Source organism: Macrobrachium rosenbergii, chromosome 6, assembly GCF_040412425.1.
Source record: "Macrobrachium rosenbergii isolate ZJJX-2024 chromosome 6, ASM4041242v1, whole genome shotgun sequence".
NCBI classification, from domain to species: Eukaryota; Metazoa; Arthropoda; class Malacostraca; order Decapoda; family Palaemonidae; genus Macrobrachium; species Macrobrachium rosenbergii.
In genome coordinates, this window is record NC_089746.1 from 24,425,955 (window position 1) to 24,494,147 (window position 68,193).

Below are 68,193 nucleotides of genomic sequence, written 5' to 3' on the forward strand. Positions count from 1 at the left end.
CACTAAGATTAAGCTGCAGTTGATTTAAGGGCATAGGACCTTTGGTAGGTAGTAAGAAGTAGCAGTCCAACACAAGTTTGCATCTTTCCAGAGTCCTTTGGGTGTTCGTCATGTTATCTGAAAGTGCCAGCAGAAGGATTAAACATAAGTGCTAGGGATGACCTCCTAGTACAACCTGTATTTTTGCATAGTCCTTAAAGTGTTTGTCAGCTTATCTGAAAGTGTCAGCTTAACTGGTAAATTTTTACTCCCAGTACATTTTTTTTTTTATCATTTGGGCCTTTGTCAGGTCAAAAGTGGCATCGAAGGCTTGGATCTTGCTTAGGTGATAAAGGATAAACTCCTTACACAGCTTGTATCTTTTCAGAGTCCTTTGGGCACTGGTGAAATTGTCCGAAAGCGTCGTCGAGGGAAAGGCGACCATTAGACTGGTACAGGACTGGGAAGGACAAGACCTCCTGGTCTGTACTTCCGGATGTAGTATGCTGCTGATGGAGACATTGCTGGAATGGTAAAGAAAAGCGAGCCTCAGTTTTTGCCGTTATATATCTTGAAAAAGGTGAGCAACACGGCGTGGATTGATTCAACTAGCTTTTCGTTTAATAACAGAGCCACTTATAGTTAAGGAAATGTTAAAGATTTAGGGCTGCAAATGAGCAGCAAGTTTCGGGAATAAATACCGAGATGTGGCTAAGGTTTGTGTAAAATAATTTATCAATCTCTCATATCTTTAAAGTAGCTTAATGTATATTGGAGTTAATTCCACTTTCGCCGGAATGTCTTGTTTGAGAATGATGTAAATTTAAGAATTAAAGAATAAGTGACTAACAATAACGATATGGATAATGATTTAAATATGCACACCAGCCATTCTGTCGTTCTAGTAGTTATCATGGGTTATTATGTGAAATTCAAGGATGACTGCCAAACCACGACAAAACTTATATCAGAGTTACTAACGGTGTTGGACTGAACTGTATTTTCAAGGATTCTAAAAAGAAAAATAAATACCTTTCTTACTCGTCTAATTCTAACGAATATATATCACAAACGAAATCACTAAGTTCTTAATGACACTCACTTGTTTTTTCAGAGGGCAAAGCAGAAGAATCAGCTGACGTATCAGGAACAGTCGTTAACCCCATGAATCTTTCGGTGTCTTCGGGAGCAGTATCCTCGGGATTTGATGAGACTTCTCCACTGATTGGGTCCTGGACTTCCCGAGCCACGCGGGATTTCGCAGGAGGGGAATCAAACACTCCTGCAGTTGAGGAAGAACTGTCTTAAGTTATCTATCCAAGGAAAACTCTTCTTCTTGGGAATGGGAAATAGAACTCCATTAAACAAAACAGCTTTGTTTTCAGGTAGGTGCATGCACGTGTTTCAGATCTTTTGACTGACTGCGTACAACTGTCAAGTTTCTTTTTTACTTGACTTACATTTGGGACGTAATTAAACCATGTCTGGTTACATAATTTCGTAAAAACTTTTGTGTTGCTATTGCATTTTTCAAATCTGTTTATCGGCCAAGATCGAAGTAATACCGATACTATGATGGTGACTTCCAGCGCAAAAAAATAGTTAGATTGCCATTTCATCATTTCATTTCATTTCTGATTATCACATCTTGCAATTACAGTTTTTAAACATTACTTACCTGCTGAAGCAGAGGCGATGAAAATGCCAACTATGACACCCAGTGCAAAAATAGCCTTCATTTTTCCTCTTTCTGGATCACTGTTTAGCGCCTACCTTAAGGTGAAAAATCAATCTGTAAGGTTAAAAAATTATTGATTTCTAAATTTGATTGATCGAACTTCAGCAAACTTCCTTTGCAGAAACAATGATTAAATTTGGTTAGCAAAATCTAGGTAATGGAGAGTAGGCTTTAGGTTTCTTAGGTCAGGATGATCTGCAACCAGCCAACCAGCTGAGCAATCCAGCTAACCTCCAGCCCGGTTCCCTCAGTAGGTCCTCCCTCCCTTGCCTGTCTAAAATTCTAATGGCTTACTGCCACCCATTAGGTCCACCTTTCGTCAAATTTCCGACGTTTTGCAGGATCTGCCAGCATACAGGCAAATAAAACGAAATAAACAAGTAAATAATAATAATAATAATAATAATAATAATAATAATAATAATAATAATAATAATAATAATAATAATAATACTCTTCGTAGTAGCATGATTCCCATGGGTACCAACTCAAGAAAGATGGCAACAGAATGAACCATCTGATGTATATGGACGCCATCATCCTGTATGGTAAGAGCATCAAGGAAATAGAAACCCTAATCCAGACTGTAAGGATTGTTTCTGGGGACATCAGGATGGTGTTTGGAATAGAAAAATGCGCCTTGGTCAACATACAAAAAAGCAAAGTAACAAGGACTGAAGGCATAAAGCTACCAGGCAGGAATGGCATCAAGCACATAGATGAAACAGGATACAAATGCCTAGGATTAATGGAAGGAGAGGATATAAAACACCAAGAGATGAAGAACACGATCAGGAAAGAATATATGCAGACTTGAGGCGATACTCGAGTCAAAACTCAACGCCGGAAATATGACGAAAGCCATAAGCACACGGGCAATACCAGTAATCAGATACAGAGCAGGAACAGTGAAGTGGACGGAGGCTGAACTCCGCAGCATAGACCAGAAAACTAGAAAACACTTGACAATACACAAAACACTACACCTAAGAGCCAATACAGACAGACTATACATAACACGAAAGGATGGGGAGAGGGCTATTAAGCATAGAGGACTGCGTCAACATCGAGAGCAGAGCACTGGGGCAATATCAGAAAACCAGTGAAGACGAGTGGCTAAGGAGTGCATGGGAAGAAGGACTGATAAAAGTAGACGAAGACCCAGAAATATACAGAGACAGGAGAATGAAAAACAGAACAGAGAAATGGCACAACAAACCAATGCAGTGACAATACATGAGACAGACAAAAGAACTGGCCACCGATGAAACATGGCAATGGCTACAGAGGGGAGAACTCAAGAAGGAAACAGAAGGAATGCTAACAGCGGCACGAGATCAGGCCCTAAGAATCGGATATGTCCAATGAACAATGGAAATAACATCTCACCCATATGCAGGAAGTGCAATATGAAAGACGAGACCATAAACCACATAGTAAGCGAATGTCCGGCGCTTACATAGAACCAGTACAAAAAGAGGCATGATTCAGCAGCAAAAGCCCTCAACTGGAGCCTGTGCAAAAAACACTAGTTAGCTTGCAGTAATAAGTGGTACGAACACCAGCCTGAGGGAGTGATAGAAAACGATCAGGCAAAGATCCTCTGGAACTGTGGTATCGAAACAGATAGGGTGATACGTGCCAATAGACCAGACGTGACGTTGATTGACAAAATCAAGAAGAAAGTATCACTCATTGATGTGGCAATACCATGGGACACCAGAGTAGATGAGAAAGAAAGAGAAAAAATTGATAAGTATCAAGACCTGAAAATCGAAATAAGAAGGATATGGAATATGCCAGTGGAAACTGTACCCATAATCATAGGAACACTAGGCACGGTCCCAAGATCCCTGAAAAGGAATCTGGAAAAACTAGATGCCGAAGTAGCTCCAGGACTCACGCAGAAAAGTGTGCTACTAGAAACAGCGCACATAGTGAGAAAAGTGATGGACTCCTGAGGAGGCAGGATGCAACCCGGAACCCCACACTATTAAAAAAAAAAAAAAACAGTCGAATAGGATGATTGTGACAGACCAAAAAATAATAATAATAATAATAATAAAGACACGTATATATTTCATGGACACATATTTGGACATTGTATAAATAAATGTATGTTAATGAATCTCTCTCTCTCTCTCTCTCTCTCTCTCTCTCTCTCTCTCTCTCTCTCTCTCTCTCTCTCTCTCTCTCTCTCTCTCGTTCACATATTTCTGTAAGACAATCTTTTTTGATCGATGAATTGAAACACGTATATATGACATTTATACTCAAAATATGCATGTATATATATGTGTATGTATATATATATGTGTGTGTCTTTGTGTGTATGTATGTATATATACTGTATATATAAGCACAATATGGAATTTGGTTCCACAAAATCTGAAGATTCTCCTTTTCACAGAACAAGAGAGAAACTTACCTGTGCCCTTATTGATGAAGATGTGACAATGGCACAGCAAGTAAGTCTCATTATATACTTGCTCACATCCACATCAGCAAATACGCTTTTGGTTTTCTTTAGTGAAGTCTTTGTCTTCGATTCGGCTTAGGGCGCATTTGTCATGTAACGAGATTATTACGTGCTGTAAGGTAGGACGGCGCAGCTTTGCGCTTTGTGAGTAGGGAAAGCTGTTCTTCATTCACTTCCTAACAAATTCTTTCTTGAATCTTTTGTTTGTCGTTCGTATCGCTTTTCCCGTATCAGAACTTACTATTTTTCATCTTGTTATTTTTGTAATTATGACTTTCCCCTTCTATCCTTACGTAAAACTTTCTTACTATAACTTCTAAAATCTTTTTTTATGTTTAGATTTCACCGTTTCTATTACCATCTCAGTTTGGCTAAATTGTTTTCCCTGTTCCACTAATTTTTTTCTTTCTACGCCTCCAAGAGATAAGAAAATCTCTGTTAGTTAAGGTATGTGGGAAATCTTAAAGCTAAAATCATCTAACTATCCTACATTCTCCATATCATAAGGTACAAAATGTCTCTTGGTTCGGAACTCACTTGCTTCTTTGCTCTCATCCTTATGTTTCAGTGCAATTGGCAGCTATTCACATTTTTTCATTTCTTAAGTTTATGCTGATGTATTCCGCAGGTTTAAACCCAGTCCACACCAGAAGCCTTTTCTCGCAAACAGTTTTTACACAGCGTTTGCAATTGTTTGTGAACTGTTTGCAAACTGCCTCCTATCAATGTTTAAAAACTGTCTCTCAGCTGTTTGTAAACATTTCAAAAAAAATTGCAAACAGTTCGGAAGCAGCTATAACATTGCTTGCGAACAAAATTACCTGGTGTTAACTGCATGGAAGTTTTGTTTGTAAAAAATGTTTACACACTGTTTGTAATTTTTTGTGAACAATCTGCAAACTGTTTCCAAGTAGTGTTTGCTAACATTTCAAAATTATTTCTGCGTACAGCTTAGAAAAGCTTGCAAACATTGAGAACAAAGTTTCCTGGCGTGGACAGCGAAATTACGTTTGAATTTTAAGACAATTGCCACTGAACTCCATAATTTGATTCGTCCTGAATTTAACCATCTAAACAAGCTTGCAAGAATACTCTTGTTAAGTAAGGTCCAGAGGAAAATGCTTTAAGGCATCCAGAGATTGAACAGTTGTCCTCCTTCAGTGATCTGCTAAGCCTGATAACATACTTGACGATCATCTTATAAAATAAATAAAGTGTTACAAACGATTATCCTTCTTGTTGTTGCTAGGGTTTGCTTGAATTATATGAATGCCTGGTGATTTCCTGCCTTAACTTGTCAATGTTAACCCTGTTATTTTAGAAGAGGTAAAGATTTTTGAAGTTTGCCAGTACTTTAAATCATAGCTCAACGTTCAACATTTATGTTTGTAGTTGTGTGTTATCTTTTACGTTTTATGTGAGTTCTAGATTCAGTTTAGGTAAATAAGAACCACTTAGAAGTCAATTCTCTCTTTAGATACACTGAATAACTTGGATAGATATGAAGAAATCTCTAAAAAGACTGAAGGATGTTGAAAGATCTTATTTCAAATATTACTGATATGAAATAGATTGAAGGGATAAAAAAAAGAAGAGAAAAAGGAGAGAGAGGATTGTGGGGAGGCCTATTGCATATTGATATTACTCAGCTAACAACGTGACCTAAGCCAAGGTTTAGACCTTGACCTAAACCGTCCTACAAGACCACGGTCTTTACCCCCAAATTCCAGCTACCAGTTGTAGCGCCGCTTTCCCACCCGTTAACCCTACCCCACCCCGTTTCAAAAAACAAAACTAGGGATGGAATATTTTTTGAGTCTTATTTTTGAGTCTTGAAAGCGAGATTAATCTTATCTTTTCAGGCCGACTGAGAACTATTCAGTCCTTACGACATCTAAATTTTGTGGTGCAATATTAAATCGGTTTTGAATAAGGGTCATAGTAGATCTTAGATTATGGTCTCGCTAGCTTTTGCAGTTCACAAAAATTGATAACTTACAAAACTACAAACTTACATGAGAGAGAGAGAGAGAGAGAGAGAGAGAATGGAAATGGTAGGCTACCCTTACCACTACATATCACCATTCCTTCTGCACTCTTTGTGACCAATCCGTTCATGTAAAGATTATCAATAACGTCCAGTGTTGTTATGCAACAGAACGCCCTGAAATGCCTGTATGATATAAGTTCATGAAACACTCACTAAATGAAAATTAAGTAATTGCATAATGACTTAGGAATATCACTTTGTCATGGTGTTAGATTTGTTATGCAACTAGGTGCCAATCTGAATGACGTAACTCTTTCCCCTTTGTGGTGAACTGTCAAGTTTAGGTTGTCAGGCACATGCTTCACATTATACAGTTTAGTGACGTTTAGCGTCTTCTTTATAACTGCCAAAGTGCAGATGATGCATGTTACGAGTACTTCCCCAGTGACGAATGCAGCTTGAAACACATGGATCTGAAATGGTGAAACAGATCATGAGAGAAGTAAAGGTGAATTGTTCATTTGCTGATACAAGCGCAATACTTGATAAAAAAAAATACTGATTTTTTTTATATATACAAATTTTCAGATGTAGAACCACACTCACTGTTCCTTTAATCGCCCATGTTCAATATAACCGCCATCAGCTTACTTTTTTTTTATAATCAACAAATTCTACGTACATAACTGATAAGCTAACATAATTGAAAATGCTACTAATTCGGGAAGAACTTAAATATCAAATGTAATATTTGTTTATCTTTAAACAACTAAATAAGATACAGTATGTTGTCATCCAAATTTGCAAATTTTATTCAAGGGCGTTGGTGTTTTTGGTGAAAGTTCTCAAGCTGAAATTATCATCAAGCTTACTCAGTGGCGTCGCTATGGGGGTGGGGGCAGGTCCCCAGTCAGATGCTTAGCCCGCCCACTGGCTCCCCACTGCCCCCCCCAGTTGAAATTCCTTTATAGCTAAACTATAGTTAAAATTAAAACTTGATAATAAAAATTAGGCTAGTGTTGAATATAAGGTTGTGATGAAATTTACATTAAAGTATTTGATACATTTACATATAGTAAGAGTTGAAAATTAATTGAAAATTGAGCTCTGTCATTTCAAATACAAATTTACTAATTACTAACCCTATTATTTTCCTTCATTCACATAGATATGTACATTCGAGAATAGTATATTTTACTAATTACAGAATTGGTACATTAGTTTTGTATAATTTTCTTTGGCCCCCCCAACAAAAAAAAAATATCTTGGTCCCACTGATGGAATGCCAGCTACGCCACTATGCTTACTAGGCTTATAGGACATGTGTAACGCCAACAATGAAAATTTAAAAAAATTATTTTACATAATAAAAATGTTTACTGTAACTGTGCATCATTTATTTCACTTTTAACCCTTTAAACAGTGTTAATGTAAAGAAATATCTTTATACTTTTTGTGTATTTTTCTTATTTGTATTCAAGAATACAGTATAAAAGTCTTTTGTTTACTTTGGTGATGGTTTGAACTGGAGGTAATGGTTTAATGGTAATAACGTAATTTACGAATTTGTTTGTTTACTATTGAGTCTGGATAGCTCTTGAAACTGACTGTTTGGCATCGATTCTGCCTTAGAGTTTTTTCTGTGCAGGAGTCCAGCCCAGTCCACTTGAGAGTTCAGATTCCAGTCCAGAGCGGAGTTTCATCAAACCCATCTAGATTTTCTGGAGATTCTTTATATTTTGGAAAGCTTTAGCAGACATGGAGCAGTAAATTCCACCAAGGCCGAGTGAAGAGATTTCGAGGGCGGAGGAAGGCGATCCATGAAACACTGGCTTTATCATCTTGCCTTTACTGTATAGCATTTTGAAGACCAGCATCTTACGGAACGTAAGTTAATTGAGAGTTTTTATGCAGGCTCAATATGACTGCTCTGTTCGTTTGTTTGGTTTGTGCATATTACGGCTTAAATCATGGTCGCCAACACGTCGATAAAAACTAAAGTAAAGGACTCGATCACTATAATTACCATTTAACTTGTGCCTGTTGTTTACAGACCACTAGTGTTTCGTTTTATCTAAGAAATTTTCCTACATAATTGACATTTATTCTTTACATAGTTACTACTTTACATTTACGAAATTGACGTAATTACACGAAGCTAGTTCTTTGTTAAGGCTTGCTGAATTTCTTGCTATTTACGTTAAATTTAATATTAAATTATTTTCCCACGATAAATTTGTTATTTCAGTAGCTAGATTCTTATTTGTAGGTCCTTTATGTATGGTATAGTGAATTTCGGTGGAGAGGAAGTGGTGCATTCACTCCGAGATTCCCCTCAGGGTGATTGCCTCTCAGGGCAGAGAAACGGCACTCAACAGTTCTTGTCATTTCAACTTATTAAATTCAACTAGTTATCTGTGTCTTTGGATTTACATCCTCACCGTGATTTGCTATTTTTTCTCCATAGTTAACACTCTGGAGACTATAATCAAACATTCACATAGTGACAGCGCTGTTTCAGTCTAAAACTTGCAAGAGCTGATACATAATGGTAGAAATTTGCAATACAAAGGGGAAGAGTAAAATCATTAGAGTTTGAGGCCTGAGATCCATTTACAAATCATGATTTTCTAGATGAATCTTCACGCCTTTGTTGTCAGACCCTTGTAAACTACCATCCCTCCAGTTTTATAATATGGACCACAGTGTAAGTTAAGCATTAATTCATCAGAAAAATAAAAAAAATCTATAAACAATATTTAATTCATCTAGTGCTGAGTTGTAAGAGATAATTACCATAATTTGATTTGTTGCAAATTTGAACATTTCGATTCGTAAATAATTCACTTGCTTATGAAATGAAGTTGATTAGGCAGGTAAAGAGGTAGGTGCAGACTTTTCTGAAAGCTTTTTCTTACATAAATTTGTAGTTGCCACAAGAAAAGTTTACTGACGATATTTTTATCATTACATAAACGAAAAGCATTATACTGATTCGTTTTCACTGCCGAGTCAGCACTCTAGGTTCGTTCAGCATCATTTCTGAAAAAATTGTATCAAGGAGCCTCGTCAGTCCTGATTCGATTCGATTCACGGGAATTGTTTGGATTGGTCCAGGATCCCTAGGAAGAATCTTTGGGGATCACTTCTGGAGAGAGAAGATGAAAGTTTGGGAACAACTCTAATTCAAAAGTTTGTTATATTGCAGTGAATTATAATCTGCTTAGACACACACACATAATACTGTATATATATACATTTTTAGAACTAAGAAGGGTTTTTTAAACAAGTGCATTGCCCCACTCATTTTGATAATTTCATTTTACTCCTATATTAATCAACTTTGAACTAGAGAAGTTACTCCCGGTAAAAAAAAAAAATCGCCTCTCTTTAATCTCTAATGATAAAACGTCATCAGATATGGCCCATGACTTTCTGCAAAAGCTTTGGAAATAAGAAGCGATCTTTCAATGCCTAGGGAAAATAAGAAACGCCCCATATATACTACCATTCGTCAATCATAAGAACCCGACCTGACTTCGCTATTAAGGAATTGCGGAAGCAGAAAGCTTTAGATTCCACCGAGTAACCCGGGCTGACACTGACGGGCTGTACGACAGGGTAAACATGACGAAGCCAAAGCAGGAGAGGATTAGCGCCGTTACCAAATCCCTCTTAGCATCATGTGATTAGCGCTCATGAATCCCTCGCTAATCCCAACGTGTCAAGGGTCGGGGATCGACGCATTGTCACGGGTCTTAGGGCCTAACCCTACGTGCAGCCGCTATTTCCTCTGTGCAAACCTTCTTGGGGGTATATTACTTACTGGTAGTGCCATACTGACTCTCACTCGTTCCCTGCCACCATCGCTGCAGAGTCCTAAAGTAAGTGCAAAGGAAACCTAGTTTGCTTGAAGGATAGATTCCTTTAATATGATTCAAAGAGTAATGTGTATATATATATATATATATATATATATATATATATATATGTATATATATATATATATATATATATATATATATATATATATATATATATATATATATATATATATATATATTGTGGTCAGCTTCACTGAAAAGTCGTCGTTCCCCAGCTATTCGGTGGTTCGCGTCCACCTGGTGACGGATTGCTTATCACTTATGCATTTCCCTTCGGTGTTTATTTATTGCACCTTAATCTTTGTGAATATAAGAAAATTGTCACGGTGTATGTGACAAAAATTCATATATACCTCTATATATATTTATGTATACATACATACATACATACACATAAACCAAAGAGATCTCCAAACTCCTCAGTTTCTTCTCATTTTTTGGACGTTCTTATGACTACAAACCGTGGATCCAGATGGGAAATAAGTGACAAAGCCAGCAGAATTAGAACCGATAAACAATAGTAAGAATGAGGCGCCATTTACCTCAATATGCCTTTTGGCAACGTAGCAGAGCATAAAAGGAAAGACTTCTTCATTTATCTCTCATCTGATTCCAAGGCTTGTAGTGATAAGCATACACAGAAAACTGAAAATCGAGAAGTTAAGAAGGTCCTTGAGGGAATTGGGTAAGATCGTGATAAATTGACTTTCAAATGATATACAAATCATTGCTATTTGTGTCAATCTTTACCGTGTAAAAATATTAACTTCATATATGGCATTGGCACTCTATACTTATATAATTATTTACAATGATTTGGATTTATTTTGCCGGTAATTGTTGTCATTTACAAAATGGAGCCAAAACAAAAACAAAAAAAAATATTTTATTCTTTACCTAAGTTTTTTTGTCTACTTCTGTTAACCTTCAGGAAGCACTGAAAATGAAAAGGAAAAATACTTAAGGCACACAAAGTTTCTGACGCAATTACAAAAATATTCAGACTTCGCTATCATTTTTAAAGGAATTGGTACAGTTGTAATTATGATTTATATCAATAGGTTAAGGGAGATGGGGGGGATGGCTAAAATGTCCTAATGATCTTGTTCATTTTCATTTCAGACCTCCAAAAAAATGAGGACCTTCGTTTTATTGTGCCTTGTGGTCATGGTTGCTGTAGCAACGGCAATGCCAGCGCCAGCGCCATCAGGGCTCTTAATACCAGGTAAGAAGTATCTTCTTCTTCTTCTTCTTCTTCTTCTTCTTCTTCTTCTTCTTCTTCTTCTTCTTCTTCTTAGTAATAAATCAGTGGAACTGATGTCTTGACCTCGATTTCTTCCTGGAATGTCTTTCAAAGCCTTGTCTTGTTCTTGTAACCTACTGAGTAGCACAAAACTTTCCTTATTTTGGACAGAATATTTGCTACACTCGCTGATTTTACTTACCAATGGAAAATATTACTACTTATGTCAAGAATTAATAAAATAAAACGCAAACAAAGTAATTACACAGCTTTAGAATGTCTGTATTTTGAAATCTTAGGACAATGGTTATTTATTATTTCAGATTTATTTATCATTTCTAGTCCCCTCGCATGACAGGGCTGTTTTTCTCATCAACAGTCTTTTAAAAGCAAATGATTGGTTTAAAGACATTTCAATTTAAAAAAAAATTAGTAAAAATATTTTATAGATTAAAAATCTAACGCAAAACACGATAAATTTAAGGACTATAATTTAGAATATAATTTCTAAAGAAAAACTGTCAGTGATAATAAAAAAAAATGTTTTACAGGCAAATTATTTAGTGAAATGCGCTTCATAAGCAAAAATCTACACATGTATTTACTGTAATAAAATACACGTACATAAAAAGCATTGAAATTAAACAAGACATTAAAGAGTTATTTGAGCGGTCAAATGCTATTTAACATTTAAAACGGTTTTGAATACATCGTCCATGACACATCTCTTGACTATATTTTTCTTTTTGTTGGAACTGAGGTTAAGTTGCTGGGTTTTTTCAACTAGTAAACATCGGTCATGTCTTATGACTAATTGGCTTTTGCTCCCAGATACTGAAACAGTAACGGAAAAGTTGCTCATGCTCATGTCAACATTTAGTGTCTGCAATTACACTTGCTATTCTTTGACTGAAATGCGAGCCAAGTGGCAGATGACCGAGAGAGGTATTTGATTTGCATTGTCGTATGCACTTATCTTTCGTGTCAATAGAATGTTCTTGCAAACCGCGCGTAATATGATATGCAATAGAACTCTAAAGTGTGCCTACCCTGTTGTCAGTGTTTATCAGAATTTGCACCAGTTACCATTTCTTTCATTTTTTCAAGACTTGAGGCAAAGGTGAACAAAGTAGGGTCTTGAGCCACCATGAACAGGTTATATAGGCTCTGACCCATCCTTTACGATTTAAAGTTATTTTCCCTCTTAAGCTTTTTGCATGCGTATCATTGTTTTCTGTCTAAAATGTGGGCTCTGTTCACTGCCACATTAAACAAGATTAGTAAAGCTAGTTATATAAATACTTTAAAAACTGAAGACTTCATGATTTTTAACATCTAATGTGATACTAATTAGTGCAATTAAAACAAAAGTTTTAGTTTCAGTTCAGATTTTATATTGCCTGCCACTTAATGCTTGTATAGGAAACTTCTGCAAGATGTTCTTATGTAACAAATCATAAATAAGTGAAGGTTAGTGAGCAGAACATCTGCTTTTCATGGTCTGTGTTCAATGAGCAAGAAGAATTTGGCAGTCTCGTACGGCAACTAGCCTCCATTACAATCTGGCTTTAACTATAATTTACGTTCTTTGTCTGGCACTTTTAATCTGACACAAAAAAAATATACAGAAATACAGCATACAGAAATACCAGACACAGAACTGGTATTCGAAAACTCGTGAGCATAAACCTTTAAAAAAATTCTCCAAAGTTAATTACGTGAGGCTTGATATTTGCCGAATTTCGAAAGTTCGCTTATTGACGTTGGCTCTGGGCTAGATATTTATTAGACTCTTTTAGCATGTGTCGTAGGCAGCTTCGGTAGAATTGACAGCTCTCAGGACGCAATGAACCATTACTTGCGCCATGAGTATATTATGAAGAATATTCATATGGACTACTACTTTTTTTCATTTTTTAGGTGAAGTCTTACCGTACTTTCCAAAAGCAGAAGAGTGGTGAATGAGTGAATAGTCATGATTATCTTGTCAGTTTTGGTTACTGCCAGATTACTTCCCTCTGTTCGTTGTATAGCGTTTTTAAGACACCGTTTTTTGTTTTTCTATTCGCACAGGACATCGTAAATACCACTCATCTGCTTTTGGAGGTGAGCATGATGTCCTTTGTTTACCAGATGATTTCTAACAGATAATACTTTCAGTTGCTTTGCTTGTCAAAATAATTTTAGGCTGGCCCCATGCAGGATGCTTCTCTATAAACAGAATAAGGATGAATAGTTTCGAGCTGCTCAAGATATTGCTGTTGTGCATGCTAATGCATGCTTCTTGTTGATAGACTGCTTTATTTAATTTCCAAGTCTTATCCAGCCTACCGATTGTTTGGTTTCCTTGATCTTTCCTTAAATTCCGACCCAAAGGCCTCATTAATCTTTTCTTCCTTTTGAGAATACTGTGTCCTTATTATTTCTGTTTTCGTTGTAGATATTTTAAGTTCCATCTCGATGAACACAAGATGAATTCTATTGAACAAGCTTTGTAAAAACTGAGGTGTTGTGCCGGTTAAAGGATATCATCTTCCTATTCTAAGTTTGCCAAGTTTGTCGCTGCCTAATTTAAACTGTCTATTCAATATCCAACTACGATTTTCAGTATAAAATCGTGGAGAAGATCCTATTTTTATATATAAGGCTACTTCAGTTAGACTTCCTTAAATCTACACCAAGAATCATTACATTTTCTATATATTTCACTTGCAATCATGATAAACAAAATTAGGATAAGCCTATTAACATTTAAAAAGAGAACTCAGCTTCCACAACTCACGCCTGGCATTGAGATATTGCGTAGCATTCAGTTCGCTGATGAAAATTGTGCCAAGTTGGACGTTTGGAAGCAAAGAAAAATATTTGCCTTATCGATGTACATTAACAGAGGATCAAAACATCGAACTAAATTTAGCACTCTGATTCTTGTTCAAGCACACAGTCCAATAATTAAAAAGATTAGACAACTGTCGGATTAGATAAAGGAGTAGCATCCCATGATCTCATTCGCTGGTTGATGTCAGTTTTCATTTTTTTTTTTATGTCGTAAGTTCTATGATTATCCGACGAAGAAGAGCAATAGGTCATTGGGCAAAGGTGTGAATCACCATTTCCTTTACTGTGCTTTTAAAACAGAGTTTGGAATAATTAATTACTTTCTTATCTTTTCTCGTGCGTATATGAGTCCGGATTGAAGTGATAAGGCTGTGTTTATATATAAACAAATATACATACATATATATAAACATATAAACACACACATACATATATACAGTATACATATATATATATATATATATATATATATATATATATATAACACACACACATATATATATATATATATATATATATATATATATATATATATATATATATATATATATATATATATATATATGCATGTATGTGTGTGTGTGTATCGAACTGGGTCAGGGTTGGCGAAGTAACCGAGATGGGTATCTCAAAGTAAGTTCAGTCTGACATAGAAAGACGATATCAGTATGAATCTTTTATTTAAAACGAGAGACCCTCGTGCTAGAAGGAAACAGAACAGAAGAAACTCCCAGTGATTTATTCGTAAGCTTGCAACTTTTATGAGGGACTGAAATCCTGGCTTCTGAAGAAAAATCAGCCTTAGAGTGTAAAATTAAATTCAGGTTTTCATTGAACCGTTTCGGGTTTCTTAGTAACACATCAAGACACACACACGCACACACACATATATACATATGTATATTTATGTATATATGTGTGTGTGCGTGTGTAATTGTAATAGCCACAATGCCCTCTTAACTTTCTCGAATTCTTCGCGCTTTTTTAGATACGCTTGTCACTACGAAGCCTGAAGATCCAAGTGCAAGAATTATGAAGAAATTCTGATGTGCGGTAGCGGGGAACAAACTAGGCTTTGTAGTGACAAGCGTATCCAAAAAAGCGCGAAGAATTCGAGAAAGTCAAGAGGGCATTATGGCTATTACAATTACATATATATCTGGTAAAAAGTGACCAGTAGATTCTACACACACACACACACACACACACACACACACACACACACACACACACACACACACACACATATATATATATATATATATATATATATATATATACGATCTATATATCTCTATAATGATTTAGTCTCCTCCACGATGATGAAATTTTGTCAGTCTTTCACAAAATAAAACGTAATCTTACTGATAGTGATCTAAATGAATTGTCACCCTACTCATTGATAACAAATAACTCCGGTATAAGCTTTTAATTTGAGAAACTCAGCCAGGTTTCAACCATTTACATAATTCTCCGCTGGAACCAACAGACGCACTGTTTTTCTCAGGAAACGGGCGTCAATAGGATTCCTTTTCACTCCGGATTTTGATTATAATCAGAAGTGTGACCACAATTGAAAATAGCACCCTTTTACCTATCAGCTTTTCATTTTCTTTTCGTATTCATCCACTCATTTGTGCATTTTCTTTTACAGGAGCTGGAAACTTCATCCCTGACTTCGTGAAAGGATTTATTCCATCTGCTTCTGATATTGCTGCCATGGCTGCCCTTCACACCACCATGATGCCTCCAATACCGGCTTTGGGACCAGTTGTACCTGGTGGTAAGTAGTCTTCCCTTCTCTCTACATGTACACACCCACTCACCCCCATATGCACGTACACGCAAACACACACATATATATATATATATATATATATATATATATATATATATATATATATATATATGTATATATATATATATATATATATATATATATATATATATATATATATATATATATATATATATATATATATATATATATATATATAAATATTTATTTTAATAAATATATAATATTTAAAATATAAATATTTATTTTTAAAGCAATATTTAAAATAAAGCAATTTCAAACGCACAGAACTAATGGTATTAAATAAATAATATTCTGTGAACCCTAAAATGTCTCCTATCATTTAATTATCTAAATAGTTTTGATAATTCAACATAATTTATCTTCAAATGGTTAATCTGCCCTTCTATTTATAGAGATTTATCACACAGTCATCACCCAATTCCCTTATAAGATAATACTAACAATATCTTCTTAAAATTTTCTCGTACTTAATAGTGCATTAATCCCTCAGCCCAAAACAAATGCTGAAAGTCTCTTATAAATTGATTTCATCCTTGCTTTTGCTTCCCACGGATTATAGCTGTGACATTATCGGTTTCATTACTGATCTATTCTCATCTAACCGCCTCTTCCTTTTGACGGGAGTGGACCCTGAAATTGCTAACTTACAGGCTAGCCCTACTCCCTCAATAATGATACTCTTGTACTTATTTCAGCCGTGGGAGCAGCAACCATCTAGTCACCATCTTGCAAATTCCCGGATGTCAACAAAGCTTCTTCTCCTTTACAAGAGCTTGAAAGCAGCTTCCATTTTGGTTATGCAAGCTTAATGGACAACCTAAGTGTTATTACTGCTTTTGAATCGCACCGCGCTGATGCTTAGTAGTATAAGTTACAACAAATGATTTCCTGTTATATTATAATGTAGATTGATCATGACATTTACTGTTTATATGTTAATTGAATAATGCAAACAATTTTTCTAGATATGCAACAAATTGTCCAGGACAATTATTGTAGAAAATGATGATGAACAATGTGAGTATGAAATAAATGGTGTTTTATCAGTGTTTTCCTTTGTCATTCAAATCCTTGAAGACACACCGTGAGATCTTTCACCACACAAGAAAAATGGATGGGTACAATTTTTTTAATCAACCAATTAATACGTCATCATTTGGCTTCAGTTCTCCTTTGTGTATTATTTAGGCTCAAATTTTTTCTAAGCTTTGAGACTGTAACTTGAACTCAGAGGACATGTAACTTTTCGCTTGATATCCCGTATGTGTGACGAAGGGACTTGTCGCCTTGGTAAATCCAATTTTAAAGATCAGACACTCAGTATATAAGTCTTCCAAATTAAGGGTTGCTGGAACTTTGATTACAGTTCAGCTACTTTGTCCAGCCATGAGTGTAGAAATTATCATGGCATATGTGACCCTTTAGTACCCTTGACATTTAAAGTTTTTTTTTTTTAATAATAATAATAATAATAATAATAATAATAATAACATTATTATCATTATTATTATTATTATTATTATTATTATTATTATTATTATTATTATTATTATTATTATTATTATTATTATTATTATTATTATTATTATTTGGCTCAAATGGGCTAGTGTTAGGTTTATAAGAAAACTCCATAACACTGTCAGCAAGTGGCTAATGCGTACACTTATTAACCACTAAACTACGTTTAACAAACTAACTTAATCGTTCTACATTCCCACATTTATTGATTTACAATGTAAAATATATAATATATAATTATAATGTGTAACATGAATATAACATTTCCATTCCGGATTGACCTGTTTTGCAATGCTTTGCTGCCAAGTTAACGCTATTGAGATGAGGAATGACTAACATTACATTCCTTTCGCGGTGACGAAATTACTCGTAACCTATTTGGGGCTCCATTAATATTCGAATCGAAACTGACGAGTAATGATTACGTGAAAGATATTGAGATGTGGCGAAATAGAGGCGACTCCTCGTCATGTTCCTTGTCCAGGTATTGAATTTTCTACACGGTTGCAATGAAGAGGAAAATGAAAACTTAAATGGATTCAATTGTTCTTTGTTTAATTTCTTTCGGATTCCGACGGCTTGAAAAAATAAAATCATTATTTTCTCCACCCATTATAATTACCCCCTGCTCCGGAAGACAGCCAGTAAGAGGCAGGGGGGTTGCTGTTCTGCAGAACAGAAGCCTCTGGGCTCCCCCAGGAAGCACCAGAAGTGGACCTCTTTGCTGGATAAGAACCCAAGGCTTCCTCCAGAATCCATAATGGACTGCCTCTATTACTAAATTTAAATAGAATATTGAAAAAAGACTCACGGCCTAGTTCCTGCTTTCTGCAGGTCCATGAAGGGACCCAGGCAGGTCCATGAAGGCACTGGGTCCAATTAACAATCTATCCTGATACCACTTTATCTCATCTTATATTATCATGTTTCTTAAAGTACCCAGAATCATGAGGTAGACAGATGGGAAAGAAAGAAAAGACAATGAAATATGCAGGTGTTATTCCTGTGGTTGAATTCTAAAAATTTTCTTACCAATATATATATATATATATATATATATATATATATATATATATATATATATATATATATATATATATATATATATATATATATATCCTGTCGTTTAATTTTAAAAAAGTATACCTGGTTCCCCACCTTTTCCCCAATACTTTAATCACTAGTTTTAGCATTATCATTGTAAAAACACGTTTAGTAGAGAAAATATTTTCCATAATTCGCTGATTATAACTGCATTATATATAGTTGTGATTGGGAAGTGAAACAAGCCTCAAGAATCTACAGTTATTGTCACTTCAATTTTTATCGTGATCTAAATTAGTCACAAATCTTTACCGGGCGCAAAATATGACTTACCATATCCTGTTTATCATAATATTTGCATATTTTAAATTTCTATTTTTCTGTCAGACAAAGCGTATAAGAAATTTTTTTTATAAAATTTTTAACATTTTATAATATGTCGATATTAATACAATCATTCGATCTTTTCACGCGAAATTTTAATTCAAAATGGAAATGAAATAGAGACATATGGCAACTGCGGAACTGTCACTCGAGTTTGTTTATCTCGAATCAGCTGATTCACCTGCGTTTAGTTTGACACGATATCTTGACTGGTGATGATCAGACCTGGAGAGGGGATTTGTATCTGAGGTCTCACGTGAGAAAGTCCATCAAGAGGAGTAAATATAAAACTGCTATTGTGTCAAGATGCCTAAATTACTAGGTAGTTATATTGAAGAGAAACGGAAGGCCGCCGCAGTGCGAGTTGAAGTAAGTTCCTCGTTGTTGACAAACTTTTCACGGTGAAAAGACTAACGCAATATACCTTGAGTTTGTTCAAGGCAATTGACGGGTGTACTAGGACATAAACTTCTGTACTCTTTTTAGGCGTAGTAGGTGTATATAGTAATTGCATGACAGACTGATTTCTCGTCGAAACCATACTAAACATGTCTTTACCAGGCTGCTTGTCTGAGGTTTATGTGTTTGACTGAAATAAAAGACAGGCGTAGTTGGGGCTAAGTTGGTATGTATTTGACTTATTAAAAGGCTGATGCGTAGTCTGGGCTGGTAATCAAAATAAAATTTTGATGGGTCTATATGATTATGACAAAAATTTTCTTTCAATTTCTGCTTGAAATGCTTGATATACCTATAATCCAACCCCCGGCGGCCAGTCCAATATTAGGGCCCCACAATAGTAAGCCAAGATTTTAGGTTGAGGGAATACAAAAATTAGTGAAATACACAATTTATCACTACCTAACCCTACCTAGGGTGCTGGGTCCCACCTCTGTGCACCCCCTGGATTCACCAGCTAACCTGACCCAGGGCATCATAAATCAAAGAATGAAGTACAAAGATGCATCCTAACTTAATACCGGTTTGTACTGGCGAGTGCACCCACTTACCTGACTTAGGCACCATAAATCATAGAGACGCAGAAAAAATTGATTGCCTACGAGAATAAATGAAATTAAAGGCAGATTTGTCAGTTTGGCAAATGGTATCTGCAAAAGAATGCATAATTAATCTCTGATGTCATGGCATACTACTGGAGAATTGCTAAAGAAGAAGAAAAATATAAGGGTAAACAGCATGCTAGAATAAGAAAAACTTCAAAACCAACTGAAATGGCTTTGCAGCAATTTTATTTTAGAGAAAAAATGTATGAAAAGCAACCAGTACCATAATAAGTTTAATCATCCGACACATGTAGCATATAGTGTATATCTAATTTTTCTAAAACTTCAAAACCAAGTGGAATGGCTTTGCAGCTGTTTTATTTTAGAGGAAAAATGTACTAAAAGTAACCAGTACCATAATAAGTTAATTATCAGACACATGTAGCAAATAGTATACTCTATATATAATTTTCCTACTTCTTAAACTATGCTGTGTGTTTTTAACCATTATTATTTGGACTGAGCCAATTGCTTTTGTAATTCTCCTACCAATAGGGGAATGGTAATTACAGGGCCAAATCTAATGTAATGCAACCAAGGAGCAACATACATTTGGCTGGGGCCCTTTGCTGTCTTCCTGGACCACTGTTAATCTTAGCCTAAATATATGATGGTGGTCCTTATATGAAACACCTTGGGCCTACCTAGGGTAGAGTATCCCATCTGACCTGTGGGGTAACCTTTACTTTAGAAGGTCAGAGGTTATGGTTCATCGCAACCAGGCGCGTTTTCTGTCTTTCAGAAGTTTTCTATGAACTGTCCACTTTCATAAATTGTCATCTCCAAAAATTGCATGTCCACAATGCCTCTTAATTTCATGTGAGTATTTATCAGTTACATTATTTTAAAACAGTAAGGTCAAGGTTATATTGTGAGTGTACAGGGAATTTTAAGAAAATGTTATTAATTATAAGATTGATATAAAAAAGCTTCATTACAGTATTTCATGTTTCTTGAAGGACAGTCATTCTCTAGAATCTCAGGAAGTGAAAATTTGGAGAAGTCTGAAAATTTGAAAAACTGAGTTTTTATTGGCTAAAAAGATTAAATAATTGCATATGACATGAAATCATTAAGTGGATGGTGAAACAACAGGGAAAAATAAACCACACATTCTCTATACAGCATTCATTCGCATAAGACATTGCCATGAGAGGAGAAGGAGCCACAAAACGATGGAAAAACCAAATGGGAACTTCAAAGACTTACAAAGACTTAATGCATTAACCAGTGAATATCCTCCTCCTGTGATTTGCCCTTCACATTCCATGAAGAAAAATTTTTGCACTAGGGATTGGGGACCCCATTGGGAAGACAAGGTTGAGAAACACAAAAGCAATGTGAATAGTACTAACACATTGGTGAGAATCACCTTTCAGCAGAAGAGCAATGGGAAATATATTTGGCTTATGTGTATAATAAAAAAAAAATACACAAAAAAATGCCCATACTAAGTGAGATATTCTGACCTAAACTTTGATATGACATGTAGGAAGGGCAACTTGCCTTAGGTATAACTGTGTGACTTAGCCCACTCTATACTAAAAACTCTTGTTTACCTTGAAAGGTAGGTTGAAGGTTGTGGTTCAACATTACTAGGAGGATGTTCATGTCTCCTTGGAAAGCTTGAATGATTATCATTTTGTGCTCATATTCCTTATAAAGCACCTGCCCACTTGTCATTGTATCACACCGTATACTTTTTCTTATTTTTTTAAGCAGACATGAAAGCAGCAGCCTTCATTGGCTAATCTATTAGGAGTGATAAAACAATTTTTTTAACATGCTGCATACCATTAAACAACCATGCACCAAACGAAGGATACCCTGTTATATTTTGACCTCCCAAGATTGGATTTATCCATATTGAAGACAATAGCCAGTCTACAAATATCTTTGAATTTCTTGAAGTAATTTTTGGTTACTGTATTTCAAAACAGTCAGGTCTCCTTTTGATTGAGATTTGTGTCCACTGAAAGTTTAGGGTATATCTCACATATAAAAAGGTATTTGAAGGGAAAAATTCTTTCTTTAAGAGAGCATTGAAAAAATCATGTTAGCATCGCATATTAAACCATTGTTTACAAAGGTGTACTTGTATTAAAAATGTGCACTAGTTTCAATATTTAGGCCTAAAACATCAATGCCCTCATTGAGTGAAATCAAACAATCAGATAGTGAATGAAATCATAACGTGATTGGATGAGAAATATACAGAATATCCTTCATTTGCATTGTATATGTGCTAGGAGCTAAGTGAGGTAACCATAAGATGTCACTTAGATCGAATGGGGACTTGGGTAAATTATAGGGCTTCCAAAATTAACCAGTTAATATTTTACCTATCATTAACTTGGCCCCTAAGAAAAAATTAGATGTAGTTACTGTCATTCATCCATTAGACCTATTGAATTAGTCAAGCTAAGTAATGAATGTATATGGTAGGATAGCGTTCTTAAAGACATCTTCAGGACATCCAGCTAGATTACTCAAGTTGGCATCAGGTCATTGTTACCCATGTTATCTACCCTGACTACCAACTTTCTTTTTTGTAAATGGAAACATGATCTTCCTTAAAGTCTTCACAGAATTTTGAAGCTTCTTGATAAGCAAGCAGTACAGTATTGTTTCAGCAGTTGTTAACCATAAGACCTATACTGTGACTGAAACGTTATTTTAGGTAAACTGGCTGGGTATGAAGAGTCTCCAGGAAATATAGCATTAATGAATCACATGGCACAGTTGTGCAAGGGGAACCAGGACCTACCTTTTCCTGAATAAAAAAGAAATGAGTAACTTGAGGGAATGGAAAGGTAGAAAATTAGGGGCAAGGTCATCTTTGATGAGGTAGGATGCAGTATATATGGTATTGGCTAATTTTAGGTAATGGTGGGTTATATTTTACAGTAGTAGAAATTACACCCTAGTCAAGGTTATGTAGAGGGAAGGGTGGTGGCTCAGGTAGGGCTGACCTCCCCCATTAGAGCACAGTGTCATTTTAGGTTAGATTAGGAGCTACAGTGTTGGTCAGCATTGTGAATTTCCAACTAGGGTTGCAGCTTGACTGATAATAAATAATAATAATAATAAAAGTAGAAATTAGGATTCCTACTGTGGTTCCACCTATGTTGTTGGAGGGGGATTGTAGGGGAAGACAAAAAATTATAGTTTGCTATATTAATGATATTAAAAAAACAAGTAAAAATGTGCCAAGTTTCTTCAGCGCAGTCGAATTTTCTGTTCAGCGTATAATGCTGTATGAGCTGCGGCCCATAAATCTTTCAGCCATGGCCCAGTGGTAGCCTGTCCTATAGTGTTGCCAGACACACGATCATGCTAATTTTAACCTTAAATAAAATAAAAACTAATGAGGCTAGAGGGCTGCATTAGTATGTTTGATGATTGAAGGGTGGATGGTCAGCCTACCAGTTTGCAGCCATCTAGCCTCAGTAGTTTTTAAGATCTGAGGGCAGGCAGAAAAAGTGCGGACAGAAAAAGTATGGACGGACAGAAAAACCATCTCAATAGTTTTCTTTTACAGAAAACTAAAAAACCACATAACTATGAGGTAAGCAGTTGGAGAAAATCTTTGTTTGATGTTAGGGAAAGAAATCAATGTACAGTATTGTGGTAATTACCAAATAAAACTACTTATGGTAATTATCTGTGCACATTCCTTTTGTATAGTTTCATTAATCTTTCTTTCCTTGTGTTTTAATGGCCCGTAATGAGTTTGGAGTCAGTTACTTTGCTCTTATTTTTATGACCAACAGTAATATCATGTAACCTGTAATGCAGTGAGCCTGTTAACTCTGTGATAGTAGATGATTTGCTATGTAAATATACCATACTAATTACTACCATATTATTGACTTTTTTTCTAAAATTATATACTACTTTGAAATAGGTTTCACCAAATTTTACTACTGTACTTATAATCACAGGTTTCCACTTTAATGTTCTAGTTCAATACAGTACTGTACCCTAAGAAATTGCCTTACCAAGCTTATCTTTTGAGTTTGCAAAAGTGGGAGTAAAGTGTCCTACTAGCACCAAAGCAATCACAGATATTTTACCAGAAGCAATCCTAAATCTAGCTCTGAAAATCAGATAATTTACGCTTTTATGAAGTGCACAAACTAGCATTGTAGCTGTAGAAAAACATAATGCATAGTGCTTCAATGTTAAATCCTTATCTGTAACTGACGACACTCTCATGATATTCTTTCAAATATTTCCTTAATTAAATACAGTAATGTACTTATCTGAAAGTCCAAAGTAAGAATGATTTTTGTCATCTTACTTCTGTAACTGAAAACACACTTATGATATTCTTTCAAATATTTCCTTAATGAAATACAGTAATGTCAGGAATACCAAGTAATGTACTTATCTGAAAGTCCAAAGTAAGCTGTAAAGATTAAGATCATACAGATACATGTACAAATTTAAATGGCAGAAGCACTCAGTGTGCAAGAACCACAAGAATAATTTACTGAAATGCTTTAAAAACCAAAAGTAAGTTCTGTACAAGCATTCCTTGAGGATCAAAAATACTGTACCAGCTAACCTTTGCCATTGTAGTCCTCACTGCAGTTTAATCCTTTGGCATGTGTAAAGGCCATGTGTTTATGAATGGAACTTAGTTGTCAGAATGGTTGTTATTAAGTTTTAAAAGAACGATATTATCCATGCAACAATTTTTTAAGGCAAATTTTAACTACTGTGTATATCTTGTTGGCAGTAAGTACGGTCCTGTAGTTTTTCTTTAAGAATGAAGTGGGCATAGGAACAGTGTTCAGCTTAAAATACTGTTTTAAGTAATTACTGGAGTTTTAGTTAGTTCTTTTTGAACTCATTGTTTTAATGGAGATGAAATGCAACATCTAGTATTTGTCATGGAATTGCCTCTGACTAATATGGTTAGTGATAGTGAAACTTCTTAATGCAGTAATAATTTTAAGAATCTTCTTGAAATGTTCCTTCATCTGTATGCATATTGGTTGTCTAATAACAATAAAACTATGGCATTACAAATTGTATCCATAGAATATTATACAACTTTTCCATTCCTGATCAATATAGTAAGCCTTGTACTGAACTGGATTTTACATAATCCAATGTATATACTGAACTGGATGGATTTTTACAAGCACATGTACAGTACAGCACTGTTTTTGTATGTTCTGAAACTAAATGTAAGTATGTACAGTAATTCAGTTCCTCCCTTTAGCAGATGCTTTACTTATATTTGTGTGCATTTTGAATGGAAAGCATTTGCATACATGCTTTAGATTGGTATTATGAACAACCATGAACAGGTAAATATTTTGATTGCATAGATATTTATGGATTTATAGTTTTTATTGGAATTGTGACTTATGAGGAGTACAAAGGTGTGATGATCACTAGATTGATAAAATTAATTTTTAATATTCTCTTGAGTGAAGTTTTAATTTCTGAGTTGCTTCTGGCCTTGCTACTCAGGAATGTAGCCAGTGTGGCTTGTGTATATTCTGTTTAGTTACTAAAAGTTTATATGTATAGAGTGCAGTATTCCTAAACTTAAAAGTAATGAACTTTCATCAAATATTAGTGGCCTTGATTTTCATGTTAACATATCTTATCACTGAGTGATAAAAGGTTGGTATATCTTTGTGATATAAATTTTTGACAAATGCACTTTCATTCCACTAAGAGTATACCATTGTTCACATTGCTGTGATGTGGTATGAATTGATAGGAGTGAATTGCAGTGCATAGTTTCACCAATGGCAAACTCAAAGGTATGATAATGTTGTTCATAAAATTACTAAGTTTGCCCCTTATCACCAATAGTTTTACGGACGCCTTGCACAAATATGGAACTTGGTCTTCAAGCAATAATCAAGTTTTTATTGGTGGTGTTGACATGTTTGTTAACCTTGAAACTGTTAGCACTCATTTGATGATGAAGGGTAAGTGTTTTTCTCTAGTTTACTGATGTGCAGTAGAGAGCATGGATTTGTTTGAGTGTAGGTTGATGTGGGTACAGCTTTGTATATTAGGTTCAACTGCAACTGAAAGCAGCCTATCGTAAAGAAAGGTAGCCTTACCTGTCACACTGATAGGTTTCTTAACTCTTCACAGGTGTGTGTTTGTGTTAGCCTCACCTTAAAGTGTGCAGTGACCTAATCCATCACAGGGTTGTTGGCTCACCAGCACCAGTTGTGGGATAGCCACTTCTATCATAGTGGCATGTCAGAATAGCTTATTGTATTGTAAGAGTAACTTATGTCACTAAACATCATATACCTAGCATTATGAATTCGTCTTAATAGAAATCTCAATAATATGAGTAAGTTTATATCTAATTGTCATGAGACTTTACTGGGTAATAAAAACAACTGAGAAACTGCACACTGTACTGCCTCACAAGATATCTAGATAGTGCCGTTGCTTCAGGTGAGCCCGGACAAGACTGTAAACTATTTTATAAATACAGTACACATTTTTTGCCTTAAGTTTAGCTGTTGATGCCCTGTTTGCCCAGTAAAGTTCAAAATAAGCTTGAATAGTCAAAACCAGGCTTATTTAATAAGAGATTTATACAAGAATGGGCTAGATATTTCCATTCCTTGAGGCAATACTTTAGTAAGTCATACCAAAAGGTTGTGGTCTCAGAAACTGGCAATTTCAGTGCTGATTTAAAAAGTAAAACATTTGTATTCATTATTATAAAATATGTTTTCTTTATATCTAATTGCCTAATATGTATGTTTTGATTTGAGTTTGTTGTATATTTACTGTCTGTTATTGATTTCAGGAATGGCAGGGCATATTGTATTCAATAATTGTCTTCGTGGCAACGCTGGTGGTGATGTTTTGGGCCAGTATGTTCCTATATACATCATTCTACTTTACTTACATGCCTCAGGAGTCCATAACATGGCCCATCCACTTCCAGTATAAGTAAGACTTGTCTTAGTTCCTTTTAATTTCCCTTGTATTTTTTGGTATGAATACAAATGACGATTTACCTTTGCTTTTTACTGTATGTTGAACAGTCTGCACATTAGGTAGCACAGTACAGTCTTGTACTATATCCAGAATCCATATACATATCAGGGGGTATCAAACATGAATTTATGACTCCTGCTGAATTTCTTCACTCAATAGCACAATTATTGTAACCAACAGTGGTTAGCAGAGTTAAGCATTGCCTACCCACACACACTCTGACCTGATTATAAATACAGCTGTGTGTGTGTATGTATATATGCACATGTATGTATGTGTATATTCATCTAACTCTCCTCCGGTATGTGTTTCTTTATGCATTTTGGCTGTCGCTCTGTTTACCTTAAACACTTAATGCATCCGTTCATAAAATCTAAGAGGAAAGCTGTGTGGAGTTTAAAACAAAACTTGCATATTTGTAAGTGGATTAGAAAAACAAAAAGCCAAAAGACCATAATGGCAGAATTTTACATAGCATACCTGCCACCATTTTGAGTTTGTTGTTGCTCGGTTATATTGAGTAAATGTTCATTCATTTGCTTTACTTTGAATTCAGTTTATATATTATCATCTAAGATTTTCCATGCTATATGTGCACTAGCCTGTAATAAAATGTTCCAGGTTAGCCTAGGAAATGCATAGTGTATGTTAGGCTATGGTAGAAAGTCACAAGTGAACAGAGCAGTGTAATCCACAAGAAGTTCTAGATGCCAGGTCTCCTTGATAGGCCTGTGAAGTATCTTTCAGATAGCTACCCTACAAATAGGGCAATCTTCAAAAGTAATGATCCAGTTGAAGTTTGTCTGTCCTAGAAGACAAACTGGAAAAACATTAATAATTGGGAATATGGTTGGAAATCAAGCTAAGGTGTTTTTACTCATAAAATCACTTGTAAAGTATATCATTGTTAAAATTTATACATCAAAGATTATCTAATTTTAGAAAAATTATTTAAACATTTTCTTATTTGATAACCTTTTTATATTTTTCTTTTCATAGGTCATGTAGTGAAGCACCTGGTATATGCAGTAATCCAACATCAGTTGTCAGTGTTACTGACCCAATTCGAGGATCTATTCTAGCTCGTGGTCAGAAGTATCGTGTTGTTGTAGATATAGAAATGCCAGAGTCACCAACTAACCAAAGGCTAGGTAAAGAACTCGATGCTTTGTCAGCAGGTTTGTCCATCTAGGTATTTAGTGTATGCATGGAGTGATGTGGATTGTTGGGTAATTTTGATTTTCTACGTGATATTGTTCTCACAGCTACTTTATCACAGATGCTATAATTTGGCTCGGAATGAGCAGAAGCCTTTTAGGAAAATGAGCTTTAGCCTTAAGTTTTATATGAAATTTTACATTGTAATTCTGAGAAACTACTAGTAAGTCAGCAACTGCATTTTTAGTCTCCTATTTATGCTGTACAGTATATTATTTGCAGCCCCAGTGTTATTTTACATTATGTTTTAAATGTCATTGTAGTTTTTACATATTTAGTGCTGTTTTGTTATGTGTCTGTAAGCTGAAGCTGACCTCATGCTTTCATGTTCTTGTTATATAATCTTGGGAAACTAATTTCTGGCACTTTATTCATATTTTGTCTTTCTCTCGGGCAAAATATTTTACATCAAGTACCCTAAAAACAGACCACAACTCTAGCTTTGTGTTTCTGTTTCAGTATTTTAAATGTTTAAGCTATCTTTCATGGTTCAGACCAAGTTCACTGGTAATGTCATTGCCCACATTTTTACCATTAATGGCTTTCATTTCTTTTAACAGCACATATATTTTGGAGGAAAGGATACAACAACTTTCCTTCTTAATTTCGAACTGGTGAGTGAACAGAAACAGTCAGGTTAGTTGAGTGACAAACTGTGGACTAGCACCAGCACTCTAGCACAAAGGATTGAAGATTCAAACATAATTGGTGGTCAAAAGCACCATATTTTTTTATAGCACAGTGTAATTAAATATTCTAAAAAGAGGAAATCTTAGAGTTCCAATATTAAATATATAAGTTCTGAAAAAGTATTCTGACTAGAAAAGTCCCTTTAGAGATACTTATCTGTGCTTCACTTTTTGATAATACTGCTACAGTATTCTATGTTCATAGTTAAAATGTGTCATAATTGGTTTTTAAAATATTGCAACACTGATAGTTAGTAGGTATTCACAGTGACTTCTCACATATTATAACATCTTCCAGAATCAGGATGTATGATTTGTAATGATTCCTAATTACTTACTTAATGATGGCTGAAATCTTAATTATTTATGTGTCTTGGTTTTAATCATAGCTGGTGAAATTTCTCTGAATTTTGCATTTATCTGTTGACACGATTAAAAAATACGCATCTTTATTGAAAAGTGAAATTTGCACTTTTTTAGTCTAATTTTAAGACTTTTATGCTTAAGCTGTTCATTGTTCAGTATCTTGCATTTTCATGGCTGATTGCATGAACCGTTAGTCTCTGTTTTGCTTTAAGTTTTGATCCTTTCTTTTTTTTATTTTTTTGGATTAGTTGATGACAGGGATTCTTTTATGATGGAACTCACAGAAATACAATAGTTATTTTCTTGAATATTGTTTTATAGAGGGTTGAAACAATATGGGATCATTTGGTAACAATCAACACCTGCCATTGGACCACCTTTTGTGACTAATACTCTAACAGCTTTCTTTAAACTTCCATTCATGTTGCTAGTAAATTTTTTGTACAACTGAATCTCATTGTAGTATATAACTGAGTGAGAGTCTCATGTCACAACACAGCTTCCACTGTTTTATAATCATTTACAGGACAAGATGGCCTTTTTTGGTGATAAGTGTTTTTAACTTCTGTTTTATTTGATAAGTTTATAAGTTGGTGGTCATACCCGTGTATGAGAAATGTTCAGTAGTTTATTAAAAAGCAATATGTACAATTTTGATGTACAGAATAAATATTTATTAATGGTTTTGATGTTTATGGATGTGTAAATGTAATCTGTATCAACCTTAATCCAACCACTGTGTGTTCTCAAGTTTTACATAAGTAACTTACCAAGTAATTACATTGCTATAGTTTCCATTAACCGACAGCTAAAAATTTTGAAATTCGCTGGTCGTGCTATTTTGTTTGGCTAGGTGACTAACCCCGCCCACTTTTGGGGGTAAGAGAGGAACAGCTAGCAAAAGTATTCAATTTGTTTCTGCCAGCTAATGGGTGTACACCAGCTTTAGCAGCAGCTCTGATTTTGGAATTCATCTTTCCTATTGATTTCCCATCGTATTTGGTGAAGTTTTCTTGCTTTGATAGCCTTTTGGCATTATTAGATAGAGTTAGACTGTTTTTTGACTTTTATTGTGATTCTCCTTATAACGACCTTCCTTATTTACCAATTGTGACTTTAGTTGACTTTTTTCCAAATGTCAGACTCAAGTTCGACTAGCTTAGGTATTGCAGCAAAGGCTGCAATACGCGTTTGACTAAGGAATCTTATGATTCACATTCTATCTGCATGGATTGTAGGGGACAAATTTGTTCAGAAGACTTATGATGTAATGAATGTGTAGACTTGGACAGTAAGAAGTGGAAGACTTTAAGATCTCATTTAAATAAACTGGCTAGAGATAAAAAGAGAAAAGCGACAGCCAGATAGATTAGTAAGTCTTTAGCTAGTCAGGGATCTCCTGTTGATCATGATATTGATAATGCTAACGTCGAGATTGACGTTCCTGTTATTTCTGATGAACCTGTACCCGGTTCTCCTGCTATGCAACCAGCTCCTTTACCCGGCTCTCTCGCTTCCGAACCCAACACCATTGCCAGCCTAGAGTGTAAAATTGATAAAAGGCTCGAATTGATTGTTGAATGTATTGTGCAATTAGCCTCTTCGGTTAAAGTCCTTATGGACAATGAGTGATTTGGAGTGCCCTGTTGCTCCTAGTGCAAGCAAAGTGTCGGTGGAGCGCCCGATTGCGCCTAGTGTCAGTGATGTGTTGGTGGAGGAGGTGGCTGCCCGTCCTGCCGGTTCTCCTAGGCAAAGGTCAATGTCATACTCCCCTAAACCTGGAAGGAGTCAAACTGGTAGCCTAAGGGAGGTCGATGGGGTCTGCCCACAGGTAGTCGCCCCCTCGGTTGAACCTGTTGTTGAATCCCAGGTTGCAGCCAAATGCTGCTGGAAAGGTGTATCCCTGGACATGCATTGTCTTTCATCTAGCTCAGATGATTCTTCTCCCAGACACCAGTGGCATTTTGTGGATGAATCACACTCTTTGAAAAGGCATGTGGGTGATGTGTCTCATTTTCCTTCAGTACCGTTTAAGAAATTCAAGGAACCTCTTTGCAGTCCTCGCCCATCTTGCAGTCACTGGGACAGTCCGGAATGTTTTCCTTCTGTTCCTCCCTTGGTAGAGAGTCAGAGAGCAGCTTCCAAGTATCCTGCTTCTCATAAATGCTCTTCATCTAAGGTGTCTTTTTCTGAGCGTCCTCTTGCACCCGAGACTCCTCTGGCTCCTGAGCACCCTGCAGTGTCGGAAGCTCCCTTGACTGCCGAATGCCTTGTTTCTTCTGAGCGCCTGAAATCTTCTCAGTGCTTGTTGGCTCCTTCTCGTGCTGCTGTGTCAGAGCGCCCATCTTCTCTAGAGCGCCCGTCTTCACCCTTCCACTTTTTGATTCATGGATCCCCATCTAAGATGAAGCGCCCAGTGGCACCCAATCTTCCGTTGGCGCCAGAGCGTCACCGTGCTTACGCTGCAATGCTTTGACTCCTTCGGCTATTATTGTTTCCTGGGCAGTTTGGCATCCTTCTGTGTCTCAAACTTCACGCTTCAGGCTTTACTCTCTTCTAGCATACAAGCGGCCCCTGTGGTAGACCCGATTCAGAGCAAGCTCGACAGTATTTTGCGCCTGTTGAAGAAGGCTCTGTCAACCCCCCAACCTAGGGACTTGGCTTTGTCTCCTGTATCCTCGGACGAGGAAGAAGTAGTTATTGCTCAAGACACTCGTCTTTCAGCTTATGCATCGCTGCTAAGGTATCTTCTTTCTACCTTCCCAAATTGCTTCTTGCCTGCAGCTCCTTCTTCGCCCACATCGACTTTTCTTGGAAATTCAGAGTCTTCCGAGTCTTTGAGACTATCCAAGTTAGTGCTTTCTTCTTCTGCCAAGAAAGCCTTCAGTGTTATTGAGAGATGGCTAGTGGAGAAGAGGGAGCAAGGTAGAGCCATTTTCAGCGTCTCTCCTTCTAGATTGTCAAAGAGGAGACAGATCTCTTATGCCACAGGGGGAGTTCCTTCTCTGGGAGTTTCTGCCTCCTCCAGGTAGACTTCTCCTGGCTGATCGATTCCTCTTGTAGATCTGCCTTTGCTTCAGGGAAGATCATGTTCAGTTCAACGGAGCTCTCATATTTTCTTAAAAACTTGTTTAAGTATTCAAAGTGTTGAGTTTTTTTGATTGGGCAGTGGGCTCTCTTGCCCACAAGATTAAGGGCTGCCATACTATTCCTGAAGATAGTGCCTCCGACTTGCTGGGGGTCCTCTAGTGTATCGATAAAGGAATCAGGGACGGTTCCCAGGAATTAGCTGCACTTTAAACAATGGGAGTTTTAAAGAAGAGAGAACCATGGTGTTCCTACACTTCTAGGGAAGTGATTCCCTCCCAGAAGTTGGCCCTTCTGTTTTCCTCACTGGATCATCATCACCTGTTCCTGCAGGCTACAGTTCTGGAGATTCCTTCAGATCTTCAGAAGAAGAATATGCAAGATCTTGCCAAATCCTCTAGGCGACCTAAGGAGGTGCCCACTCATACCTCCAGGACAGTCTCCCCGCTGCAGACTTGGCCCTTTCGTGGCAGCAGACAAAGATCCCTTTCTAGATCCCATTGGTCCAGCAGACTCATCTCCAGAGCCATTAAGAGATCCTCATCCCGTTCTGCCTCTCGCAAGTGAGATTTTCGTCCTCCGAACTTCTGTAGGAGCCAGGCTCCTTCTCTTCTGGGAGAAGTGGAGAGAGAGGGGGGCAGAGCCCAGGATTGTCAACGTTCTGAGGGAAGGCTATTCTATCCCCTTCAAAGAAAAGCCACCTTTAAGTAGCTCTCCAATAACATTGTCAGCATATTCCAAAAGCTCAAAGAAGTCTTTGGCCCTCTCAGAAGAATAGTCGTCCCTTCTCAAGAAGGGGGTGATAGAATTAGTAGAGCATGTGGGCTCCCCGGGGTTCTACAATCATCTTTTTGTGGTGCCCAAAGCTTCAGGGGGCTGGAGGCCTGTCCTGGACGTCAGCGCATTGAATGTCTTCGGTCAGAAGACAAAGTTCAAGATGGAGACAAATCGAACTGTCATGTCATCCATTCGCCAGGGAGACTGGAGGACATCTATAGACATGCAGGATGTATACTTCCACGTCCCAGTACATCAGGAATCGAGGAAGTTTCAGAGGTTTGTGTTTGGGAACAAAGTGTTCCAGTTCTGCACTCTATGTTTTGGGTTATCAATGGCGCCTCAAGTGTTTACCAGAGTGCTCGCTCACTTAGTGAAATGGCTCCATCTGATGGGAATCAAGATCTCCCTTTACTTGGATGATTGGCTATTTTGGACCCAATTGAAAGAGAAATGTTCAGAGGACCTTCAAAAGACTCTTCTCCTCAGGAGCTGGGATTGATGATCAATGTTCAGAAGTCTCAGTTGATTCTGTCACAATGGATTCTTTATTTAGGGAAGATAATAGACCCTCAGAGTTTTCAGGTTTTTCCTTCACCTGAAGAGAATAGAGTCTTGCTTCAAGATAGTGCACAGATTTCTTCTTCTGGACCAATGCTCCGCCAACGAATGGATGAGTCTTCTCGGGACGTTATCGTCCATAGAACAATTCATACTCCTGGGCAGACTTCATATGAGACCACTCCAGCTCTTCTTAAGAATCAGTTGGAACAGAAAAAATACCCAGACTCTTCCATGTTCCGTGTAACTCCAGAGATAAAAGGGTATCTGTGTTGGTGGAGCTTAGAAGGAAGGTTGTCGCAAGGGAAATCTCTCCTTCCGTTGAACCCCAACCTAGACTTCTCAGATGTGTCGAACCTAGGTTGGGAGCTCTGTTGGGAGACAAGGAAATTTCAGGGACCTGGTCTACAGAACAAAGAAATTGGCACATAAATGTCAAGGAGTTGACGGCAATTCATCTGGGGTTACAATTTTTTCAAAGAAGAAGTGTACAAGACAGTCACAGTGCACTCCGACAGTACAACTGCCCTGGTGTATATCAAAAACCAAGGGGGGACACACTCTTTCCCCCTTTACGAGACAGCAAGGGATCTTCTGGTTTTGGCAGAGCAATTTCAAGTCCAGCTTCTTACTTGCTTCATTCAGGGGAAGCTCAATGTTCTGGTGGACGAGCTAAGTTGCCGAAGACAGGTGTTACACATAGACTGGACTCTGGATCCTCATGCTTGCTCAGATCTTTGGAAGTTGTGGGGGACTCCAATCATAGACCTGTTCACAACTTCCAGAAACCATTGTCTCCCTCTGTTTTGATAGCCAGCTCTGGATCCTTTAGCGTGGGCAACCGATGCCATGCTTTATGACTGGTCAAACAGTCACCTTTATGCATTTACCCCCTCAGTATGAAAAGACAGGTGATCAACAAATTCCAGACTCACCAAAATCTGTCAGTGATCCTAGTGGCCCCCTTTTGGCCAGTGAAGGAATGGTTCCCAGATCTTCTCGACCTCCTTGCAGACTTTCCGAGGCTGCTACTTCAAAAACCTCATCTGCTAAAACTACCCCACTTCTGGCAGTTTCATCAGGGATTGTCTACTCTGGCCCTGACAGGATGCAGACTCTCAGGAAACTTCTTAAAAAGAATGGATTTTCAAGATCAGCTTCACAAGCTACAATATTGCCAAATGCAGGCGACAGTCCTCTGATAGAGTATATCAGGCTAAGTGGACAATTTTCAGAGAATGGTGCAGGAAGCGCAGAGTGTCATCTTCTCAGACATCTATAGTCAAAATAACAGACTTTCTACTGTGTCTTAAGACCGACAGAACCTGTCATCCTCGACAATCAAGGGTTATAGGGCCATGTTAAGCTCTGTCTTCAGACACAGGGGAGTGGACCTTTCCTCTAATCAGGATTTATCTGATCTAATTAGATCATTTGACACTACGAGACAGAAAGAGGTAGCAAGTAGTGCCATGGAACCTGGACGTGGGCCTTAAATGGTTGTCTGGTCCCCGATTTGAGCCTGTGCATTTGATTTCCCTGACAGATCTAACTAGAAAGATGCTCTTTCTAGTAGCTTTAGCGACCGCTAAGCGAATCAGTGAGGTCCACGCGATAGGCAAAAGAGTGGGTTCTTCCTAAGAGAATGATGTCTGTTCCTTCTCTTTGGGATTTCTAGCCAAGAATGAGTCCAGTTCCAGTCCATGGCCTCATTCCTTTGCAATTAAAAGTTTGTCTGAGATTGTAGGCCCAAATGAGGAAGAGAGAGTATTGTGTCCTATGAGAGCTCTAAGGTTTTATCTTTACAGAACAAAGAAGATTCATGGTCCTTCAAATGTCTCATGGTGTTCTGTTAAGAATCCTTCTCGGCCACTTTCAAAGAATGCCCTGGCATTCTTCCTTAGAGACCTCATCTCGGAAGCCCATTCTTCTGTTGAAGGTGGGTTTTTCCATTGTGTAAAATGAGAGCTCATGAAATTAGGGCTGTAGCCACTTTGTTGGTGTTCAAGTGTAATTTGTCTCTATCCTCGATATTGCAAGCGACTTTTTAGAAGTGTAAGTCGGTCTTTGCAACTCATTATTTTAAGGAAATTGAAATAGTTGATGACAATTGCAGTACTTTGGGTCCATTTTGGTGGCTGGTTTGGTGTTGGGGGAAGAAGTGTAGGAAGCAATCCTTCCTTCCTTTCTTCACCTTGATTTGAGGTTGTTGAGTTTTTTAAGGGAGCCTGGGGGTACAGTGTACCTGAGCACCCTTCAGTCCTTCGTAGTTGGGAGTGGTTTTTAGCTTTTTATGGTATTAAGGTGATGTTTATTTCATTGCCGTTTTTTCTGTACTGAGCCTTGGGCAGGGGCAACATATTACCTTTGTCAGTAATTGGAATCATTGCTGCTACAAGATACAGTACTCGCTAATATAGGCGATCCTCAGCTATACTGCTGCGCCACTATACGATAAGGAGAGCGCCAATAGAGACAATACCTTCCTGCAGCCGCTCCCTTATCAGGTAAGGAAACAACAGGCATTTTTTATTGCTAGCAATCCTTTCTATTCTCAAATTCATGACCATTATTGATGTTTTGAGATAGATTTATTCATGCATCCCACCTCGTGTCAATGTGGGAATCAGCAATGTAATTACTTGGTAAGTTACTTATATAAAAATGACATTTTATTATAAAATAAAGTTTTATATGTACTTACCAAGTAATTACATGACTGGAGCCCTCTCTCCTCCCCTCACATGAACATTATGGCACAAGCAAATTGAATACTTTTTCTAGTTGTTCCTCTCTCACCCCGAAAGTGGTCGGGGTTAGTCACCTAGCCAAACAAAATAGCGCGACTCATGAATTTCAAAATTTTTAGCTGCCGGTTAATAGAAACTATAGCAATGTAATTACTTGGTAAGTATATATAAAATTTTATTTTATCATAAAAATGTCATTTTTAGCATGTGCCAAAATAGCTGCATAAACTATATTTAATACAGGTGTTAGTATGTGTTGTGAGACTTTTTATCCACTTGCATTGGTGAGGAATTTTCTCAACTTACATGTAATGCATCCCTGTCATGAACTTCTACCTTAGTTTCGTGGGCTAACTTGAAGATGAACAACATTTTGTTGGCACTGAAATTAATAAGTCATTCCCTATAGGACTGTCACGTTAAATTTGCCTTATTATCTAGACTTTATAAAATATTTTCTTCATTTTAAACAGTGCAATGTTGCCAAAGCAACATATTTCAATGTCATAATCTAATGGTATTAAAATTTCATATGAGAGAAGCATATCCATAATAGCTTGTGTGAGTTGATACTGTAATAGATAAATCTATGCTGGCTGTGGATGGGTTTTTGAAATAACCTATAACTTATTGGTAACATGATAAAATTTTGATAGAGTATTCTGTTTCATAATATTCAGATTGCCACATATTGAGAAACACCAGTGAATGAATTTCTGGCCTTGCTAATGCTGTTGTAGGCTTGAACAATGCAGCAAAAATCTATGCATTCCTTAACAAGCAACACTGTTGGAGCTCACCTTCCAACCCTTCCAGTAGATAATTAAAAATTGGAGTACAGTGAAACTTGCTGTGAACTTTGTCTAGGACTGCACTGTTTATGAAATAAATGGTATAATATTAAAACCTACATATTTGTACATGTACTGTAACCCATTGTTTTTGTTCATAAAATTGTATTATCACTGCCAGTAGCTTAGAGGAATCTGTGAGGTTTTAAAAAGATTTCTTACCAAGAAGTGTTTGATATATGAGTGGGTAGTGATTTACTCATCTGTGCACTTGAATTTTCAGGTATGTTCTTAATTGACCTAGATATGAAGAGTCAGGATGGGGAGACCTTACGTCGCTCATCCCGCTCTGCAATGCTCAGATACAGATCCCCTCTCCTGCAGACAATTGGAACTACAATCTTTGCCCCACTTATGTTGTATGGAGTCAGTGAGGAAAAACAGATGGTCACTGTGGAACTTTTTGCTCAGTATGAGGAAGATCCTGTAAGTATCTGATTTGATCATTACACTACATAGTATTTTGAAACTGAAAATTATTTTATAGTTTTTTAGTCAGGCAATTTATAGTTACTCTCTTCTAATAAGCAAAAAAGAACTTAATAGCTTTTAAATTTACTACTGAAGTAATGAAAATTCTTTAAAAGAATCTCCACTGCTTTACAAGTCAATAATAGTAGATTATATTGTTTTGAGTTGCTAATGAGCTAAATGCTTACTATTAATTTTAATCATGAATCTGTCTCAGTGGAAGAAAACTCTAGTTCACACAGTCTGAATCACTGATGATCTACAAACTACACACAGTCTGAATCACTGATGATCTACAAAGTAATCATACAGCATTACACACGTTACTTTTACTAAAGCTGTTATACCCAGCCATTGAGGATTAACCAAAGGCCAAGCTACTTGTTGAAAACAGCAGAGTATGTAGTAGTTAGAAGATAAGAGAAACCTTCACATCAGGGGTTGCTTTTCTCACCTTCTGAAACATCCTTGGTGAACTTGTTTATTGTGTACTCCTTATTGAAAATCTGTTAGTGTTCATATATAGTTTCACATTATCATTAATGATTTAGTATTTTGTTGTGCTAGACAAAGGTTTTTCCATTTTCCAGCAAAGAATTAGAAAGTCTGCTTTAGGCTATGGTAGGTTCTAGATGATGTGAGGTTACACGTCTCATTTAGACCGGACATAAATAGCCAGAAGAAGACTTATTTTATTATCTTAGTTCCTTGTTATTTAACAAAACCCCAGGTCATCTCACTTTCTTGGTGGTTTCATTTTCAAGAAATTTGAAAGGGGTAGAAGCCTTCCTGTCAGGAGGAAGAGGGATATGACAACATAGTGTCAGACTTGACAGAATAAGGGGAGAATGTTTTTCTGGTTCTCTCTTCAAGGGGTTCTCTCCTAGTAATGATTATCACAATACTTTTTAATATGCTTTGAATTTATTGTCCGGTTGTTCATGACTATTAGCATAATAGTTTAGCTTGCTAGCATGGTTCTGAGACTTATGGGTAATTCTGTAGATCAGTGATCAGTGGTTATGTTTCCTCTATACAGTGGTACCTCGGTTTCCGACGCTAATCCGTTCTCGAATTCGAATCAATTTCGACCATAAGAAATAACTGAAAATGGATTAATCCGTTCCTGACCACCAGTCACTACTCCAACCTTGTCTTTTTATACAAAACACTACACACATTACAATTAAATAAGTTCAGAGTTAAATAACTTACCTTATTAGAAGTCTTCTTACAGTTTTAAATGCATACTGTATCAAAAAATTGGCCTACCAGTGGTAGACTGAGCACTGCAGGCTAGGCTAGGCAGCCCATATGCACTCCAAAATGTACTGTAACGGTACGCACAAAAACTGTTGTTAATGATAAATACAATGAAAAACAAGCCTGGTCATTACATTAAATTAATAAAACAATATTAAAAAATAATGAAAGAGTCTGTTATAAGGCTGTACCGTATCCGCCAGCTTGGTGAATATCCTGGGTGCAATGTTCAGAACAGGCATGACCCTGAAGGAGTAGGCTTGGTTCCGAGTCTGAAACCGAGGAACTGAGAGAAGTTCCGCGCAACTGGGACGTGATAATAAGCGTCTGAAAGATCGATAGAGGGTGGGAGTAATTTCAAAATATTTTAATAAGGTTCATCAGAGGCAAACTACACAAAAACCAAAAACAAAAACAAATAAAACTAAAACATTAAACTTAAAATAAGAGCACCATCTTCAAGAATAACATAATAGCCTATGAGACTAAATGAAAAGGAACCCGACCTGGTGGGGTACAGGATGGAGCAACTCCCTAGGAGAGGCCACAGGCCAAAAGCATAAAAACAAAAACTAAAGTTGGAGGAGCCACGCACGGAACCACCAGGAAGGGAATTCAAGGGCTAAAATCTAAATATATATAGCGACTGGGAGAAAACTCCGACCCGAAAGAACAGAAAGGAGTCTGCTGGTTGACATGGCTGATAGGGGGCATTGCCATTTAAGAAAAATCCCAATATTTATGAAAATACAGAGACCAAAACAGCCATAATTAGATCAAAAACCCCACAAGAAGATGGTACTTAACTTAGAGATGGAAAAGGTGTCAGAAGCCATCGTAGATGAAGAAAAATTAATCCAAAATAGGGACGAGCACACAAAAAGAAGCGAACGTATCACGTGCTAGAAAATGGAATGAAGTAGGTGGCGCTGGTGTAGCCGTCCTGGCGGGTGTTGAGTGTGGGAGCTGTAGGTGGCTCACCACTCTTTTACGGGGTTTTGATAAGGAGTTGAGTATATTTCCGTGGTAGTGGTATTTCACTCACCCTTCATTATACCGGCGTCTTCTAAATGCGAGACTGGGGGTAGTAACCCCAGCTTTCCTGAAAGCTCTTTTTCTCTGGTATATCTAGCATTGTTATACCTAGAAATTCGTGCTGTAATGGAATTTCACTGGCTGAACAGGACCTTCCTCAGAAATAGATTTTCCTCTGTCAAAATCCCTTAAGTTAGCATCGGCAGCTTGTGTTAAGAATGTAAACAAACCAGAGCGCCGTCCTGGTGGCGTATCGTACTACTGTAATTACATAAACATTGTGTACATTCAGGATTGTATTAATTTATAGTAAATTCCATTCAGAGTCTACTGTAAGTGCTTTTAAATGCGTGGGAAGAACGCATACCAACAACGCCAACTAGCGGCGTTACCAAACACTTTTGTTTACAAACATCATATGGAGACTGGTCGGATCGCGTCGGGTCAGATTCGGTTTGTTGTTCGGGAACCGGCGCTTAAAGACGGAATCCGATTGCACGGTCGGAGACCGGGGTTTCCACTGTATCTGCATTTTAGTAGCTGCCCTTTTGAGGAAGCTATTTCCAGAGTAAAGTAACAGGTGAGTCAAGGTGTATATCTTGGCTAAGAGCTCTGTTAATCATTATGAGAATGTAACGGTAATTGTGGCATTGGTATTCATCTCCATAATAGCTATAGCCCGTCTTATAAGGGAGACCAGAAAGAACAGTGTAAAGGAGAGAAAGTATGGTATATATATTGTGTTAATGTCTTGAGTAGATATTGATGAAGGTTATGCTGTTGGATCCAATGCTAAGGATGTGTGTCATAGCTTCGTTCGGGGTTGGAAACTCTAGCAGTAACAGAGGTAGTGGTGTTGCAGCTGTTGCAGGAGTAGAAGCAACAAGACAAAATTGTTAGTTGAGAAGGAGAATTGGGATCAGGATTAGCAGTATCTGTTGCAGCATCACTTATGGGAGAAAATAACTTCTCAACTAAGATGTCGGACTTGAAAGCAATGTATCAGACTGGTACTTGCTGTAGAAGAAGTCCTTGTACCATGTCTGACAAAAGAGGGAAAGCCTAAAAAAATTGGTGGTTATGGGAAGGAATGTTGAACCTAAGAGCTAAATAGAAGAGATCAGGAGACTTTAGATATTATCGGAGTGTGAAATAGAGGAGGGACCTATGCATACCCCTGTGTCTTTGCATCACCAAGACAGCTTATAAACATTTATGTACAACTGTATATCACCTACCAACCTTGGACCAGATTCACTTTTCAGACTAGTTAAAGTATTATTTTTGAAATGAACCTTACCTCTCCATTATATATTTTTTACTTCTGCGCCAGTGGTAGTTCGACAGATTAAAAAAAAAAAAAAAAAGAACGTACTGTACTCGGTTTTCTATGAATATCCGTCTTCTGTCCATCTACTTTCCCCACCCCCATCAGGGGACAAATAGGTACAAACACTCGTAGCTGTTCAGTTTACTTCTGTTGCTGGTTTTGGTGGGAGTTCAACAGACACACTTTGTTTTGTGTTGGTTTGTTCTTGTATTTTTTTTAATATTCATTCGGTAAAAACCTGTAAGGTAAGAGTTGCCAAAATAGGCATTATTCCAGTTTTATTGACCCTCATGATGTGTGTTTGCTGAGGTTATGACTGGATAACTTTATGGATCGTAGTTGAATAAAATGCGGTACATAACAGATCATCGTGAATTTAGAGAGCTTGTTAGGTAGTAGAAACAACTGAAGTACTGTATAGTAGATAATACTAGTAAAACTTAAGTTAAAGGGACGCATATCTTGTCTGCTTCCCAATTTAGTAACTGGTTAGGTCCTTTGCTGCTTCTCTTCGATCTGTTACTCAAAATGGGCTTCCCATCAATTCAGGGCATTAGATTTGCTAGGATGGAGTCATTTTTCATGTTCACTTGGCGTAAGTTTCGCAGGATTTTCATGATTGTTATTATCATTAGTGTTTTCTTTGATGTGCTACCCTTCCAAGAATTGGTAAGGTTGGGTTGTTTCCTGCGTTGGAGGAAAGGTCAACGCCCCCACTTTTTCTTGCTTTGTCCTTGGCATGTCCTGTCTTACTCCCTCGTGGCTTGGAGTGACAGAACTGGGACATGTCAGAAAGCGGTGCGGATCTGTGCCTGTTGTCCCCTTCCTCTGTTCAGTCTGGTAGGGCACCAAGTCCAGCAATAGGGGTGCCAGTTCTAGCACCAGAATTCATTCTCTGATAGGATTGCTTGGTAAGAACAAGAGGAGTCTCCCAACTTTTTTTCCCACTTTAATTTTACCTCACTGGTTCGGCTTGGTAGCAGTGATGCTTCATCTCTTTCTGGTAGTATTTAAGCGAGTTTAAGTTGCCTTTGATCACTTTCGCTTCAGTCCAATGTAGCTATGGATTGTTCGTGGTTTAAGGCTGGTACTGTATCAGTATCAGTTAGGTTCTCGTGAGAAGCCTAGACTGTCTTTGGCTGTCCAGTGTACTGTTGTGGATTTTTTCGGCCAGGGCGATAATGCTCCTCACAGTTTTGATGCGCCAGTAGCATGTGTCTAGTGGAATTTGCGCAGTTTGCCTCAATGCCATATTCTTACGCATGCATGTCTATCGCTTACCTTTATGCCTATCGCTTGCGTGCCTATGGCTTGTACGCCTATTGCACGCGTGCCTATGGCATGTGCTCCTATCGTGTGCACACCCATGGCTTGTGCGCCTATTGCATGTGTGTTTATGGCTTTTATGCCCATCACCTGCACGACCTTAGCTTGTGCCCCATCGCGTGTGTGCCTATGGCTTGTATGCTTCTCGTGTGCATGCCTATGGCTTCTGCGCCTCTCTTGTCTCTTGCATGCCTGTGCTTTTGCCTATCACATGTGTGCCTATGGCTTGTGCACCTATCATGTGCATGTGTATGGCTTGTGCACCTATCTCTTGTGCACCTGTGGCTTTAACACCTACGGCTTGCAATCGTATGGCTTGTACAGTACTCGTATTGCTTGTGCACCTTTAGTTTGCACTCATATGGCTGTGCGGCTATTGCCTGTATGCCTATTGCCTGTATGCTTATCACTTGTATGCTTTTAGCTTGTGCGACTACCAATTGCACTCTTATCACGTGTGCTCCTATCACCTGTGCACATGTCTCTTGCTTGATTATCACCTGGCTATAGGGGATCTCGGCATACGCTATCATTTTGGCTTCCATTTAAGTAGGCAGGTGGTTGCTGTTAGTAGTCTCAACATTCTGTTTTGGAGATTTTGACTCCTTTTCCAGTTGCGGGAGTTTCTCTTGGTAAACAGTTGATTACTGTTTCGTTTTTTGCGATTTCCCCGAGGTTTAGGAATGTCCTCGTTATTGCAAGATTTTCCTGATCAGAATTTAGAACATTTCGTTGAGCCAACAGGTTTCCAACTGAATCATTCTTAATTTTGAGCCGGAGCAAGTGGTTTTGTCAGCGGTGATTAAAGAGGAGTTTTTAACCCTCGATGGAAACTTATCAGGATTTAGTTCAATGCAATCAAACTACTGCTCTTCCACCATTGAGCGTGTAGTCTTTGCCCTGGTCTCTCTGGCATATTTTCAGTGGCTAAGACTTACCCTGCCTTTTCTGTGACGGGAGGGCAGTTGCTTTTGCTTCTATTGATTGATGAATCAGTTGTCTGATATACAACCAGTGTATAAGTGGTCACAATTTCTTTTTTGAAGAGGTTAATTGCTTTCTGTAAGGAGAGGTTAAATTATGATTTTGTGGAAATAGAACCTTTATTTGAGCTGTGTTTCATTAGGTGGCTTGTGTATGTTCAAGGCTTTAATGCAGTTCATGTAAAGGGAACCTCTCCTAAGATTTTTCTTTCTTGCCGCCATATATTGGAGAAAGAAAACTACTTTGCTATCTAAGTGTCTCTTTCCAATTACAGTATGGGGGTAGCACTGGGGAAGGACTAGTCCCTGCGTAGGTTTTTGATTTTGAAGTTAAAGATATTCTCTCTGTTTAGGGTTTTCTTGCAGAGAAGTTTTGCCTTTATTTGTGGTGCTTATCGCCACTGATCACTTCTAAGCGGTTTTCAGTCCTTATAGGAGTTTTTTTTAGCGAAGCAGAGGTCTTCTCATCAAGGTCATATGATTTTGGGAAAGTTTTTTGACCTGGCAAGAATCATATGTTCTTTTTGTTACCTGTACATGGGTTTTGACCTATCAGATTTGATGTTAGTTTCTTGGGAAGGATCCAGTTCTTTAGATGCCTGTTAAGATGGGAGATCTAGAATTTTGGGAGTTTAACCATTATTGGTGGAGGTCTGTTACACCTATACAGTAATCTTGAATTTTTAGTAATCAGGGAAACATCAAGCAGTGTGTAGAGTAGAGCACAAGTAACAATGTTATCAGACAAACCATCTTCCCTTTTTTAGGTATTTATATATTGATGCACATATGTAGGTATATATACATAATGTGTAGGTTTATATATATATATATTATACTGCATACAGTGAACCCCCCTGTATTCGCGGGGGATGCGTACCACAAACCCCCGTGAATAGCTAAATCCGCGAATACTTAAAACCCCTCTAAAAACACTCAGAACTGCCCATTTTGATAGTTTAAACACAAGAAAAACCATGTAAAAATGCTTATACCTGAGTATTTTAATAGTTTTATCACAAAAAGTGCATTTATTCATGAAAATTATATGAAAATACAGTAATTAGTGAATATTTCTCAGTGAAAAATACTGCGAATGGGCTAATTTTCCTCGAATAATGTGCTAGAGTGAGGTTTGTCTGATGTGGACTGAGGATCTATCCTCAAGTTGGAAAGAAGTTCAACTACTGATGTTTTCAGAGACAGTGGTCAGTCTCTATCTTCTGGAGTTGGGCTGGAGGTATTTCCTGAGCATGCACCTTTATAGGCAACTCCCATTAAGTTCTTAGTTTCCTGGTTACTCTAAATGCTGGCAGTTCCAGCTGTTAGAGTTTTTAGGTCTTTGTCCTCCTAGGCGGGTGTAACTAAGGTGCCTGGTGCACCGTAACTCTTTTTGGGAACTTGATGGATTTAGTTTTTGCCCCCAAAGCTGTCTGAGTCTTTAGTGAAAGCCTCTTGAAGCAATTAAACCCTCTCTTGGTAGCCCTAGGACCTATAATATGGTAAGAGAATTACAGGTGTTGAGGAATGTTGGCTTTTGCATTGAAGATACTAGTCTTTTGATCCTGACCTAGGTTGAGAGCAAAATATCTATTTTGGGGCTTTTCCCTTCTCAGGGTTGTTAAATGCAGACTGGACCTTATTTGAAGATAATGAATTTGACACTTTTATATCATATAGGGCAGATAGAGTGTGCTCAGAGTAAGCCTGTTAGAAACAATAATTTTATGTTTAAGGAGGAGTGAACACTTTGTCTAAATGCTCTGTCCCCCTTTTCTGTTAGTTAGTCAAATTAACACACATAACCTCTTCCTAAGTTATAACCTTGCTGGAGGTAATTATTCATTATGAAAATTTTAGTGGATGTACTCAGTCACTGAGATAAGTAATAGTTATGAAAGGAACTCAACATCCAGAGGTTAGCTGTAGACAGTGGGCTGTGGGCATCCCCTGTTATGGACCTGTTTGAGACTAAGGGGAGTCATCTTTTTGCCAATTTTTTGTTCACTAGTGCAAGGTCCTGTAGCTTGGGCAGGGACACCAAGCTGTTCCTGTGGTAGGTCTACACTGTAATGCCTTTCCTTCTCATACTAGGTTTCAGGAAGTCATCAGTGTATTAGGGGAACTTTGATAAGTTGTCTCTTGGCGATGATTACCCCAGGTGACCAAGGAAGGTGGGTTTCTGGTTTCTTTAAGTGGTGGATGCAAGAAACCGAGAGATGGAAGGTTTCATCACAATCCCACAAGCTACAGATGGGTGTGTGGTGTGGTCCATGGTTCTGGTGAGCTCAAGGTGGGATCTCGCAGTAATGCCATTATCAGTGCTGGGAGAGAATCTACTAATCGATTCTGCCAACACAGTGGTCAGGGTATAAGTCATGGTCTCACGTCAAGGGTTGTTTTCCAGCACCCGTACCTATATAAACAACATGGTTAGGTTTCTGTTTCTCAAGCATGAGGAAACTTCTTGGTAGCAGCCTTTAAGGCTAAAGGGCTATGTTGGCCTTGGCTATCGGCTTGTCTGAGGAGAAAGACATCTAGATGTTTTTATAGGTGTTATAGTGGAGCTTCCCAGGTCTCTGCTTCGTACTTTACCTTGGATTCTGTATGTCGTTCTTCAGTTCATTATTTTTTTGACCTTTGAACCATATTGAACAAGCTTCTTGTAAAGAAGTTTCTATTGAAACTTCACAGTAGCCTTAGACACAGCTAAAGAGTGAGAGAGCCACAATCTTAGTCAGATAAGATAGGCTTTGCTTTGTGAAAGACAAGCAAGTATCTTTGCCTTATTTTGGGCTAAGTATAGTTTTTGACTAGGCCTTTACCTACAACAGTATCTTTACCTAGCTTGGAGTCACTAGGGCTTGAGGAATTTGACCCCTTGGGGGTCCAGTACTGCCTGTAAGGATTGTTGGAATTGCACTAAAAGGATTAAACCTGATGTAAAGGTTGTCTGTAGTGATATGGAGACCAGAGTTTCCAAAGAGTAGGAATGTTACGTCCTTTTCATTGGTTCTTTGGTTAAGGATTTTTATGCTAATTTCTATCGTTAATGGAATGTAAGCCACTGGACATGTGAGCAATGGCTACAACTTTTAAATTTGAAAACTTATGCTTGTTTAAGATATTGAAGTCACTTAGTGGCATGGTAATCTTGTACTTGCTTTGGTTTATCTTCATGGTGCAGAGATTAGATGTGATTATTGCAGAGCATTAACTCCTCTGGTTTGTGCAGGGGTATTATGTCCTGAATCAACAGGTAGCATTTTTTGGTCTACTGCTTTTTAAACCTGGTTGTGGTTTTTGGGAGTTAGAGTATTAGAATTACTGTATACTTTTTTGTACATACCGTATGTACTTGTTAGTGGTTCTGTAGGGTTTTGGCACAGTAACCCTACCCCTCCTGCTGCTGAAGGGGAGCACCCTCCAAAGAGACCTTAGCTGTCTCCATGATAAGGATTTTGTACCTGAGTGACAACCCTCCTAAGGAGGCATTAATAGCCTATGGATTGAATTCACTGGTTAAAACAAACACTTGTTTTGTACAAAATAATTTGTTACTAAGTAGCCTTTAAAGGGTTGGCTGATTCCACTGTGCCCACCTCCTTTTTCAAATGTGGGAATCAGCTGTATAATGGAGAGATAAGATTCATTTCAAAAATATAAATACTTAATTTAAGGTTTAATTTTTAAATACTTAGCTCTCCATTATATAAATTGCCCTCCCTACCTTCTCACATTCAAAGTGGACAGAAGTAGGCTGATCAGTTACGAGTGTTTACATCTGTTTTTATGTTCTTCCCCTTATATTTAGAACAAACTTTGATGATAATCAAAATCAAATTTTATCATTTGAAAGCAAATTTTATTAGCCAGTACATAGTCTTTGCCAAGTCATTATGATGTTAGAGCATAAATTATTTTTTATTGTTGCAAAGTAAATTTATATAGCCAGATTATTGTATCATTCATACACTTCTAGGGCTTGCCCATGGGATTTGTTCTCAGAAAAGAGAATGAAGATGGAGTTATTCAGATTTGCAGAAACTGGACAGCTAGGTAGGAAGATTAAAAGGAACATGGAATTTAAAGACAGAGATCATTGCTTTTTGGCAGTTATGGAACACTGCAAACGATATCCAAGAATGCCTACAGTGTTCTGTGCAAACTCTATTGTGGACAGTATCCGATATGGGGATATTGTTGTGAATTTGCCTGGCATTGTTAGTATACATAAGTTCCATTTATTCCACCTATGGAAATGCATTGAGAGAATGCTCTCTGTCGATTGTAAGAATTTAACTGAAAAAGTTGTGTATTTCAAGCTTAATACTGTACAGTGCTCTCTTTTGTCCTTTAGCAAAGTGAATTTTTGTTTTGTACAGTATTAAAGTGTGGAGGATGTTTATCAGTTTAGAATTATTTCGCCTTACTTGTTTGAGGCAACTTAGTTAACTTTTGTAATTTAGGAATTGGCTACAGATTATGCTTTAATATACTGTACACCATACTATATTTTATGGTGCCAAGAAAGTTATAGTATATGTTAAGCATAACTGTTTTGATTATTTATTCTGAATGGTGAGGAGGCATCTTTACAGTTCATTATATAAATTTGCTTATCACAGTTTGAAGAATTTTATTCATGAGAATAGCTGTTCCAAGTACAGAGGGCTTTACTGAGCAAAATACTGTATTTTCTATGTACTATACTGAGATATCTCTGTATTTTTAATGCCTTCCTTTGGCAGGGGCTGCAGTTAACAGAGAGTCTTTGGCAGCACATTGTAGAATGTAGTAAAGGTTCTTTCACTGTTCCTTTGTCCCCAGATGCATTTTCTGCCATTTAATTTTACTGTAATTTGTTTTGCTTAGTCTCTTCCCACTTAGCTGTCCATAATATTGCATCAATTTTTCCTTTCACTTAGGAAAATATCCTTCGGGTAAGCTCTGCAAGTCTAGAGATGGTCTTCCTAATTTCTAAAAATAAAATAATGTAATATTAGCAACATTAAAAGCTGTTACCTTTGTCCATGTGCAGTGCAATGTTAACAGATTTGTAATTTTCTTCCTCCAGTTGAATCCTCTCTCAGAAGTACACGTTGAATTACACACTCGCCATGTTGAACTATATGCAGCCCAACTGAGAATTCACGCTGTGTTCACTGGTTTGCGTTACTTTATGTATCACTATCCTCTCAGTGCAGCAACAGTTGGAATTGGTATTTGTATGGTGTTCTTGTCAGCGGTCGTTATTCTCAGTTGGTATCAGTTCTCTGGATCAAGCCCAGCTGCCCAGGTTAGTATAATACTGTATCATTAACATATCATTTATTGGCTACTTAACACGCTGGATTGTGTATGTGGTCATAGTATTCTATTTTCATTTGGCTGTCATTTCATAAGTTGTATTTTATTTTGAATACATTAATTTTTATGTTAAGCAGCCATATATAGATTATGTGTAATATTGAAGTTACTCTAAATGTTGTTCCTTGTATTAATTATGTATTCATTACAGTCACTTTCATCCATTTTTATCCCATGTTAATTTCAGTTTGAGTTAAAGAAAAAGCTAGTACACACTTTTAAGGGATTCAATTGTTATGCTGGTCTTTGCACTTGCAAGAAATATAGCATGCTAATTATTTTTCTCAGTGAAAACGTTCTCATTTTTTTTTAGGATATTTAAATATATACGTTTTGCCGAATATGTAATGATGGTGAAATTTGCTTTTGTTGGTAAAATAGCCAATCACAAAAATATTTGCTATTGACTTTTTGAGAATAACATCTCTTGAAAATAAGTTAAGAGACATGTTAAGTGGAACATGTCTCTTATCTCTTAAGATTGTTGGGATAGTGCACCATACTACCATCTGAGTTTTTGCTTATATCAGTTTCTGTTATATTATGGTACTACTGTATATTTAGTGAAGTATGCTGTATTTTTTACAGTAGATTTTCATTATTAATACAGGATAATTAAATGCAATATTGAAGTTTAGTAAGCCAAGATTCAGTTGATAATCAGTAGTAATTATAATGTTTTATATTCATTTTCCATCTTTCACAGGTTGGAAAGCCCACATTTCCTAATGGTCAGGCACTTACTGGACCCTCTGAAGACTTACGAAGTATCAGTAATTTAACACCAGAGCGTAAAGGATCGTATAGACACAGTTTTTCATCAGTGAAGAAAGGTTTGTTACATCATTTTTGAACCTTAGCATATACTGGTAAGCAAAGTGTAGAGTGACCAACACAGATTGTATATTCAACCCATCTGATGTTATTGAAGTGATTTCGATTTCATGATGGTGCGTTTGATAAGGTGCAGATTTTGTCACCTGTTTTATATTTTTTATACCATATTAAGGTCTACTTTTCCAAAGGATTAAATTACTGACCACAGGTAATTTGTGTTGTTTCCAACTTGGCCAGGTGTCTGATATGAATGAGGTTGTTAGGAATTTCACTTTTTTCCCATATAAATGAATGAATCTATCCTAGTTATTGATTAATGTAAGAGACATTATTTTTCATTAATTTACCATTTGGTAATCTTCAGTAACTCACCTTATATTTCTTTTTCAAAACTTTAATGGTAGCCAGTCCCCAACAACACATAAGAAATGCAATACAGTATAAAACATTCCACTCTTTGCCCGTAGAGGTGTTACTGTTATTGTTTCCATGGACTCGACTCTCATTGCTCTGTTATGAAAACAGTGTTTTGTTTATGAAGTACATTTTCCCATCATTGAATAATTTTTAATTAAAACTATTGTTGCCTTTGACACTCGATAGTACAGGATGTATCCTAGAAGTTTGAATACTCAGTAACTTTTTAATCAAGATACTTTCATGAGAAAAATGCACTTTCAATTCATTAAGAGTAGTAGTATGCCAGTGTATAGGTAATCTTCAGATGTGCCAGTTACATTTTATGGAAAAATTATGGCTTATGAATGTTGCAGCTTGCAGAATTACTGGAGTAGTTGACACCTACATAATTTACTATATTGTTCCTAGTAATTGCACAAAATTTTCAGTTAGATATTTGTAGCTTAGGAGTTTTCATTTTAGTTTTGAGATTTGTGCATAGAATTATTTTTGTATTGTTTTATTATAATTTTTTTTTAACCTTTCTATGTTTTTTATTCTTATTGTTAAAGATTATTATATCTGCTGTTAACTGAAAAGGAGAGTACTGTATTCTGTTTAGACAAAGAAACTGGTTATCAGTTAAAATGAGCTAATTTATTCTTGAGTACTTGGCCACTTGCCCTCCTTATACTTTGCCATCCTTCGCCAGTCAGTTTACAGTGCAGCCAGTTTGTTTGTGGCACTGGTTAATCGTTTCATGATTTTTCATCATCTGATTTTCAGCTTGGAAAATTATTTTAAAGCTGTCTGTAATTTATCTGTCTTCATTGTATAAGAATTAGATTCTTAAATTTGAATCCTCATTTTGCTGACTTACTACTTTCATAACAGTTCTGCCATTGCTGAAAGACAGGAAAAATATAGGTTTGAATGCTAAACAAATAGTTGGAGTTAGTATATAAGAATATGCATTAGATTTTATATTCCTTTCCACATTTATTACCATTAAAATTAATTTTTAACTGCCACAATTTCAGGTCTGGAAAATGACATGAAAGGCAAGGATGTTAGTGACTCCATTGATGTCTATGGGACCAAAGACCTTAATAATTCTGATTTGGAAAAGGCAAGGAATTTTTCTGGATTCTAATGTTGTGTAATGCATTTTCCAGGTATAATTTTAAGAGTGGACAATGACTGTTGTTGAGCATTCTTCAGGAATTTAGCATGAAAAATAAATTTTATAAGTCCTTAAATGTTACATGCATTCTAATTGACATGTGAAGACAATGTTAGCTGGAATTCTTAAACAGAATAAAACTTAATTTCATTGCTCATCATTGTAAATACAGCAATACTATTCCTCTGATTTTATCACCAACTTTTATATCAGCTCCTGGAGTAAAATTATATTTGTATTTATATTCTTCCCGTAAATTGATTGATAATCCTTATCAGTGTTGATGATGAACTTAATCCCCTTTCAGTCTGAAGACAGCAACCTGTTGCCTGAATCAGAGAGAAGAGACAGTGATGAATTTGAAGTTGTCAGTCCCACAAAATTTGATAGTAAGTTTACTTAATCATAATGCATTAACCCATTGAGTTATCAGACTTCCTTACCCACCAGCTGCATGAACCCATCAAGTCATCATACTTCCTTACCTACCAGCTACATTAACCAATTTAGTTATCGGACTTACTTACTTATCAGCTACTTTAACATATTAAGTTATCAGACTTCCTTACCTACCAGTTACATTAACTCATCAAGACATCAGACTTCCTTACCTACCAGCTACATTAACCCATCAAGTTGTCAGACTTCCTTACTTACCAACTATATTATTATGATAATGTTTTGCTAGGTATCTTTTAAGAAGTTAAAGCATATGTGATTAAGCCTTTTAAACTAAATAAGGACTGAGTTAAACAGTATTTACTGTTAAAGTACTGACTCATTTCTTTATTAAAATGTGGTGGAACAGCATTTTTTTTATAGCAAAGAGTTAAAAATATGACATGAGACTGAATAAACAATTTAGACCTGTACAAACATCTTATATCAATAGAATGCTTTCTGATTGTTTATGAAAATCAAATTGCATGATGATTTTGAACCCTTTAACTTTAAAAGTTCTTATGCATTATTACTTTTGGCTGGCTTCAAATATTTGTTTCTGTAGGAATACAGTACTTACAGTTTTCCTGTGGTTGATGTGTTAATTCTTAGTGTAAGTACTTTACTCAGTATTGATTGTTGAATGTTATCAGTTTCCTCTCTTCAGTACTTGGCAGTAGCTTTTCATTTAAAATAAATGTACTTACTTTCTGATAAATGATGAACATATGTTATCAATTTTCTTTCTTCAGTGCTTGAAAGTAGTTTTTTTTTTTTTTTTAAAGGGTGCATGTATTGTATAAGAAGGGAAAATGGTAGATAGGCGTAAGAGGAGGAGGAATCATGTTGGGGCAGAAGGGCAAGCCTTGGAGGACGTATATTAGTGACATATTGGACTTAGGTGCCTGGAATTGAGAGGACAGGAGTTATAATGTGAATGGAGTGAAAAGAATTTTTTGGACTATTGACAGATATGGGTATCGCATAGCAAACAGACCAAATATGTCTAATAAATGTATGGAGCTTGAACCTTTATAAGCAGCAGATTGGAGTAGATTTTTAAGATGTTTGACTACTAAATACTGTTTCATGTCTGGGGTGTATTGGGGATACATAATTGTGCAAATGAGATAGTTACCCCTCAAATAACATGGGGTTACATTCATGGAGAGTTTGTGTTATTTCAAATTGTGTTATTTAACCCCAATTTTCCCATGAGAAGCAATGTTAGTATGGACTCTTGAGAAAGTGTTTATTTTGAAGGTTACAGTACTATAAATTTTTAAAGAAATACAGTATTACTATAACTTTTAAAGAAATATTATTGATATTTTTAAATTAGATTGTCACAGTAATATATAAAAACATGGGTTTTCACTACTGTATGTATTTAAATTCTGCACTGTGCATGCTTGTTGTTTACTTTAGGCTGGGCATCATCTGCTACCATCCATCTGTCCCTCCTCAGCCTGCTTGAATACAATCCTTATGTCAATTGAACACTTAAGTTCACTATATGAAACTTAGTTTGCACTTCTGGGAACCCCAGGTTGGTTTCCCTCTCTTACCACTAGGTAGCGTAGCTGTTTGTGACATCATTGCCACTCTGGACCATCCGAGGCATGCAGCTGATTTGAAATCAATGTTTATGAGTAAATTATTGTAAAATCAAAATTATCATGAAAGTAACATATCTCCATAAATATCTACATGTGGTAATATGAAAACATGTATTTTAAACTCATGTTATTCAAGAGGTGATTGTAGCGTCCAGAAGCTGAAAAATAAGCTAGGATCCCAATGATCAGTATGGTTTGGACATGTAATGAAAAATGGGAGAGGAGTGGTCAGGCAGGTAAAGTAGTAGATTATTTTTATTGCAGCATGAAGGCTTAGAAGATCTTGGGTTACAGGCATGGATAAAAACCTGGATCAGGTGAGAATTCAGGTAGATAGTGCAATGGTTTGACATGTAATGAAAAATGGGAAAGGAGTGGTCAGGCAAGTAGTAGATTACATTTGTTTCAATCAGAATTAAGGCCCAGAAAGTCATGGGTTAAAGGCATGGATAAAAACCTGGATCAGATGAGAATTCAAGTAGAAATTGCACAAGACAAGAGGAAACAGATGGAACTTTTTTTTACTGTATTAATACTATAAAAGGAGAGTCTGGCATAAACTTATGGTAATGAACAACAAAGAAGGGCCATATCATTCCTTAAGTGAAATTCATTAACTAAATTCATTTCCCTCCTTTTCAAACAATCATCTAATAGCTGTTATATTAATGTACATGAAGGTGGTAACATGTGAATTGGTTTAAGCAAAATTCTTAACATGGCATGGGGATATTCATAAGCACAAATGCTACTGGAGATAATCTTTAGAAAATTACTTGCAAAACATCAGATTCATAGATGTGTGTCAGTGATTTAATAAACTGTAGATTATTTAGCATGCTTTATATTAAGCTCTGATTTCAAAGTAATGAATATGGAACTTGGCTCTGGAGGGAGGTACTGTAGTAATTTTCACACCAGAAAAATCCCAGTAAATAAATTATTAGTCTAGTGGTACTAAACTGTGCATTTGAGTGCAAGCACTGGTGTCTTTGTATTGAGATATAAGTACTGCATTGTATCTTTTATTTCATGGCCAATTAATCTTAATATGATAAGGGTTTTAAAATTGTAAAATTTAAATACTGTAATGTTGTTTTGCAGATAGGTTCTCTAATCTTAGTAATCAATGTTTAAATGATAGATCTTAAAATTATAGTATGATGTAGAACTGTTTGTTTTCCCTGTCACCTGAAGATGACATGTTATGCACACACAAGATTACTTTATTTACTGTGTGATTTTATAGGTGCTAAACAACATTAAAAATATACAGTACACACAGCATGATAGACTTTTATGATTATTTAGTGAATGCAGTATAGGATGAGAAGTATACATACCTATTTTATGTTTTTTATAGATGACGTCAACAAACACTCAAGGAGGTCCTCAGAAGTAGATGAAGATGAGACGTATGTTCGACATCGAGTTCAGAGCATAAGCAAAATGCCAAATGAATCCCTGCTTGATGAATAGTTTTGATATCCAGAGTTTATGTGCTGTATTTGTTTCTCAGTGTGCCATCTTGTTTATTATGAGCTTGAAGTGTAATTTTGAAGCCTTTTATAGAAAAGCTTTACTGTAACTTTTAAACATTATCTAAGATAAACTTTACTATTTTCCTAGTGATTTTGAAAGTGCAGTACTGTAGAAGGTAGAATTGGAGTTTATAATTTTTTTAGATGCTGATTGAGAGGTAGGATTACAAAACTATAGTACAATAACATTTTGTCACTAAAATTTCATACTTTGGGACCAAGTATAATAAGTTTTTCATAATTTGATATAAAAAATTTGATATAAAGGTGAGGTTTATTTGTAGTATTGTAAATTTATCAGTTATATTTGTTATACACAAAATGATAAAATATAGAAGAACAAATTAGTACCTGTATAATGATTGTACTCTCTGTGTAGAATTTAAATGAACAAAATAAAAAAAAATTAAAGTGAAAGTATTTTATTAAAGAGGTCTCTGTATGTACAACCATATTTCACTGTGCAATTAAGATTTTCATTTTTTAACTGTTTATGAATACTGTACTTGAAAAATATTTGTCCCCGAAACTAAAATCTTATGTAACCTAACCTACCTAGTGGAATGAAGTGAGTTTGATAATTTGCAACAACACTGTTCATTCTTGAACTGGTGGGATATATTTCATAATAATAGAATTTTGATGTGGTTATGACTAATTTGAAAGTTCATTTCTGTTGTAAATGCTTGGTTAATTCATTAAAAACTCCATATCTACTGGGGGTTGGGAACTGAAGTGAGATGGCATTGATTAAGGCATAACCAGATGTCCCAAGTTAGGTTAGGTTAAGAAGGTTAGGCTATTGGTCTATGTCTGTATTTCACCCATTTTCAGGCCTTTCTCCAACCATAAAATCACGATTTTACACTGCTCCGTTACCGTTAGATATATTGGGGAAGTTTGTTGTAGACGATTAACTAATCATTTCAGATGGAATTGAGTACCATACTGGTCAAAGTTACACCAAACAATAACCTACTTTATAAACTATGCTGCACCAATTTTAGAATAAACAGGTAGTTTAACACTACATTAATATTCATTTTAAAAGTTGAAAACGAAAGAAAATGTTAAGAAGGAAAGAGTGTGAAGCAATTTCTTTACAATTTTATTATCCCATCAAAACTTTATCTACAAAGGTAACATTTGAATTTAGGAGAGTTATCGCGATAACATTCTCTTTGGATCACGTGCTGTAAATATAGAAAATGGAAATTTTACAGATACTTAATTTTTCAATTGCCGGCCTTTTTGTACAGTATTTACTTTTCTTATTGAAACTTTTGTTGATTCCGAAATTTTAAGAACAACGTGTACTACTAAATAAAAGGCCATGGTAAATATAAATGAGACGGCCACATGAATATAACATTTACTGATAAACTTTTTGGTTAAACAATGTAGAAAAGGATATGCATAGCCTAATGCGGTACAGGTGAGATCATCTGAAATTTACCGTCTATTGTCCATCTTTTTACACACTACCCCGAGGGTCTTGTACCAAGCTCGGCGGCATCCGGCGGAGCTTCTGCCATGTTTAGTACCACCTTCTTGGGGTGAACGTAAAAACAAAAGACGGCAAATTTCTCATTATCACGGTAAACTTTCCCAGATGATCTCACGTGTACTGTACTAAACACCGTTTTCTGCATTGTTTAGTAACAAAAAAAAAAAAAAAAAAATCAATAAACGATATCTTTGTGCGGCCGTCTCCTTTATATTTACTAAGATTAAATAATTCAAATTGAAGTGATGTTTTTCAAACTGGCAGTTGTTTTCGTAGTTTAGCAACAACAATACTGTTTATGTTGTAGCTTATCACGGTGGATAGATTATAACAGGCTGCATAGGCTACAGCCAACTTTAGTAGCGGGAAGCATCTAACAATAATTAAACTACTCAATGTAGGCAAAATTCATATAAAAAGCGGGAGAATACAAAGATTTATCTACTTGGGATAAACTAGAATACCTCACTATAAGTTGCCATTTTCGCCCGAGTATTATTTAATCGTTAAATCCTTGTTAATTAAGCATTCTTAAAGATGCAACAATCTAAAATTAATTTCCCAAGTCGTGTGTTTTGCTTTTACAGAGTTTTAGAGAGAACAAGGTCTTAAAATCTTGTCAGGATCATGTGTATTGCATTAAAATAACAATATTCCTATGTAAATATTTCGTGTGATGCTTTTAATCAAAGTTTCCAGCAAAAGTGAGCTACATCCTGTGGCTGGGTAACTGACCTTATTCAGTCATTCTGCATCCAAGTGTGAATTATTTATGAAGGTAAGAAGTGAATCTGGTGCAAGCGGAAATGGGCCACGAGCCACTATGGAGCCTGAGAAGTCGATTAGAGAGTGAATGGACAGCTATAAGCGTACAGTCTTACTAGACGCTATCCAGCGAAGAAGGGTAGACCATCTTTGCAGATGTATAGAACAAATGACAAACTGTGTTTCAAAATTGATTAGATTAGATGGGACTGGGGAATCCCCCAACAGCCTCGCCACGTAGTTAAACTGCTATCATCCTCAAAGGGTCTTGCTAAAACGTGAAATAGTGTGACAGTTGTAAGCGCCAAGACTGCAAGATCCATCATATAACAACGCCACACTGACAAAGCTATAATGAACGATTGAAAGAGAATCCACATGCATTATTTAAGCAAACAATACATATACCAACAATATACCCAGTCGACGAGCGGTGAAAAGGTAGTTTCAGCAAATATTAGGCTACACACAGATCGTTCAGGAATGTTTCTATAACACTTGTCTGAGTAAACTCATGAGCACAAAAAGTAAACTGCTCTTCACGAAGGTGAAAAAGAAAAAACTTAACCTCTAAGCAAATCTTTAGTTGAAAATAAAACAGGCGTCTATAAAAGCCATCAATGGTAAATTTTTTACAGTTGAAAAATCAAAGGACACCTACATGGAAGGAAGTTCACAAGCAACTGAAGATTCCTGGATTTCCGGACATTCTTCAAGCAAACATGCTCCCCGGTGTTACAATATCTCTCATTTGTGGGCACCCCTGACAGCTAAAGAGCACGCCAGAAAGGCCAATGGGATTTAAAGCATGCTGGACATAACTTTTGATTTTTTTTTCCTTAAGAAACGGCATCTTCAACTATGACTCTATCCATTGCTCATGTGCCATAATACATTTACCCGCTATAAATAAATCGTTACATACTCGAGTGTGGTGGTTGGAAGTGTCACATCCCATATTTCCTAGTGAACAAAAGGGACGCTCATCACACATATGTGAGATAATGTGAGTGTTGGATAATGAAATTCCGTGATGAAGTTGGTACTGCTAGAAAGAAAAGTTGATAAATGAGTGTAAGCAAAACCACAGAAAAGACAATATAGGCCTAGAACATGTAAACTGTACCAGTAAAAAAGATAGGAACAACGTGTGATGCTGGTTGTTATAAGAAAATGTTAATAAAAAAGAAAATATTTATAGTTTTTTACAGGTATTGGGGACTACAATCATCAAAATACTAACGTTTTGAGTCGCATAACAGAATCACTCACCTGAACATCAAGTGGCATACCAAGAGGCTTACTAGCGGTTAGTGAGATTAGCATAAAACGGCTCGCAATAGAGAATCATTTTAAAGTGCGTGAGAGAGGCATTTTTGGCCTGGGAATAAGAACTATTTCGCTTATTCAGCAAAGAAAAAGAATACCAGTAGTGGGTATGAGTGAACATCCCTGTACAGGAGATAGTATCAGGTTTCCTTAGATGTAATTTTACCACAGCACAACACTATTTCCCCAGTATCAGTTAATAAATGCAGTACATACCGCCTTTTGGATAACAAAATAGAAAGTACTATGAGTGAACTGCTTCCCAGCACCGAACCTGATGCAAAACTAGGATAGAGAGGAGACTTCATTCACGAACAGAGCCTCAACAAAGACAGTGGATTGTGGGTGATCGCTCTTGAACTCCAGTGAACCATGCCCTTCTCAAAGCTACCGGTCAGTATGTTATATTGTAATAGGAAAGTTGTGTCTAATACTCCAGCATGTGTGACATCGAAGAGAAGGGTAGACATGTTTTTTTGGAAAGAGATCAGCGAAAGTAGATAGGCAAATGAAGTGCTATAGCTGCGTTTTCCATTGGATTGCCACTGTTTCAGCAAAATAAGATGATTATAATTACCTAAAGAGTCAGCAGAAAAAATAAATTATATGAAATATCTTAGGCTTGCTGCCAAAAAAAAAAAAAAATCATTGAAAAAGACTGTCCAAGGCAGAGGTTATGTTCATGCTTAACGGCTATTCAGTTTCTCCCATGCCTCATGGCATTTGAAACCACCAGAACTATTTACCTCGCGTACATCTGTAACGGTTAAGGGTACATAAACTTATTGAAAAACCTACAAGAAAAGTTACATATCATAGAGTCCATAAGTAGGAAAAAGGAAAACTTCAAATATATTAAGGTGCTTGAAAAAATGGTGTATAAAGAAGTCCTGAGACATCTTGCAGGCAGGGCAGATTGAACGACTTCCATATAAAAGAGATTACAGCACTGACGATACTCCAAAGATCACCTTCTTCTTTATACTGTTAGTCTATGGCAAAGACAAAGGGCGTGGGAGATGTAAGAACGTATCAGTAGAAAGCATTGAGTTTCCAGGAAAGTAAGAAAGGGAGCATGCGAAGATCAAAGATTTAGGTTTCATTCTGTGACACACCCAGAACTTAGGTCACGTTCAGCCTCCACAGCTTAGCATACATTTTAACCTGGTTTACATATGTATTTCAATGTTCCCTGAATCTTATCTTTTCTCAGCCTCCGACCTTCTGGTATATTTACGGCCAAATACCTACAAAAATCAAGTACTTCCGCTCCTCTGGTACTGACATCCAATGTTTTATCTTTCTGGTTTCCATATGTTCTCACAACCATACTCTTTCTCTCATTTACTTATAACTTTTTTCTCGGGCAAACATTTTCAACTAAATGTATTTTCCTTGAGGCGAGGTTTGGCTGAAAATGTTTAAATGTTCCGGTTCTAGGGAATTGTTTGGGGAATGAGGTTGCTAGTCCCCTGGTCCTTTCAACGCAACGTGATATGGACTACAACAGATTAACAGCCGCCTGCCTAATTCACTTTATAGGTCAAAGAGGCAAAACGAATTTTTCACAAAACGGGCCCTCGTTGACTCAGTGGGATTGAAATCAGGGCTCTTGCTGAATGATGCCAGATTGGAACCAATAACCCAGGGATACATACATACATATACACACACACACACACACATATATATATATATATATATATATATATATATATATATATATATATATTAATTATATGGATGACCATACAACAATATATGCATGTAAATACACACAAAATGAATGTGTTTACTCGTAGTAAAAGCTTTTCTTAAAGAAATTTCAAGTGCAAAAAAGCAAAGTGGGTGATAATCATATTCATCTTCCATAAGAAATGAGTGCTTAGACACATTTCAGTTCTCACGGACATAGTTATACCTGAATGATAGATTTGAATGAATAAGTAACACACGAATTTAGATTGTTTGGAATATACGTTGTAATGCATCTTTAACGTCTGCAACCTTGCTGCTCACCTTTTTCTCTTACTCTCTCTCTCTCTGCTCACCTCCCGCTCTTGTGTGTCTTGATGCCTCAGACGACGAAGATGAAGAAGAAAATGAAGAAGAAGAAGCTGATGCTGCACAAGGAGCCCTTAAAGGTGAACACAATCCAGGCCGGGCTGCTGCAGCGCTGGAAGACCACGAGGATATTCCCCAATTTAATTCCGGCTTCCGCCTTCAAAGCGCAAACAACGGCGAATAACCTTTTAACAAGAGTCGTTCGCGAGTTTGACATTACATAAGTAATCATAGTCTGGATTTCAGATTAACTGCAATAGCAAAAGCCATTATATCCATTATTTTCTTTTAATAATACTAAATTTAAAAAAATCTAATGTCAAGACAGGGTCAGTCAACTAATAGTACTATTATTCTCCACTGACTTCCCACGTAGGCCAACCCCTTTGAACTTACCAGTACTTCAAGGATGTGTGAGGTTTCATTCTCAAGTTTGATTGAAGACTGTGAAGTGATTACTTGTCTGGTAGGCCGTGTGTTCTCTAACATCACTACCTCTTAGACTACATCGAGGAATGTTAAGATGTAAGGTAGGAACGCAAGGCTATTTTGGAAGTTTTTTGTCTAATACAAATGATCTTCATGTCGTTCTCACCCAAAAGTTAATCATCTTAGCTAGAACAGGGGAACTTACCGGCTAGTCAACTATTGAAACTACATTTCATTTACTTCACTGAGTTAAAAATAGGAATACGATTTTTTGCATATAATGAGTTCCGTTCTTTCAGAGGTAAACGAGAGTTACATCTTAACTTGCAATCAGCTGCTATATAAGACACATGTCATCACAAGTTTTAACCATAATAGTAATTCCATAAGCACACGTGTGTTTCCATTTTGTTCATAGGCTATAAAAGCGAAAAACAAACAGACTTCACATGGTTTTAATTTCTGTTATCATTTGAATCTTCACTGCATTTTTATAATTTTCAAAACAATTACTGTGTCTTCCTGGAAAAAAAAGTATGAAAAGCACTTGCCACTGGGTATTGTTAATGTTGTCATTGCAAAAAAGATAAAGGTCAGCACTTTAGACCAAACTGCAGCTTTCAAAAACCAGTTCATCGGAAATTTTGGCAACGTAACCGCATAGTATCTTTCAGTAGTAAACAATTGAGCCATAACATTTCCTTTTCAAGAAAGGGAGGGAAAATTACATTATACATACTTTTAAAAGATAAAGTTTCCATTTCAAAGTAGTTAGTTTTGTCGAGAACACCAGGGGAACTTAAAGTCCAGCAGGGAACCTCAAATATCTGAAGTGGGCGATGAACAATCCGCACCATAACAGTGTTCTGTTCATTGATGGTTATCCATCTTTGACTTGCTTTCAGAATAAACCTGCATGTGTCATTGTTCAGCATTGCTTACTAAACTCTTCACATGCCAGTAAAATGAGTGCAAGACCAAAAATTTCTTTAAAAATAAATCAGGCCCGGTCTCGGAGAGTTCTTGCCACTCCGGCGGTTCTTCTTTAATCTCCGTCTTGTACACCTGTTGGCGACGGAATTGCATTTGACAGGAAACCATCCACGTGATGGAAAATTTTACCGGACATGCCACGATCTGCCCAAGTTATCAATAAGTGAAATTCAATACGTTTGCTTTAATACTGTTAGGAGAACTTTAGAAGTCCTGATAGTTTATGCAGGTTGTAAATAAGACTTTAAATATAAATAGATTCACGTCTCGTTCTTCGTGCAAAAATGATGCAGTGCGAGTGGCAGTCTCAAGCGGAAAGTTGATGATGCCGTAAAGTAACCAATAAACATCTCTGTTTAATCCTTAGTCGGGGCAGCTGCTTTTAATGAGTCTCCTCCAATTGTTTCAACCTTGAACGGTTCATTTCATAACTGGTTTTGGTGGCTTTTTTTACCGACGGGTGCCTTTCTTCACTTCAACGCTCCCTATTTATCCCGGCTCGGGACCGGCATTGAGTTAGGGCTGTCGTACTCCCTCCCCACTATGTTTTAAGAAACATTTGATGGTTGGTAATTGATACTTGCTGATACTTAATGTCATCGGAGATACATCTCAATACGCTACCAGTCACTTTAAAATTTTTTCCCTTATGGGCTTTTGATGTATGAGCATTTTGATATGCTCAATAACACTGAAAATTATACAAATACTGTATCATGTATTCTCAAGAATACGAAGTACTGATAGTGATACCCGTGTGTTACCAGTCGTAAGCATAACACGAAGCTTGTTTAAACAGGGTCCTCTGTAGTAAAAATTGTCTAGAGTCCCAACTTTAACCCCTCCCACAATAATAATTTTTGCTGTGTTCTGTGTGAACCCTTTGCCAAAGCCACGCGTAATTTAACTTACCCTTCGAAAATTCTCTTCACAGAACCATTTGCTAAAGCACGATAAATGTAACCTGACCTTCGATTCTCTGCATAAAATCTCAATACGGCGCCATGTTGATAACAACTATTAACAGCTGAATGATTGTTATATCTGCAACCCCACTCCATTTCACGGAAGTATCTGGTTCTACTATGTTGCTATTTATAATTTAGCTTTGTTGCAGCGTCATTGACTGAGGTGATACACTCTATGGTAATTTCATGCACTGATACAATGTCATGCACAAATGCATTGTCTCAGTTACTTGCTATACATGGTCCACTACTCTATCTTACTCCTTATGTCGCTATTGAAAGTTGACTACAGCTAGTGGACTGCAAATTTTCTATTTTTCTTTATTCTCTTCAGTAGTGATTCGACAGATTTAAGCTGTGAGATTCTCCCTCACCAGTGCAGAGCAGTTATGGTACTGCAAAGAGTAGGCCTACGCACTTTTATTACTACTTCTGGGTTGCTTATATAGAGTTGGTTATAAAACTATGTTGCAGAGGAGTAATTCTTAAAGAGATGCAAGCTTCCAAAAGTCCTAAACCCATGGCGATTTCTATTCTGGAATTCGTGTACACAGGCTGCTATTATCTGATTTTAGGACCATTGAGCTATCCGTAGCAGTTGAGTGTGTTGAGCTTTGGTGCTTTCTTCATGCGTACTCCATTGTCTGTGAACTCATCCTGAGAACCAAAACTATGATGAAGCCCTAGAATTACCTGCTCCATCTGCCATATACAGTAGGTCTACTTCCAAGGGGTGTTTGAAACGATTAATAAATCTACTTTTATATTCAGATTTGATAGATGAGGGTTACATCGGTGGATGCTGCCTCAGAGGGTTTCAGTTCCGAAAATGCCTGGCTGGGGTTTCTTAATTATTCTCGTGTCTATTACCTTACCTTCTAATATTTGTTCTAGTTCAGTTCTTTTTAAAAACATTCTTGGTTACGAAAAAGAGGATTTCATCTACTCTTTATATTTCAAAGACTCTCTGCACTTGATCATCATTAATTTTAACAGATTCATTTTAGTCAGTTTAACAGGATAACGCCAACATCTTACTTCAGGATGAATCTTGTAATTTCATTTCTGCGTAGCAATTTTCATCCTTTAAGTTTCGTTAGGAAGGAAGAAACGTTATACCTTTATATCTTCCTCGAGGTCGTTTATTTACTTCTGCTCCCCTACGATCTTACCCTTCCCTTCTCAGCTCACATATCTTCATCTCTATTACTCTCTTCTGCTTCATTTCATTCGTAGTCGAGAGGCAGCCCTTCAACTATGTTGGTCCAAGGCTTTGATATACACCGTTGCCTCAGTTATCTAATTTAAGAATTTAGCTCGTTGTACCGTACACTTGACGCCACTCGACTAATTTCCTGGCTGCTTAGCTAACCTATCCATTTCAAAATTGCTTCAGAGGAAGGCGGTGTGTTGTACAAACTCGCCATAATATATTTGTTAAAAGAATGATAGAATAAAGGATTTAGCTACATTTGTTAAAGGGGTATAACTATATAAAATAAAATGAAATAAGATAAAATAGAATGCATCTTGTTGCAATGTTAGCAAATCAAAATATTTAACCACTAGTCATGCACAATATTTAGTTTGGGGATGCAGACTGATAAAAAAATCATTCACTTGTACTAGACATATATATATATATATATATATATATATATATATATATATATATATATATATATATATATATATATATATATATATATATATATATATATATATATTATGGGGTCTAATAGTTATACTACTAGTCTCAATAAGAGTTTCAAGCTTCGATTGGTACCTGTACTTGTTAGTTTAGAGAGGTTATAATGTTTAAATTAGTTCATCTCATTTATTTTTTATGTGAGTTCTGTCAATAGTTGCATTTATTTCTGCATCCAGCCGCTTTAAACTTTCATTTGCACTCTATTTTGCTCTGTTTCTCCTATTTTCTCTTCTCTTCTCTCCCTTCTTTCTGGCTCTGGCCGAGTAATAATAATGATAATATCAAATAGGATGTCTGAAAACATTCTAGAGTCTGTTTATTACGGAATCATTGTTAATTTTCTTTGTTTATTACGGAAACATTGTTAATTTTCTTGTGTAAATATAAAACGTTTCTCTTCGTGGGCTCATTTCGTAAGCAATAAAAATTTCGCCCGATGTGAAGTTTAAATGAAATGTTTTAAATAAGCTCGGGTTGCAGAGATCTGTTTTATACACACAACACACACACAACATATATACACATATATATATATATATATATATATATATATATATATATATATATATATATATATATATATATATATATATATATATATATATATATATATATATATATATATATATATATATATATATATATATATATATATATATATATATAACAGATAACAGATCTCTGCAACCCGTGCCTATTTAAAACATTTCATTTAAACTTCACATCGGGCGAAATTTTTATTGCTTACGAGATGAGCCTACAAAGAGAAACGTTTTATATTTACACAAGAAAATTAACAATGTTTTCGTAATAAACAGAATCTAGAATGTTTTCAGACATCTTGTGGGACATTATTATCATTATTGCTCGGGCAGAGCCAGAAAGAAGGGAGAGAAGAGAAGAGAAAATAAAAGAAACAGAGCAAAGTACGGTGCAAATGAAAGTTTAAAGCGATTGGATGCGGAAATAAATGTACATAGATTTTTAAATAGATTTCTGTATTAAATTACTAGTTTCATTCTCATCCTTTGTACATATTTTGCTACCTTTCATGCTTCACCGGCCGTATAGGTCACCTCTTCTCTCACCCTAACATCAGCCAAAATCTAGGCTCCCAAATACAAGAATTCACTGCTTTCATTCTCTCAACATCCATAGTAGCATATGCTACTGCTAACCTGGTTCCCATGTACCCTCATACCCTTAATGTTGCCCATATTTACCCTCATATCTCTCCTCTTGCAAACTTTTAAAACTTGCTCACGAATTTCTTAAATTTTTCTTCACTATTCCATTTATATCCCAGCCTCTTATTCTACAACTTTGAACTACGCCTACAGTTCTTTCCCAGAATTTTTACATCACTCCATTTATGAAGGTAATAAAATACCCTTATCTCAGCCCCATTATTGCACCAAACCAGTCACTCACACATCTGTAGACTAACACATGCTTCACTTCCGTCATAAATATATATATATATATTTTTTTATCACGCTCTTCAATTTACCTTTTTAACGTAAGTCCTGAACACCATCCACATTGCTTGTCTTATGACTGTTTCCATATATTTTTTCCTTAGGTCTCTAAATGCCCCCATATAGCTTTTCCCTTTACTTACACACTTCTCACACAACTGTGTCACAATAACACCTTGATCTATGCACCCTCTTCCCTTTCTAAGCCCACCTTATCAAACCTGCCTTCTGTCTTACCCTCTCAGTCAAAATCCTACTGTACATCTTCCCTAATATACTAAGCAAGGTTATGCCTTTATAAATCTTGCAGCCTCCTTCATCATCTTTATTTAAAGAAAGGAACAATTACTCCTCTCACATATCCCTTCAGAAACGTCCATCTTCAAAACATACTTCGCACACCCTGGTCAGCCTTCCAGTCACACTCTCACCACTGTAACTCAACATCTCACTGGTAATCACGTCAACGCCTGGTGTCTTTCCATTTTCATCCTATTTAATTGCTCTCTTACATCCTCAACCATAACTTTTCACAAGTATTCTCACACATACCCCAAACCCTTCTTCTCTTGCACCATTCAGCTCTGTCTTTCCTCTATCATCCATATTCAACAAATCTTCAAAAACTCACCCATAGACTCAGGACTTCATTTTATTCAGACAGTATTTCTCCATTTGCATCTTTTATTCTGATATCGATTAGTTCATTCTTCTTTAACTCTGCATTTACTCCTTTGAAAAGCAACTCATTCCCCTTGAAGTTGTTACTCGCCTTCTCCCCAATCCCTTTTATTGCATGCCTTTTCCTTCTCTCTCTGTCTCACTTTCTTCTTGACCATCTCATCCATCTCCCTCGACTCCTGTGTATACAGACTTCCCTTCTGTTTTGCAACTGTGCCTTTATTAGATTTTTTTTTCCTCATTCCACTACTCATTCACTACAGTATTTATATTCCCTCATCCCACTTTCCCAAAGCCACAAGCACTCCCTGAGCCATAACCCTGCTAAATTCAGGAAACACACCTCCAACACAACAGGGAATCTAAAAGTTAAGCGTTCATCATGTGTAGCTATATATATATATATATATATATATATATATATATATATATATATATATATATATATATATATATATATATATATTGTGTGTGTGTATTATGTATGTATGTGTACCTATGTGTGTAGTTCATTGCTTAGTGATGTGGAGGCTAGGGTAATAATCTCGCATCTCTTCAGGCATGTTTTACACCCCGTGATAATGACATAACCTAGCGCTAGGCAACCAGGAGGCGAAATGGGATTTTAAAACCCCCTGTACGCACCTGAGGTTATCGGTCTGTGAAGCATCCCGCTCCCCCTATGAGTGGCCAGGTTTAGCTGCTATTTTCGATCACACTTCCCTTCATTTCTCTAACCCTTGAGTTCACACGGCGACGTTTTTACATTTCCGGATGTTCTCAGGTAACATCCTCCATGTGTTAGGCAAAGTTATTTCAAATATGGCAAGAATTTCTCCTTTTTAGTTATGTTTGAAATCGCTTCTGACGGGTATTTTTTGGATGGACCGTCTGGAGGAGAGTGCATGGCAGGCATGGCTAGTTCTTGGGCAAATTATCGTACGCCCGAGGGTCTCAGCAGGGTGGGTGTGAGTGTACGATAACGTTCGATGGCGCTCATCCAGCTGGGAATAGGTAGGGTGGAGGCACAATATGAAGAGGGAGGAGGGATGTTTTGGACCTGTATAGTAGGTGAGGTTTGTAGGGGGATAAGGGGGGAGGAGTAGGATGCCAAGTCCCCATCGGAGAAGATGCAACAACATCAACAGCTCCCCAACCTGACGACTGCCTCTCCCTCATCCCTCACCCC

General features: G+C 36.7%; 2 protein-coding genes and 1 long non-coding RNA gene across 12 annotated transcripts in view; 2 read left to right on the forward strand and 1 right to left on the reverse strand.

The window, feature by feature from the left end:
* The window catches only part of LOC136839348 (uncharacterized), a 2,148-nt gene extending 338 nt beyond the window's left edge, over positions 1 to 1,810 (reverse strand). The window contains exons 1-4 of one of the 2 annotated variants that reach the window (XR_010853299.1): positions 1,658 to 1,810; positions 1,082 to 1,261; positions 349 to 503; positions 1 to 117 (exon numbers count right to left, since the gene is read on the reverse strand). The exon at positions 1 to 117 is cut by the window's left edge and continues 338 nt beyond it. Coding sequence is in view for 1 of the 2 variants with exons in the window: in XM_067105241.1 (XP_066961342.1) it covers positions 424 to 503; positions 1,082 to 1,261; positions 1,658 to 1,718 (321 nt within the window). In the remaining variant the exon portion in view is untranslated. Of the gene's footprint in view, positions 504 to 1,081; positions 1,262 to 1,657 lie in introns of both variants that reach the window. The other variant, XM_067105241.1, reaches the window with a different exon arrangement.
* On the forward strand, positions 1,228 to 10,064 carry LOC136839349 (uncharacterized). Its single transcript, XR_010853300.1, has 3 exons — positions 1,228 to 1,364; positions 7,835 to 8,073; positions 9,605 to 10,064. It is a non-coding gene; the product is annotated as an uncharacterized lncRNA (long non-coding RNA).
* Positions 10,065 to 19,062: 8,998 nt separating this feature from the next.
* Positions 19,063 to 55,490, forward strand: Seipin (lipid droplet biogenesis associated protein seipin). Of its 9 annotated transcripts, none has more exons than XM_067105243.1 (9): positions 19,063 to 19,288; positions 26,789 to 26,934; positions 27,982 to 28,133; positions 37,505 to 37,707; positions 48,767 to 48,988; positions 49,766 to 49,892; positions 51,336 to 51,424; positions 51,786 to 51,867; positions 54,902 to 55,490. In XM_067105243.1, the coding sequence occupies exons 1-9, from the start codon at positions 19,226 to 19,228 to the stop codon at positions 55,015 to 55,017; spliced, it is 1,200 nt and encodes a 399-aa protein (XP_066961344.1). In that variant the 5' UTR covers positions 19,063 to 19,225; the 3' UTR covers positions 55,018 to 55,490. The 9 variants fall into 9 exon arrangements, with proteins under 9 accessions (XP_066961344.1, XP_066961349.1, XP_066961343.1 ...); XM_067105242.1 differs by having other exon boundaries at positions 19,090 to 19,288; positions 27,982 to 28,160; XM_067105244.1 differs by lacking the exon at positions 19,063 to 19,288 and adding an exon at positions 25,633 to 25,769 and having other exon boundaries at positions 27,982 to 28,160.
* The last annotated feature ends 12,703 nt before the right edge of the window (positions 55,491 to 68,193 follow it).

Excerpts from the sequence above, each read along its gene's own strand:
- Seipin (XM_067105242.1), top strand. The coding sequence starts at position 19,226 with ATGCCTAAATTACTAGGTAGTTATATTGAAGAGAAACGGAAGGCCGCC. Across the intron at positions 26,935-27,981 it reads CCCATCCACTTCCAGTATAA|GTCATGTAGTGAAGCACCTG; the intron begins GTAAGACTTGTC and ends TTCTTTTCATAG. Across the intron at positions 51,868-54,901 it reads CAGTCCCACAAAATTTGATA|ATGACGTCAACAAACACTCA; the intron begins GTAAGTTTACTT and ends TGTTTTTTATAG.